The sequence below is a fragment of the Podarcis bocagei genome (genome assembly GCF_964188305.1).
Source record: "Podarcis bocagei genome assembly, chromosome: 12".
In the NCBI taxonomy this organism is placed as follows: Eukaryota; Metazoa; Chordata; class Lepidosauria; order Squamata; family Lacertidae; genus Podarcis; species Podarcis bocagei.
The window spans coordinates 15549545-15620578 of record NC_138137.1 but is presented as its reverse complement, the minus strand read 5'-3'; the positions used below and the strand labels follow the sequence as shown (position 1 = coordinate 15620578).

At 44.8% G+C, this 71034-nt stretch overlaps 2 protein-coding genes and 2 long non-coding RNA genes across 4 annotated transcripts; 2 read left to right on the top strand and 2 right to left on the bottom strand.

Annotated features, from left to right (window-relative positions):
* The first annotated feature begins 19909 nt into the window (after nucleotides 1–19909).
* Nucleotides 19910–22274, top strand: LOC308570233. Its single transcript, XR_014001017.1, has 2 exons — nucleotides 19910–20157; nucleotides 21014–22274. It is a non-coding gene; the product is annotated as an uncharacterized lncRNA (long non-coding RNA).
* Nucleotides 22275–22678: 404 nt separating this feature from the next.
* Nucleotides 22679–29801, bottom strand: RPL14 (ribosomal protein L14). Its single transcript, XM_081165011.1, has 6 exons — nucleotides 29649–29801; nucleotides 28147–28248; nucleotides 26909–27003; nucleotides 25531–25630; nucleotides 24346–24399; nucleotides 22679–22787 (listed from the first exon to the last, which is right to left on the bottom strand). The coding sequence occupies exons 1-6, from the start codon at nucleotides 29649–29651 to the stop codon at nucleotides 22713–22715; spliced, it is 429 nt and encodes a 142-aa protein (XP_081021137.1). The 5' UTR covers nucleotides 29652–29801; the 3' UTR covers nucleotides 22679–22712.
* Nucleotides 29802–33109: 3308 nt separating this feature from the next.
* Nucleotides 33110–70006, bottom strand: LOC308570217 (ectonucleoside triphosphate diphosphohydrolase 3-like). The gene is given in 12 exon segments (XM_081165051.1): nucleotides 33110–33369; nucleotides 37593–37730; nucleotides 38488–38598; nucleotides 39155–39427; nucleotides 40281–40511; nucleotides 51417–51576; nucleotides 54747–54897; nucleotides 61336–61453; nucleotides 63064–63191; nucleotides 67679–67726; nucleotides 67729–67733; nucleotides 69871–70006. Coding segments are annotated over 12 exon segments (1674 nt in total). The 5' UTR covers nucleotides 69948–70006; the 3' UTR covers nucleotides 33110–33135.
* Nucleotides 43017–43758, top strand: LOC308570290. Its single transcript, XR_014001085.1, has 2 exons — nucleotides 43017–43459; nucleotides 43596–43758. It is a non-coding gene; the product is annotated as an uncharacterized lncRNA (long non-coding RNA).
* Nucleotides 70007–71034: the final 1028 nt, after the last annotated feature.

The window sequence follows — 71034 nt, the reverse complement described above, 5'->3', positions numbered from 1 at the left end:
TTTGCAACCGGTTGGCACCATTTTTGAGTGAACTGCCAAAAGGAAGATTTTTGCTGAAATTGTGACCCCGGGGCTTAGGGATTTTTTCAAAAAAAAATATTTTCTGCCAGTTAAGTTTTTGAGGGCTGATTTCTTGTCCTGTGATAAAAAGCCTTCTGTTTCCATCGCCAAAGCTTTCAGCGGAGCATTTGCAACTGGTTGGCACCATTTTTGAGTGAACTGCCAAAAGTCAGATTTTTGCTGAAATTGTGACCCCGGGGCTTAGGGATTTTTTCAAAAAAATATTTTCTGCCGGTTAAGTTTTTGAGGGCTGATTTCTTGTCGTGTGATAAAAATCCTTCTGTTTCGAGTGCCAAACTTTCAGGGGAGCATTTGCAACCGGTTGGCACCATTTTTAAGTGAATTGCCAAAAGTCAGATTTTTGCTGAAATTGTGACCCCGGGGCTTAGGGATTTTTTCAAAAAAAATATTTTCTGCCGCTTAAGTTTTTGAGGGCTGATTTCTTGTCCTGTGATAAAAAGCCTTCTGTTTCCATCACCAAAGCTTTCAGGGGAGCATTTGCAACCGGTTGGCACCATTTTTGAGTAAACTGCCAAAAGTCAGATTTTTGCTGAAATTGTGACCCCGGGGCTTAGGGATGTTTTCAAAAAAAAATATTTTCAGCCGGTTAAGTTTTTGAGGGCTGATTTCTTGTCCTGTGATAAAAAGCCTTCTGTTTCCATCGCCAAACTTTCAGGGGAGCATTTGCAACCGGTTGGCACCATTTTTGAGTGAATTGCCAAAAGTCAGATTTTTGCTGAAATTGTGACCCCGGGGCTTAGGGATTTTTTCAAAAAAAAAAATTCTGCCGGATAAGTTTTTGAGGGTTGATTTCTTGTCCTGTGATACAAACCCTTCTGTTTTGAGTGCCAAACCTTTCAGGGGTGCATTTTCAAGCTTTTGGCACCATTTTTGAGTGAATTGCCAAAAGTCAGATTTTTGCTGAAATTGTGACCCCGGGGCTTAGGGATTTTTTCAAAAAAATATTTTCTGCCAGTTAAGTTTTTGAGGGCTGATTTCTTGTCCTGTGATAAAAAGCCTTCTGTTTCCATCGCCAAAGCTTTCAGAGGAGCATTTGCAACCGGTTGGCACCATTTTTGAGTGAACTGCCAAAAGTCAGATTTTTGCTGAAATTGTGACCCCGGGGCTTAGGGATTTTTTCAAAAAAATATTTTCTGCCGGTTAAGTTTTTGAGGGCTGATTTCTTGTCGTGTGATAAAAATCCTTCTGTTTCGAGTGCCAAACTTTCAGGGGAGCATTTGCAACCGGTTGGCACCATTTTTCAGTGAATTGCCGAAAGTCAGATTTTTGCTGAAATTGTGACCCCGGGGCTTAGGGATTTTTTCAAAAAAAATATTTTCTGCCGCTTAAGTTTTTGAGGGCTGATTTCTTGTCCTGTGATAAAAAGCCTTCTGTTTCCATCACCAAAGCTTTCAGGGGAGCATTTGCAACCGGTTGGCACCATTTTTGAGTAAATTGCCAAAAGTCAGATTTTTGCTGGAATTGTGACCCCGGGGCTTAGGGATTTTTTCAAAAAAATATTTTCTGCCGGATAAGTTTTTGAGGGCTGATTTCTTGTCCTGTGATAAAAAGCCTTCTGTTTCGAGTGCCAATCTTTCAGGGGAGCATTTGCAACCGGTTGGCACCATTTTTGAGTGAATTGCCAAAAGTCAGATTTTTGCTGAAATTGTGACCCCGGGGCTTAGGGATTTTTTCAAAAAAAAAAATTCTGCCGGATAAGTTTTTGAGGGTTGATTTCTTGTCCTGTGATACAAACCCTTCTGTTTTGAGTGCCAAACCTTTCAGGGGTGCATTTTCAAGCTTTTGGCACCATTTTTGAGTGAATTGCCAAACGTCAGATTTTTCCTGAAATTGTGACCCCGGGGCTTAGGGATTTTTTCAAAAAAATATTTTCTGCCGGTTAAGTTTTTGAGGGCTGATTTCTTGTCGTGTGATAAAAATCCTTCTGTTTCGAGTGCCAAACTTTCAGGGGAGCATTTGCAACCGATTGGCACCATTTTTAAGTGAATTGCCGAAAGTCAGATTTTTGCTGAAATTGTGACCCCGGGGCTTAGGGATTTTTTCAAAAAAAATATTTTCTGCCGCTTAAGTTTTTGAGGGCTGATTTCTTGTCCTGTGATAAAAAGCCTTCTGTTTCCATCACCAAAGCTTTCAGGGGAGCATTTGCAACCGGTTGGCACCATTTTTGAGTAAACTGCCAAAAGTCAGATTTTTGCTGAAATTGTGACCCCGGGGCTTAGGGATTTTTTCAAAAAAAATATTTTCTGCCGGTTAAGTTTTTGAGGGCTGATTTCTTGTCCTGTGATAAAAAGCCTTCTGTTTCCATCGCCAAACTTTCAGGGGAGCATTTGCAACCGGTTGGCACCATTTTTGAGTGAATTGCCAAAAGTCAGATTTTTGCTGAAATTGTGACCCCGGGGCTTAGGGATTTTTTCAAAAAAATATTTTCTGCCGGATAAGTTTTTGAGGGCTGATTTCTTGTCCTGTGATGAAAAGACTTCTGTTTCGAGTGCCAATCTTTCAGGGGAGCATTTGCAACCGGTTGGCACCATTTTTGAGTGAATTGCCAAAAGTCAGATTTTTGCTGAAATTGTGACCCCGGGGCTTAGGGATTTTTTTTCAAAAAAAAAATTTCTGCCGGATAAATTTTTGAGGGTTGATTTCTTGTCCTGTGATACAAACCCTTCTGTTTTGAGTGCCAAACCTTTCAGGGGTGCATTATCAAGCTTTTGGCACCATTTTTGAGTGAATTGCCAAAAGTCAGATTTTTGCTGAAATTGTGACCCCGGGCCTTAGGGATTTTTTCAAAAAAATATTTTCTGCCGGTTAAGTTTTTGAGGGATGATTTCTTGTCCTGTGATAAAAAGCCTTCTGTTTCCATCGCCAAAGCTTTCAGCGGAGCATTTTCAAGCTTTTGGCACCATTTTTAAGTGAATTGCCAAAAGTCAGATTTTTGCTGAAATTGTGACCCCGGGGCTTAGGGATTTTTTCAAAAAAATATTTTCTGCCGGTTAAGTTTTTGAGGGCTGATTTCTTGTCCTGTGATAAAAAGCCTTCTGTTTCCATCACCAAAGCTTTCAGGGGAGCATTTGCAACCGGTTGGCACCATTTTTGAGAAAACTGCCAAAAGTCAGATTTTTGCTGAAATTGTGACCCCGGGGCTTAGGGATTTTTTCAAAAAAATATTTTCTGCCGGTAAAGTTTTTGAGGGCTGATTTTTTGTCCTGTGATAAAAAGCCTTCTGTTTCCATCACCAAAGCTTTCAGGGGAGCATTTGCAACCGGTTGGCACCATTTTTCAGTAACCTGCCAAAAGTCAGATTTTTGCTGAAATTGTGACCCCGGGGCTTAGGGATTTTTTCAAAAAAATATTTTCTGCCGGATAAGTTTTTGAGGGCTGATTTCTTGTCCTGTGATAAAAAGCCTTCTGTTTCCATCACCAAAGCTTTCAGGGGAGCATTTGCAACCGGTTGGCACCATTTTTGAGTAAACTGCCAAAAGTCAGATTTTTGCTGAAATTGTGACCCCGGGGCTTAGGGATTTTTTCAAAAAAATATTTTCTGCCGGTTAAGTTTTTAAGGGATGATTTCTTGTCCTGTGATAAAAAGCCTTCTGTTTCCATCGCCAAAGCTTTCAGCGGAGCATTTTCAAGCTTTTGGCACCATTTTTGAGTGAATTGCCAAAAGTCAGATTTTTGCTGAAATTGTGACCCCGGGGCTTTGGGATTTTTTCAAAAAAAAAAATTTCTGCCGCTTAAGTTTTTGAGGGCTGATTTCTTGTCCTGTGATGAAAAGCCTTCTGTTTCCATCACCAAAGCTTTCAGGGGAGCATTTGCAACCGGTTGGCACCATTTTTGAGTAAACTGCCAAAAGGAAGATTTTTGCTGAAATTGTGACCCCGGGGCTTAGGGATTTTTTCAAAAAAAAATATTTTCTGCCAGTTAAGTTTTTGAGGGCTGATTTCTTGTCCTGTGATAAAAAGCCTTCTGTTTCCATCGCCAAAGCTTTCAGGGGAGCATTTGCAACCGGTTGGCACCATTTTTGAGTGAACTGCCAAAAGTCAGATTTTTGCTGAAATTGTGACCCCGGGGCTTAGGGATTTTTTCAAAAAAATATTTTCTGCCGGTTAAGTTTTTGAGGGCTGATTTCTTGTCGTGTGATAAAAATCCTTCTGTTTCGAGTGCCAAACTTTCAGGGGAGCATTTGCAACCGGTTGGCACCATTTTTAAGTGAATTGCCAAAAGTCAGATTTTTGCTGAAATTGTGACCCCGGGGCTTAGGGATTTTTTCAAAAAAAATATTTTCTGCCGCTTAAGTTTTTGAGGGCTGATTTCTTGTCCTGTGATAAAAAGCCTTCTGTTTCCATCACCAAAGCTTTCAGGGGAGCATTTGCAACCGGTTGGCACCATTTTTGAGTAAACTGCCAAAAGTCAGATTTTTGCTGAAATTGTGACCCCGGGGCTTAGGGATTTTTTCAAAAAAAAATATTTTCAGCCGGTTAAGTTTTTGAGGGCTGATTTCTTGTCCTGTGATAAAAAGCCTTCTGTTTCCATCGCCAAACTTTCAGGGGAGCATTTGCAACCGGTTGGCACCATTTTTGAGTGAATTGCCAAAAGTCAGATTTTTGCTGAAATTGTGACCCCGGGGCTTAGGGATTTTTTCAAAAAAAAAAATTCTGCCGGATAAGTTTTTGAGGGTTGATTTCTTGTCCTGTGATACAAACCCTTCTGTTTTGAGTGCCAAACCTTTCAGGGGTGCATTTTCAAGCTTTTGGCACCATTTTTGAGTGAATTGCCAAAAGTCAGATTTTTGCTGAAATTGTGACCCCGGGGCTTAGGGATTTTTTCAAAAAAATATTTTCTGCCAGTTAAGTTTTTGAGGGCTGATTTCTTGTCCTGTGATAAAAAGCCTTCTGTTTCCATCGCCAAAGCTTTCAGCGGAGCATTTGCAACCGGTTGGCACCATTTTTGAGTGAACTGCCAAAAGTCAGATTTTTGCTGAAATTGTGACCCCGGGGCTTAGGGATTTTTTCAAAAAAATATTTTCTGCCGGTTAAGTTTTTGAGGGCTGATTTCTTGTCGTGTGATAAAAATCCTTCTGTTTCGAGTGCCAAACTTTCAGGGGAGCATTTGCAACCGGTTGGCACCATTTTTCAGTGAATTGCCGAAAGTCAGATTTTTGCTGAAATTGTGACCCCGGGGCTTAGGGATTTTTTCAAAAAAAATATTTTCTGCCGCTTAAGTTTTTGAGGGCTGATTTCTTGTCCTGTGATAAAAAGCCTTCTGTTTCCATCACCAAAGCTTTCAGGGGAGCATTTGCAACCGGTTGGCACCATTTTTGAGTAAATTGCCAAAAGTCAGATTTTTGCTGGAATTGTGACCCCGGGGCTTAGGGATTTTTTCAAAAAAATATTTTCTGCCGGATAAGTTTTTGAGGGCTGATTTCTTGTCCTGTGATAAAAAGCCTTCTGTTTCGAGTGCCAATCTTTCAGGGGAGCATTTGCAACCGGTTGGCACCATTTTTGAGTGAATTGCCAAAAGTCAGATTTTTGCTGAAATTGTGACCCCGGGGCTTAGGGATTTTTTCAAAAAAAAAAATTCTGCCGGATAAGTTTTTGAGGGTTGATTTCTTGTCCTGTGATACAAACCCTTCTGTTTTGAGTGCCAAACCTTTCAGGGGTGCATTTTCAAGCTTTTGGCACCATTTTTGAGTGAATTGCCAAAAGTCAGATTTTTCCTGAAATTGTGACCCCGGGGCTTAGGGATTTTTTCAAAAAAATATTTTCTGCCGGTTAAGTTTTTGAGGGCTGATTTCTTGTCGTGTGATAAAAATCCTTCTGTTTCGAGTGCCAAACTTTCAGGGGAGCATTTGCAACCGATTGGCACCATTTTTAAGTGAATTGCCGAAAGTCAGATTTTTGCTGAAATTGTGACCCCGGGGCTTAGGGATTTTTTCAAAAAAAATATTTTCTGCCGCTTAAGTTTTTGAGGGCTGATTTCTTGTCCTGTGATAAAAAGCCTTCTGTTTCCATCACCAAAGCTTTCAGGGGAGCATTTGCAACCGGTTGGCACCATTTTTGAGTAAACTGCCAAAAGTCAGATTTTTGCTGAAATTGTGACCCCGGGTCTTAGGGATTTTTTCAAAAAAAATATTTTCTGCCGGTTAAGTTTTTGAGGGCTGATTTCTTGTCCTGTGATAAAAAGCCTTCTGTTTCCATCGCCAAACTTTCAGGGGAGCATTTGCAACCGGTTGGCACCATTTTTGAGTGAATTGCCAAAAGTCAGATTTTTGCTGAAATTTTGACCCCGGGGCTTAGGGATTTTTTCAAAAAAATATTTTCTGCCGGATAAGTTTTTGAGGGCTGATTTCTTGTCGTGTGCTAAAAATCCTTCTGTTTTGAGTGCCAAACTTTCAGGGGAGCATTTGCAACCGGTTGGCACCATTTTTAAGTGAATTGCCAAAAGTCAGATTTTTGCTGAAATTGTGACCCCGGGGCTTAGGGATTTTTTCAAAAAAAAATATTTTCTGCCGGTTAAGTTTTTGAGGGCTGATTTCTTGTCGTGTGATAAAAATCCTTCTGTTTCGAGTGCCAAACTTTCAGGGGAGCATTTGCAACCGGTTGGCACCATTTTTGAGTGAATTGCCAAAAGTCAGATTTTTGCTGAAATTGTGACCCCGGGGCTTAGGGATTTTTTCAAAAAAAAATATTTTCTGCCGGTTAAGTTTTTGAGGGCTGATTTCTTGTCCTGTGATAAAAAGCCTTCTGTTTCCATCGCCAAACTTTCAGGGGAGCATTTGCAACCGGTTGGCACCATTTTTGAGTGAATTGCCAAAAGTCAGATTTTTGCTGAAATTGTGACCCCGGGGCTTAGGGATTTTTTCAAAAAAAAAAATTCTGCCGGATAAGTTTTTGAGGGTTGATTTCTTGTCCTGTGATACAAACCCTTCTGTTTTGAGTGCCAAACCTTTCAGGGGTGCATTTTCAAGCTTTTGGCACCATTTTTGAGTGAATTGCCAAAAGTCAGATTTTTGCTGAAATTGTGACCCCGGGGCTTAGGGATTTTTTCAAAAAAATATTTTCTGCCAGTTAAGTTTTTGAGGGCTGATTTCTTGTCCTGTGATAAAAAGCCTTCTGTTTCCATCGCCAAAGCTTTCAGCGGAGCATTTGCAACCGGTTGGCACCATTTTTGAGTGAACTGCCAAAAGTCAGATTTTTGCTGAAATTGTGACCCCGGGGCTTAGGGATTTTTTCAAAAAAAATATTTTCTGCCGGTTAAGTTTTTGAGGGCTGATTTCTTGTCCTGTGATAAAAAGCCTTCTGTTTCCATCGCCAAACTTTCAGGGGAGCATTTGCAACCGGTTGGCACCATTTTTGAGTGAATTGCCAAAAGTCAGATTTTTGCTGAAATTGTGACCCCGGGGCTTCGGGATTTTTTCAAAAAAATATTTTCTGCCGGATAAGTTTTTGAGGGCTGATTTCTTGTCCTGTGATAAAAAGCCTTCTGTTTCTATCGCCAAAGCTTTCAGGGGAGCATTTGCAACCGGTTGGCACCATTTTTAAGTGAATTGCCGAAAGTCAGATTTTTGCTGAAATTGTGACCCCGGGGCTTAGGGATTTTTTCCAAAAAATATTTTCTGCCGGTTAAGTTTTTGAGGGCTGATTTCTTGTCCTGTGATAAAAATCCTTCTGTTTTGAGTGCCAAACCTTTCAGGGGAGCATTTTCAAGCTTTTGGCACCATTTTTGAGTGAACTGCCAAAAGTCAGATTTTTGCTGAAATTGTGACCCCGGGGCTTAGGGGTTTTTTCAAAAAAATATTTTCTGCCGGTTACCGTATTTTTCGCTCTATAACACGCACTTGACCATAACACGCACGTAGTTTTTAAAGAAGGAAAACAAGAAAAAAATATTCTAAATGAAACAGTAGATGTATGATTTTTGTGGTTCATGCTGTGGCCACAGACATGTGATCTGATGGTGAGTTTGGGGTGACCCAGTGCAAAAATCCTGAGGATCCATGTGGATCCGTGCTTTGTAACCACGTTTTAAGTGGGGAGGGAAGGAAAAGCACTCAAGGGATAAGGAGCACGCGTGGGGTGGGTGGAGAAGCAGCTTTTCTGCGAGCTGAGCAGGGAGGGAAAGAGCACTGTTGCTTTAAAGGTATACTTAAGGTATTTGCCCTGTGCCTGGGGTTTTTTCCATTTAACAGTTTGCAGCCTTTTTCTTCGCTCCTTGTTTTGAGGCAGAATAGATTTGAGCAAGTGAGGAGGACTTGGATTGCAGGGGATTTGCTATTAGCTGTGTAAAAGCTCTCCTCCTTGCAGCCTTCTACTTTGTTTGTACAGGTGGCTACTGGTATCAGGTTCAGTTTGAGTGATAAGCAGCCACCAGCAGCAATACAATGGAGCACAAAAAGCAGTAGGGGCACTAGGACCCAGACAATGCTCAAATCTATCCTGCCTGAAAACAGCTGAGAAGCGGGGGGGGGGGGGATAGCCTTTTCTTTTACTTCCTGGTTTTCACTGCGCTCGTGGCTCAGAGCTCCAGTTTGGTTTTGGGGTTTTTTTGCTGCTGGTTGCTTAAACTTTATCCTTCCTGATCCAAGCCCTCCTGTCCCTCTGCAGCCTCATTGCTCCATTTAGAGAGCGCTGGGACCTTTGCTAGCTGAGGCTGCAGCAGCTGTTGCCGGCTACTTTAAAAGCGCCTGCTGGCTTTGAACTGCCTGCCTTCTCCCGGCTTGCTATGGCTCCCGTCTGTCCCTCCTCGCGTGTAAGCGGCTGCTGCCCGCTTTGCTGCCATGGCTCTCCTTCCCTCCCGCCTCCTCAGCTCCTCCCCCTCCTCCTGGCTGTAAAGCAAGCAAAGCTAGAGCCGTTCAAAGCCCTGCAAGCGGCTCCGCTTTGCTTGACTGACGGCAGCCATGGATCCAGTCGAGTGCATTCGCTCCGTAACACGCACAGGCATTTTCCCTTACTTTCTAGGAGCAAAAAACTGCGTGTTATGGAGCGAAAATTACGGTAAGTTTTTGAGGGCTGATTTCTTGTCGTGTGATAAAAATCCTTCTGTTTCGAGTGCCAAACTTTCAGGGGAGCATTTGCCACCGGTTGGCACCATTTTTAAGTGAATTGCCGAAAGTCAGATTTTTGCTGAAATTGTGACCCCGGGGCTTAGGGATTTTTTCAAAAAAAATATTTTCTGCCGGTTAAGTTTTTGAGGGCTGATTTCTTGTCCTGTGATAAAAAGCCTTCTGTTTCCATCACCAAAGCTTTCAGGGGAGCATTTGCAACCGGTTGGCACCATTTTTGAGTGAACTGCCAAAAGTCAGATTTTTGCTGAAATTGTGACCCCGGGGCTTAGGGATTTTTTTTTAAAAAAAATATTTTCTGCCGGTTAAGTTTTTGAGGGCTGATTTCTTGTCCTGTGATAAAAAGCCTTCTGTTTCCATCGCCAAAGCTTTCAGCGGAGCATTTTCAAGCTTTTGGCACCATTTTTGAGTGAATTGCCAAAAGTCAGATTTTTGCTGAAATTCTGACCCCGGGGCTTAGGGATTTTTTCAAAAAAATATTTTCTGCCGGTTAAGTTTTTGAGGGCTGATTTCTTGTCCTGTGATAAAAAGCCTTCTGTTTCGAGTGCCAAACTTTCAGGGGAGCATTTGCAACCGGTTGGCACCATTTTTAAGTGAATTGCCGAAAGTCAGATTTTTGCTGAAATTGTGACCCCGGGGCTTAGGGATTTTTTCAAAAAAATATTTTCTGCCGGTTAAGTTTTTGAGGGATGATTTCTTGTCCTGTGATAAAAAGCCTTCTGTTTCCATCGCCAAAGCTTTCAGCGCAGCATTTTCAAGCTTTTGGCACCATTTTTGAGTGAATTGCCAAAAGTCAGATTTTTGCTGAAATTGTGACCCCGGGGCTTAGGGATTTTTTCAAAAAAATATTTTCTGCCGGATAAGTTTTTGAGGGCTGATTTCTTGTCCTGTGATAAAAAGCCTTCTGTTTCTATCGCCAAAGCTTTCAGGGGAGCATTTGCAACCGGTTGGCACCATTTTTAAGTGAATTGCCGAAAGTCAGATTTTTGCTGAAATTGTGACCCCGGGGCTTAGGGATTTTTTCAAAAAAAATATTTTCTGCCGGTTAAGTTTTTGAGTGCTGATTTATTGTCCTGTGATAAAAAGCCTTCTGTTTCCATCACCAAAGCTTTCAGTGGAGCATTTGCAACCGGTTGGCACCATTTTTGAGTGAACTGCCAAAAGTCAGATTTTTGCTGAAATTGTGACCCCGGGGCTTAGGGATTTTTTCAAAAAAATATTTTCTGCCGGTTAAGTTTTTGAGGGCTGATTTCTTGTCCTGTGATAAAAAGCCTTCTGTTTCCATCGCCAAAGCTTTCAGCGGAGCATTTTCAAGCTTTTGGCACCATTTTTGAGTGAATTGCCAAAAGTCAGATTTTTGCTGAAATTCTGACCCTGGGGCTTAGGGATTTTTTCAAAAAAATATTTTCTGCCGGTTAAGTTTTTGAGGGCTGATTTCTTGTCCTGTGATAAAAAGCCTTCTGTTTCGAGTGCCAAACTTTCAGGGGAGCATTTGCAACCGGTTGGCACCATTTTTAAGTGAATTGCCGAAAGTCAGATTTTTGCTGAAATTGTGACCCCGGGGCTTAGGGATTTTTTCAAAAAAATATTTTCTGCCGGATAAGTTTTTGAGGGCTGATTTCTTGTCCTGTGATAAAAAAGCCTTCTGTTTCTATCACCAAAGCTTTCAGGGGAGCATTTGCAACCGGTTCGCACCATTTTTGAGTGAATTGCCAAAAGTCAGATTTTTGCTGAAATTGTGAACCCTGGGCTTAGGGATTTTTTCAAAAAAAATATTTTCTGCCGGATAAGTTTTTGAGGGCTGATTTCTTGTCCTGTGATAAAAATCCTTCTGTTTTGAGTGCCAAACCTTTCAGGGGAGCATTTTCAAGCTTTTGGCACCATTTTTGAGTGAATTGCCAAAAGTCAGATTTTTGCTGAAATTTTGACCCCGGGGCTTAGGGATTTTTTCAAAAAAATATTTTCTGCCGGATAAGTTTTTGAGGGCTGATTTCTTGTCCTGTGATAAAAAGCCTTCTGTTTCTATCGCCAAACTTTCAGGGGAGCATTTGCAACCGGTTGGCACCATTTTTAAGTGAATTGCCGAAAGTCAGATTTTTGCTGAAATTGTGACCCCGGGGCTTAGGGATTTTTTCAAAAAAATATTTTCTGCCGGTTAAGTTTTTGAGGGCTGTTTTCTTGTCCTGTGATAAAAGGCCTTCTGTTTCCATTGCCAAAGCTTTCAGGGGAGCATTTGCAACCGGCTGGCACCATTTTTGAGTGAATTGTTCCCTGGAAACTGTTACTGCGAACATGCCAACCCCCAAGGTAGAAATTAGGCACGCAGATATCCAAACTGGGAACTGGAAATGTTGGGCGGTTTGACATCAGTGATGATACAATGGGCAAGGGATATTGGACATAATATACAATTGGCATCATGGGAAAAACTGTGGAGGGAAGATCTAAAATTTACAGCAGGTCGTATGTTGAAAGAAAATTATATGAAAAGGATGTATCGCTGGTACCTAACTCCTACTAAATTAGCAAAAATGTGTAGAACTTCTACAGATACATGTTGGAAGGGTGAAGAGAAAGAAGGCACATTTCACCACATGTGGTGGATGTGCAAGAGAACAAAAGTATATTGGGGAATGATTTATAACAAGTTGAAAAAAAATGTTTAAAATTACTTTTGTGGAAAAACCTGAAGCTTTCTTACTAGGAATTTTAGGTCCAGAAATACTCAAGGATCAGAAGAGACTGTTTATGTATGCTACAACAGCTGTGCAGATGCTATTTGTCCAAAGATGGAAGGAGGACAAACTACCTACAAAGGAAGAATGGCTGATAAATAAGATGGACTATGTCGAATTGGTGGAAATGACTGGGAAAATCAGAGATCAAGAGGACAATAAATTTAATAAAGAATGGGGAAACTTTATAAGTTACTTGAAAGAACACTGTAAACAATTGAAAACATTGGCAGGATTTTAAAAACACTTGCAGTGAAGCGAGAACTATGGTGAGAATTGAGTTTTAAGAAAATATGGAGAATATGATATGATGCAGTTTGAAAAGAATAACTATGGAAACCATGGAGGTGTGGAGGGAAGTTTGGGGATACTGAGAATCCTATTTGTAAAATGATTATGATTTATAGGTAAAAGGTAAAGGGACCCCTGACCATTAGGTCCAGTCGTGGCCGACTCTGGGGTTGCGGCACTCATCTCACTTTATTGGCCGAGGGAGCCGGCTACGGCTTCCGGGTCATGTGGCCAGCAGGACTAAGCCACTTCTGGTGAACCAGAGCAGCGCGTGAAAACGCCGTTTACCTTCCCGCTGGAGCGGTACCTATTTATCTACTTGCACTTTGTGCTTTCGAACTGCAAGGTTGGCAGGAGATTATGGTTTATGCATGATGATAATTGTTATGAAAAACGAAAAAATTCATTTTCACGTTTAACAACTATCATCATGATTATGATTTATGCATGATGATAATTGTTAAAAGTGAAAATGATTTTTTTAAAAGAGGAAATGTTGGGCTGTTCTTACACTAAACAGCTCCCTCCTGTCCACCACGAATACCATCAGCCCATCGATGCTCAGGCGGAATGGGCAAACAGGTGCAGCCGGGCGAGTCAAGCTGAAAGCACTCTTGTTATTTTCTCCCATTCCTTGCCATAGCTGACAAGTTTCAGATTTGAAAATAAGGGATCAGCAGCCTCACCTGTCCTGGGGACAGTCTACGGGATATCTAACAATCCGGGATAGCAGCAGGAAATGGCGCTGGAATAAGGGAATTTCCCGCAAAAAAGGGGAAGGTGTACAGCTATATTCCTTGCTCCCGTCCTCGATACAATACGGCAGACTGGTCTTGTCCCAGAAAACAGGCTGGCTTTGCCCGCCTCCCCTCCCGGAGGTCTCAGGCCACAGCCGCCTTTCCAGATGTGCCAAAGAAAGGCAGAAAACAGAGCTGCCTGTTTCGTTTCTGCGCCCGTTCCATTATTCTCCTCGCCAGGGACTGCGAGCTTTAGCCAGTTTAATGAAGTGAAGCCTTAATCATTTAATCAATGAGGGTCAGTTGTAATCAGTGGGGCAGCAAGTTGAGGGCACGCTGGAAATTTATTTGTTGGTTTTGCTTTACAGTAGAAAGGAATCGGGGAGAAATTGATGTGGGTTCAGGCCCTCCTGAATTTCTGCCCTCCATCAGGCCAAAATGGCCAAAATTGTAGAAACCTTTTGGAAAAGGTGTATTTCCGAGGTTTGATGACATATGGCACCTGATCAGCTCTCTAAATACTCGTGCTCATTGGTTACATTCAAGTGAAGGAAAACTACTGCATATCAACCTAAGCAAGTTGTGCTCCCTTTTTCTGGTTATTTGGCTATAACTTTTGATAGAATACAGATAATCAGCATTTTTTCTGGGGGGTACGCAGGGGTATGCATACCCCTAAACATTTTGTGAATCTTTGTACTTTTGTCCGTTTACTGTATTTATTTTTCCCTGAACTATTTAATGGTGATTTCCTTGAGTCAAAATGAGAGTAGCCCTAAATATATATATTTTTTTAAGCACTGCAGATAATTGAACAAACTTTGTTGCATTAAATTACCTTTCCATAATTTCATGGTATTACAGTTTACAGGTTAAGAACTTAATTCATTCCCGAGATCTGTTCTTAACCTGAAACTGTTCTTAACCTGAGGTACCATTTTAGCTAATGGGGCCTCCCGCTGCCACTGCACAATTCTGAGAGATTTGGAAGCGGGAGAAATGTCGCCTCACCTGTCTGAATTCTCCAGCATTCATGTTTAAACATCATTGCACGCTTTTCTCAGGCACCTTGGCTTGGGGAAAATATGGTGTTCGGCTTTCAGAGGGAGCGATTTTATTTTTTCAGTGGAGCTTGCTGGAAGTGGGCAAGCAGGGCAGCGATTCGGGTCTCGCCCTTCCTTACCTGGTTTATTTGTAAAAATTTATATGGGACTTTTCATATACAGTTTCACAAAAGGCAATCATAACACGGCATAAATACGGACAATGACGAAAGACAAATGAATAGGCATGAAGCAAGCAGAGAAACAAAATATACCCAAAAATGGAAAACGAGCAAGGTCCCAATTAAAGAAGAATGGCAACTTAAGTTGACACAATACGCACAACTTGCAGACTTAACACATAGAATAAGGCAACAAGAAGAACATATTTTTGGAAAACGTTTATTGAATATAGGGGAAATAATTGTGTACAGCTAAATGCTGGCAGCATTAAGATAAATTCAACAGCGTAAGCAAGTTTGGATGGGTGTAATAATGGAATACTGAATGGTATAGTTTTTGCAAAATATGCAGGGATCTATGATATGTAAAATGAACCATGGAAAGAGAAGAAGGGAAGTCACTGGATATTTTAAAATTTGTAAAATGTTTATTTTGAAATGTAAAACAGAAAATTTAATAATAATAATTATTATTAATTAATTAATTATATACAGTGGTGCCTCACAAGACGAAATTAATCCGTTCCGCGAGTCTCTTCGTCTTGCGGTTTTTTCGTCTTGCGAAGCACGGCTATTAGCAGCTTAGCGGCTATTAACGGCTTAGCGGCTATTAACGGCTTAGCGGCTTTAAGAAAAAGGAAACAAACTCGCAAGAACTCGCAAGACGTTTCGTCTTGCGAAGCAAGCCCATAGGGAAATTCGTCTTGCGGAACGACTCAAAAAACGGAAAACTCTTTCGTCTTGCGCGTTTTTCGTCTTGCGAGGCATTCGTCTTGCGAGGTACCACTGTATAAGGTAAAGGTACCCCTGCCTGTACGGGCCAGTCGTGTCCGACTCTAGGGTTGTGTGCTCATCTCACTTAAGAGGCCGGGGGCCAGCGCTGTCTGGAGACACTTCCGGGTCACGTGGCCAGCGTGACGAAGCTGCTCTGGCGAGCCAGCACCAGTGCAGCACATGGAAACGCCGTTTACCTTCCCGCTAGAAAGCGGTACCTATTTATCTACTTGCACTTAGAGGTGCTTTCGAACTGCTAGGTGGGCAGGAGCTGGGACCGAAAGACGGGAGCTCACCCCGCCGCAGGGATTCGAACCGCCGACCATACGATCGGCAAGTCCTAGGCACTGCGGTTTTACCCACAGCGCTACCCGCGTCCCTAAATTATATATAGAGAGAAGCAAAATCTATAGCACAGACAAGGAAGTTAATGGACCAATGTAAATAAGGCCCAGCTGGATGAACAAACCTTTTTGATAGTGAACAAAAGCGGCAAAGGTAAGACAGGGGCTGAAATTACAAAGATTTAATACAGGGATCAGCAACCTCTGCCCCGCCAGATGTGGCTGCTCTGCAACTCCCATATTGGCTGGATTGGATAGGAGTTTAAGTCCAACAACATCTGGCTTGCCAGAGGTTCTGCTGAGCTGTGCTGCCGATCTATCGAATCTCTGGCACACACATTGAAGTTTTCATTTGGTACAGATTCTTCCTCTCCCCAATGAGAAAATGGCACACTTTGCCCGAGGATTTCAGATCCCTGGGCTAAGCCCATCTCCAAGTTTGAGTCACTGTTTCTATCCGAATTGGAAGAGCTTTTTGCAAGGTTATTTGTCTTAGCAGAACTCTACAGTGTTGCTCAGAGAGACATTTGAAATCTCACGTTTATTGGCCGCTCAGAAAAGCCTCGCTTATTTAAATCATCTCAGCTGGAGTTCTGCAAAGGCTGCTTTGTGGTTAGAAAAGCAATTGGAAGCTTTTCAGCATGCACAATTGGGTTAAGCCATTGGAATGAGTAAATACTTCTGGAAGGCATGATGGTTTATTATTTCCTGTCGCCGTATGCTTATCTGAGTCATAATCATAACCAGGGAATGTGTATTTGGGAAATGCAAAAATACTCTAGTTTGTGGGGAGGACATATAACCTTAGCACAGATGTTTTTGTAATCTCTAGAATATGGGTGTTTGTTAATTTTTTCATAAAAGGTTTCTCGCCTATTGCCAAAGCTCTCTTTGGAGGTGACATCCTGACTCTATATGGAAACAAACTTCTTTTTTATTATTATTATTATTTGAATTTATATACTGCCCTGTACCCGGAGGTCTAAGGGCGGTTCACAGAACAAAATCAAAATATAAAACCACAAAATACATAATCAACATCAATATATTCTGCAAGCTCGTCTTTTGTTTCCCATTCTAGTAAAAAAAATTATACATTTTAGACAGAAGTTTATCTTTATTTTGTAAGAGTACTTTTTCAAATTGTTAGCTTTGGTCCAGAAATCTATTCTTTCTATCTAATTAAAACATGCTGTGTATCTGGTGATATTGCAAGCAATCTTTAACTTGGCTCCTTCAGTTTTCTGTTGATTTCAGTATGCGTCCCTCTTCCCGTAAAATCTCTTACCATTATTTAATGCTGAGCTACATTGTAAGGCTGCCACGTGCCATTCTCTTTCAGCCACAGAACACACAATATGGAAAATGGGCTGTATTTGCATTAGCGCTGTGGCATTTTAAAAATATGTTTTCAAACCTCCCCCGCAAAAGGGTCCGTCTCCAGTTTGGTGACCGCGTACATACACCAAGAGGGAAGCCCAGATTTTAACAACTGTCCCACACTGTGACCGTTGCTTGCTGATCTCTGTAGCCAAAACAGCTTTCGTATTCTTCTTAATTACTCAGAATGCACAGCCCCTAATAAAAATGATGACAATAGGACATTTGTAAGCTGAATTTCTTATAGCAAGCACTATATCTCTGCTGCAGGGTGTCTGAGAGTTAACAATTTTGGTATATTGCACAACAAATGTCTGTGGTTAAATTTCCTTATTTTAATATTAATTTGCAAACAGATTGAAAAACAACCGGTGCTTCTAATATCAACATCCATTTTACTTTCTGCACCAGACTCTCAATCCCCGTTCTGTCCATCAATAAAGCTAGAGATAATTTGATTGGAATAAATACTGGCAAGTTGAGATAAATGCCAATTTTCCACAGGTACAGATTTGCAATGTTCGCCTGTCAGTTTTAAGGGAAATGCATGATCATGCTTTCCCCAAGAGAACTTTTCAAAAGGGAGGAACAGCACCACCTTGCGACAGACCATATAGTTGCCTACAGTTGTTGTGTAATGTTTTTGTGCAAACAACCATTAGCAGGTGCTACGGGAAGGTTGTTTTTTCTTCTAACAACCCCTATCAAGCTTCTCAAGGTTTCTAAAGGATGTGCGTCTGTCTCGTCCCAGAGCGTCAAAAATCTAACAGGCGCAACACAAAAGGAAAAAGGAAAGAGGAGGGAAGAGGAAAGCAAGCTGTTCTTTCTCCTGCTCATCAATAGAGCCAGGCTGTTCTCTCCCTTGCCATGATGAGAATGCAATCTCCTAAATGAGACGTGAAATGGATGAAGAGGGGGATAGATGAGACAATGTTGCAGTGTACACATTTTACAAATCACACAGCTTAGTCGTGGCAATTTGCAGCCAGGCAGTGGAAAGAATTGTGCCACCATACCTTTGTGAGTCAGCACCAGGAAGCCCTGGACTTCGGAAAACCTTTGTTGAAACCTACTTAGTTGAAAAATGCTCCTTCCAGAGTTGGAAGTTTAGTTTAGTGTGTTGTGCTTTATTTTGGCAAATGAATTGCTTCTCTTCCCCCTACCCACCCCCCATTAGGGTTCGCTGCACCACCAAGCACAAAACAATCCCACTGCAGAACCACAAAGACAACTCAATGATGTAACATTGGAAAATATAGGTCACTTCTCCTACCTGGGGAGTTATCTTTCCACAAGGGCCGACATTGATACAAAAATCCAGCATCGCCTGAGCTCTGCGAGTGCAGCTTTCTCCTGACTGAAGTGCAGAGTGTTTGAGGACCAGGACATTTGCAGGGAAACCAAAATGCTCATTTACAAAGCTCTTGTACTACCATCCTTACTGTATGCTTGTGAAACGTGGACCACTTATAAACGCCATCTCCAGCTCCTTGAAAGATTCCATCAACGGTGTCTCTGAAAAATTTTACACATCACTTGGGAAGACCGGCGAACTAATGCCAGTGTACTGGAAGAAGCAAAGACCATCAGGGTCGAAGCAATGATTCTTCAACATCAACTTCATTGGACCGGTCATATTGTACAGATGCCTGATGATCGTCTTCCAAAGCAACTACTCTATTCCGAACTTAAAAATGGAAAGCATAATGTTGGTGGTCAACAAAAGAGGTTCAAAGACTCTCAAGGCAAATCTTTAAAAAAATGTGGTATAAACACCGACAACTGGGAAACACTGGCCTGCGAGTGCTCCAATTGGAGAACAGCCTTTACCAAAGGTGTCATGGACTTTGAAGCTCAAACTCAGGACAAAAGGGAGAAACGTGCTAAGAGGAAGGCACGCTTGGCAAACCCTCACCGTGATCAACTCCCGCCCAGAAACCTATGTCCCCACTGTGGAAGGACGCATGGATCCAGAATTGGCCTCCACAGTCACTTACGAACTCACTGTTAAGACCGTGATCCCCTGCTAAAGTTTATTGTAGCTATGAGAGACAGAATAACAACAGGATAAACCTACCATTAAAATTATGGACTGGTCATTTCTTTGTCAGATGGCAAATGGCCAAATTTAGCAGATACATTGAAGCAGTGAACACATTTCGAATTTTGAGACAGTGCCACAGGTGCCAGTCCCAGGGGGCATGGCAGATGGCTGCCACATCAAACAGAAGAGGATCACAAGATGGGGTGGTCATGCTTCCCCCCCCCCAATCAATGAGAAAAGGCTCCTTCGTTGACCACGGCCACATTTTCTCAGAGTGTTCTTTGTATCTCTCCTTTGCTCAACACAGAAGGCACATCGGCGCTCAATGAAATGTTGGGAGCATTTAAGGCAGGGAGGGTGTTTGGCAGGTGGCAAACAGGTCTTTCTGTTCTGTTCATGCTAAAATCCCGCAAACCCACACGGTAGTCCAGCAGGGCAAAGCTGCATGGAGGGAGAAAGTGCGAGGCATAAATCTTTGATCGTGCAACTCTACCTCTTGATCAGCGAGATGGCTAGCAAAATTCCATGTTTGGTGACAGAATGGTGCCCTATTAGATTCCAGAGCGAAGCCTCAAGGCCATCCTATCTCCCTGCTCTTGGAAGAATTACGCTAAATGCACGGTTCTGATGTTTAGCGTAACACATACCCATACACATACAGAACCAATTTCAGGATCTCAAAAACTGCAAGATTCACCTTTTATCATCACTGCAGTATCTCTTAGTATCTCTTAGTATTATGTATTTCAGCAACACAGAAAAAGGGATGCATTAGAGCTTACATCATCACTTAAGTTTAGATGGCAGGACATTAAAAACCTGCAAATTTTCCATTGCTTGGAAGTACTCAAAAGACTAGGCAACACTTCAGCATGACAATGCTTTTGAGGCAGCATAACAGCATGAAAAATGTTTTCAGAAAATTGTTTGTCTGAGTTGTGTTTGATACCATTGTGGGTTACAATTAGGTACAGTGGTGCCTCGCAAGACGAAATTAATTCATTCCGCGAGTCTTTTCGTCTTGCGATGTTTTTCGTCTTGTGAAGCACGGTCCGTCGCAACTGCGCCTCTTCAAGCGGCTTTAAGAAAAAAGCGAACAAACTCGCAAGACGTTTTCGTCTTGCGAAGCAAGCCCATAGGGAAATTCGTCTAGCGAAGCAACGCAAAAACCGAAAAACCCTTTCGTCTAGCGAGTTTTTCATTTTGCGAGGCATTCGTCTTGCGGGGCACCACTGTATATGAAAAGGCAAGGTACAGTATACAAAAGGATGTCAGGAATGAACAAGAATTCTTGGCAAAGGCTTTGGTGATTAATATGGAAAATATTGTTTTATTCCCACATCACTTCTGCATGAAAGCCAGCTTTTGAAAAATCGTTGAACAAAAACCCTTCATGGATTTGCTTCGTATGTGAACACCACCTAACAGCCCATAGCAAAGTATCTTGACAAGGCAAACTCATTACGAAATCAACCAAGCTCTGGACATGTCCGAAGATTAAGGCTTTCTGGGAGATGATATATAATGAACTGAAAAAGGTATTTAAATATACCTTCCTTAAGAAACCAGAGGCCTTTCTCTTGGGCATAGTCGGACAATTGGTGTCAAAGAAAGATAGAACGTTCTTTATGTATGCGACAACAGCAGCAAGAATACTCATCGCAAAATATTGGAAGACACAAGATTTGCCCACCTTGGAAGAATGGCAGATGCAAGTGATAGACTACATGGAGTTGGCAGAAATGACTGGCAGAATCCGAGACCTGGGAGAAGAATCAGTGGAAGAGGACTGGAAGAAGTTCAAAGACTATCTGCAGAAACACTGCAAAGTTTATGAATGTTAAAATAATGTTGGTTTTGGAAATAATATGGCATTAGTGATATAGCTTAAGAAAAAGTGCAAAACGTAACAGAAAAGGAGGAAGAATCAAGGTTATATTATGTCGAAAGTAAATAATATTATAAAGGTGGTTAAGTACAAGGGGAAAGCTTGAAGACATAATAGAAATGAACCTAACAATTAGAAACGAGTTTCTGAAAGAGGGTAAGGACTTGCTGTACCTGATTGGGTAAAGAGGAACACAAAAAAGGGAGGCGTGAGGAAGTCAAGAAAGGAAGTTAATTAGGTATGATTTCAAAAGTTGGAGTTTTTATGTTTTGTTTTTGGTTGGGTGAAATTTTTCTTTCATTGGATTCTATTTTGATGTGTTTTAAATGTACTTTTGAATATGTTTCTTTTTTCTTCTTTTCTTCTTTTATGTGATTTCTTTATATTTCCTTTTTGTAAAAGCCTAATATATTTTTTTAAAAAAAAAAAACAAAATCAACCAAGCTCATTCTTGAGAACAGTTCCCTTTTTTCTACACTAAGTTTTGTGATGCTAGAAAGCTTTCGCTTTCAGCAGACCAAATGAGCCACAAAGCAAGTTCATGACGACCCACTTCGTTTCATACATGAAGCAGTTAGACGATTTCCTGAAATGCTGCCTCAGTACCTCATTGTTGCCAAAGTCAGAAAATACACTATAATTTCTTTAAAACACTTTAAAACGGTATGTTGTGTCTCATCTTTGGATGGAAAGAAGATAAAGTCGCAACCAGAGAAGGATGGCAGATTAGGTTGATGGATTGTGCCGAAATGGCAAAAATGACCGGAAGAATCAGAAATCAGGAAGACCAAAATTTTAATAAGGAATGGGGGAAATTTATAATTTGTCTTAAAAATCATTGTAAACAGTTAAAATCGTTAGTAGGATTGGAATAACACTTGTAGTTTAACGGTGAAGTTTGGATATAATAGAGATGTAAAAGTTCTGGATTATTTATTAAAGATGCAGGAGGAAATGACTAACAATAGGACCCACAAGGGGGAGGAGAGAAATCCAGATTCTTTGGAATCTTGTTTTTATGATGTTGGATATGCGATTGTAAAACTTTAATTTGACAAACCAAATAAATAAATTTGTAAGAAAATAAAAACAAAACAGTACGCTGTGCTCTAGTAGCCAAGCTACATCTGCATCACAGTGCCCCATTAACAGTGGATAGGATGGAGAAATAACTTGGGTCATCAAGCGTCTTACAGAGGACTTGGTGCCTTCTCTGGAAAAACCTTTTGGAAGAGAGAAACCCAGCTGGAATAAAGCTGCACTTCACTGTGCCCCCATCTCTTCCCTCTCCATCGGCCAACACAGACCCAAATCCCCAACCTGGGTATCATGTCACATCCTGGCTGAGAGGCTCAAAGAGGATGCATCCATTTACTGAGAGTACACACTGAGCACAAGCAAATATATGGAAATAAGAGAAATTGGGCAGATTAGGCCAGCAGGTGGCATCTCACTGTTTTATCTGATTGAAGGTATTCTCACAAACACGCATCAAAATAAAGACATCAACATGAACGTACACACAATGTGAGCCAAAATATGGCACTAAAAAGTGGTAAAGTCCCTTTGAAATGATTCAGGAGTCAAGGTTCAACAAAACTCAACTTTCTAATCAATAAGGGCTGCCAAGAGGTGCAATTCAAGGAGAGGCATGCCTAGGCTGGTATAAGGAAGCTTCCAATGCATGTAGTTTGAGCTCTGTGAAGGAAATATAGGGTATAAACGCTTTAAATAAATATTGTATATAGACTGGCAGCCCTACCTAGAGTTATGAGGGATTGAACCTGGGAGCTTGGTGCATACAAACTGTGTTCTATACAGCTCTGTTCAGTTAGTGTTCAGTTACATTAACACCAACAGGCACATAGTCAAGTGTCACCAAGGTATGTTCCAGAACTCTAGAAAGAGGAGTGTGCTTATTTATGTCAAGTACAAACTTGAACAGTTACCCAAAAGACATGGTAATTCTTAACTGGCTATTGCCTAGTTGACACCAGCACCAGGTATCAATTTGCCTGAACTTAAGAAGAATAGAAGCCATTCTATGCACATCTTAGTATTGAGTTTTTATCACAAATCGGGTCAAAGCAGCTGAAGAAACAGTCATATGGCCATACGAGGTGCACATAAAAATGAAATTTTATTTGCTGACTATTTATTCTTTTTTGGGAGGAGGAGGAGCAGCAGCCTTCTGCAGCTTCTTCACTTCGTGCTTGATGATTCTGTTTCTCTGTAAGGAAGCAAAATTATACAGCCGTAAGCAGGACTCACGTTTTCAACCTATCTAATGGACTTTATTAGTTACTCGTAAGTGGGCAACTGAAAGATTTAAGTATTACAATGCAGGTTGGGGTTATTTTGCTTGAGCAGCAGTCAACGGTTTTCTGTTACATTTTACAAAAGTTATGCTTGTAGAGACTGCGCAGAAAGGACTGCAGAAGTGCACACTGAGTGACAAAACTTCTAACTGGTCGGGCGCAGCCCTATGATGAGGCAACTGCTTCAGTCATCAGATCTGGAGGGGTGAAAGACAGTCCTTGACCCCCACTTTGAGGTTGGAGCACCACTGCAGTGAACCTTTAAACACGCTTTGCCAACGTCACATAAAATGGTGGGGCTGCCTCACCCACAATGCCTCACTCTGATGAATGACGCCTTCCTTGGAGTGCACAACAGGGAGGGGAAAAGATGGAGAGGGAAGTGGGAAGTGAAGGAAAAGGCAGCCATCTAGATCAGTGTTTCCCAACCTTTTTTGGGCAAAGGCACACTTGTTTGCTGAAAAAAATCTCGCGGCACACCACCATTACAGCCCCGTGACGTCAGCACGCAGCGTCACGCCGGGAGGGACGCACAAAAGTGAAAGTTTTCAATTTTTTCCCCTCCCCCTTGCCGGGGAACCTCCAAGCTTTGGGGGTGGGGGGGGAGGCAGCAAAGCGAGGGACTGAGGGACGGCGGCAGCTGAGGCGGCGGCGGCTGTTGTGGTGGTGGCGGCGATAGCGGGCGGAGGAGGGGGCGGCGGCGGGGCCGAGGTGGCCGGCGGCGGCGGGGGAGGCGGCGGCGGGTGGAGCAGGAGGGCGGCCGAGGCCGGTGAGGGAGTAGGGTTGCCCGGGGCTTGAGGAGCCGTCGCCGGGAGTTGCTGCTGCTGTTGTTGCTGCTGCTGCCTGGACATGCCGGCCTCCTCCTCGTCCGCTGTCTCGCGCTCCTCCCTTTTGCACGCGCTGCCCCGCCGCCGCCCCATTGGCTGGGTCCTGTCAGCTGATCCTGTGTGTGTGTGTGAGGGGAGAATGGAGAGAGAAACCTCGGCACCACCACCGCGGAGCCGCCCCCGGCTCGACGCGGATCCTCGCCGCCGCCGCCTCTCACCGCCCGACTCGCCCGCCTCCCTCCCACGGCACACCAGCCAACCTCTCACGGCACACTAGTGTGCCGCGGAACACCGGTTGGGAAACACTGATCTAGATAAAACACCGCTTCCCTGTTTTCCAGTGTAAAAACTCCCAAGGCAGCAGAGATAACCCTAGAGCGAGCGAGGATGGCAAGTTGTGTGCCATCCACACATGGCTAGCAGCTGTATTTGGACCCACTGCAGTTTCCATTGTGGGGTCTCTAAATGCAGCCCTGCATATAAATTGCAGCCCATCTAATCAAACCCAGAACATGAAACTACAAAGTGCTCACACTGATATGCAGGACAGTTCTATTCAAATAGTTAAAGGATGCATGGTTATTCAAACTACAAAAGAAAAGGAATATAAAACTAGATTACCAGCAGTTTTGCTTTTACATACCATTTTCTTGGCCTTCATGACCTTGTAACGATCAAAATCTGACATCTTGGCTTTCTGTGGAAAGATTTTCCAGGGCAGACAAAAAATAATTGTTGGAAACATAACCATCTTGCTAAATAATGCTGAGTTTTGTTCAAACTTCCAAACTTGTTTTCAACCCAACGAAATACATATCTCATGCCTGCCAATTTAGCTTCTGAGCATTCTTATTTATCTTGTCAATTGCATTTATATCCTGTCCTTCCCCCAGCAAGGTCAGGGTAGTGTACTTAGTTCTGCTCGTTTCTCCTTTTTATCCTCACAACTCCCGTGAGAGGCAGAGTTCGAAAAACACAACTTTTGAGTTGAAAAACACAACTTTTGAGCCGCCTGGCCCCAAAATGGCAGCTATGCATTCCGTATTGGTGGCCGTATGCCTGGTTTAAGGAGCTGTTTGGCGCCCAGCTTAGATATCTGAGTTTCTAACACTGTTAGGTGTGAGAGAGAATTCTTCCACCAAGGACTACAAGGTAGGCCAGTTACCTGTTCTGAACGGTACTTCAGAGAGCATGCGGAACAGCTTTGTTTATTGTTAATTATAGCTATTTTTACTGGCCCTTCAGAAAACCAATAACCCAGCAAAAAACAATTAAGGTTTTAAGAGTGGGGGAGAAAGAGTCACCCCGATTCTGAAAGTCTATGAAAGTAGGTACAGTGGTACCTTGGTTTTCAAACTTAATCTGTTCCGAGAGTCCGTTTGACTCATGAAACAGTTCAAAAACGAAGGCGTGGCTTTCGATAAATGTTCGCAAACTGGAACACTCACTTCCAGGTTTGTGGTGTTTGGAAGCCAATTTGCAAGGGAACCTAGCCATTCGACTACCAAGGTACCACTGTACCAGGCAAACCTACCTAGTAAGAGCATACTACAGAGAAGAGGAGGGGTTTTTCAGTGCTGGCACCCAAAGAGTCATCCATTGCAAAACCTAAAGGTCCTGTCCTAAATTAACCTAACATACCAGGAGCCAGGCACATAGATAGATGGCCTTTTAACTGAATAGATTGAGATGCAACCATGTTGACCTGCTGGTACGTTTGCTGGTAGTAATCATTCAGTTGCCCAAGCAACAGCTTATTTAGCTAGATTAGCATCAGTATCTCAGCCCAATGTTGCAGACTTCATGCTACAGTATTTCAAAAACATACCTTCTTCCTGGCTTCAATTTTTTGTGCCCATCTGGTAGTTTTCCACTTCTCATTAATGTTTTCCTTCTCCCAAGCAGCTCTCACATACTTTTGACGAGCACTAATTTAAGAAAAAACACCAAAATTTGTTACTGAAACAAAACACAAGCTCTCATTTTCAGATGAATCTCAGTAGCCAGCATCAAGGCACTGAAAAACATTCTACAATGCATTTCCCCAATAAGACTCTTCACTTAATAGTAAGGAGTAAAAGCTTTGTAGCAACCGTACATCTGCCCCTTCAAAATGTAGTCTCATAAGAGCCGTTTAGGAAAAGTAACAGTTCAGATCATAACATGGCTTGAAAAATTCTCTGCGTGGGACTTTTTGCTTTGTAAGGACACAGTGGTCACAAACAGCAGGTTCTTTATATAGGCAGCTCTTAATAACAATGATTATGTCATAGTTTCAGCAGACATGACCCTATCATGCCAGTCAATTTTTGGGGAGGGTGGGGGGGAAGGTTTGTGAAGTAAGGGCTGGTACCCATTTTTAACAAGCTAGCAAACTAGGACCTTCAGCCCAATTATAGCAGGATACCCTTCAAGCTGATACCAAGTGAAGTCTTCCTCTAAAATGGAGTGAAGTCCTTTCCATCTTTCCATCTCATTTTTCCAGATGGAAAGAAGACAAGGTCCCTATCAGAGAGGAATGGCAAAGCAAACTGATGGACTATGCTGAAATGGCAAGGCTGACTGGAAAACTCAGGAACCAAGAGGATAAAAACTTTACAAAAGAATGGGAAAGAATATAAGTTATCTAAGAGACCACTGTAAGCAGTTGGAAACATTGGCAGGATTTTGATTTCACTTGTAGCTAAGAAATACCATGGACAATATGGAGTGATTTAAAAGTTAGAATATGGAAGAATATGCAGTTGTAAATAGTTCTAACGTTTTGACTCCCGAATGCTGGAAACAGTGACTTCTGGTTTGCGAACTATTTTTGGAAGCTGAACATCTGATGGCACTTCCGCAGCTTCCAATTGGCTGCATGAGCTTCCTGCAGCCAATGAGAAGCTGCGCTTTGGTTTTCAAACATTTTGGAAGTCGAACAGACTTCCAGAATGGATTTCGTTCGACTTCCAAGGTACAACTGTATATGGATTTATATTTGGATTTTTATAACCTTGTATATGTAAAATCAAATAAAAATGATTTCAATAAAATGGAGGAAAGTCCTATGAAACCACACATATTCAGCAAAGATTTCAGCCAATGCTGAACATGATAAACTGTTAAGAGAAGTATGATGCACTTTGGTATAGCAGTAACAATGCAAGCTATTTCCACAATTTTCCACATTTAGAGAGGAAGTGATGCTAGATTAAAAAACAGACCTGTGAGGAAACTTGAGAACAAAGTCAGTCAACTGCATGCACTTGAAGGGCATAGCTTGCCTTCGGACACCGCTGCAAGGACCATCTACTAGTGCCTAAAGAAAAGAGAAGGCTTTCAACAGGACTCTTGGATTCAGGGAGAAAAATACAATGTTGTTTTGCCAGTCTAAAAGGAAACCTGAATTGATTTAGATTCTAAATTGAAGTGCAGAAAATTGAACAGAGAAAGGCAAACAGCACCAGTTGAAACAATTATAAAGCAGCAGTGTCTTGAAAGCCAGAAGTTCCCTTGCTACCTTAGTAGCACCGCTTCTTTCTGCACACAAGTGGCAGAAAGAAAAGCATCTATGGCAACCTTTTAATGGCTAAAGTAGCCATCTAGAATGCAATCTGACACACAATTTCCCTGGGAATAAACCCAACTGAATATAGTGGGACTGACTTCTGAGTAATCATGCATGGGATTGCACTGCACACGTTGGACAAGGCAACTGATAAATGACAGACTACACAAGAATTTGTGAAAAAAGTTAAATGTCTGCAAGTCTACCTTTAGCACAACCCCACCTAAATCTTAGGTAATTGCTCAGTGTCACAGAGCACACATAGATCAGTCATAGGAACTAGAAGCTTGAGATCTTCAAAAAGACTTACATGGTTTTTTTTTAAAGGCAAACTAAGGACCACCTGCACCCATACCCTTGTACATTAAAAACAACAGAGGGCCCTCCTCATTTGTCTGCCATTTAAATTAGTGAAATTGTCAGGCAGAAGGAAGAGGCACTTTTGACTGTTGACTTCAACATTTTGGAATTTATTGTCTGTCCGCCTCTGAAAAATCACCACCCTCCAGACTTTTAGAAAGGTTCTAAAGACTTGTTTCATGCGGCCTATACATAATTGGTTTTTTCCTGTAGTGCTATATTAAATGGATGATTTAGTAACTAATTATATATTTTAGGCTGGATATTTTATTATTACTGGGTCACTTCAGCACTCAAGTACTTGAAAGGACTTTGCATATATGTTATTGCTATTATTTTTGGAAATATTTATCATGTAAACCATCATGGCAGAGCTTGGCTCAGAAAGGTGGCCTGCAAGTATTTCAAATAAAAAGGAATGTTTATTAAAATAATAATAATAATAATAATAATAATAATAATAATAATAATAATGGCACTGACTCTGTTCCTTCTCAGTCATCAAGAGGCACACAAGGAAGCATTCAAACTTACCCTGTTCTGATCAATAACATCCACAATCGCTACCAGCTTGCCCGCATGTGGTCCAAAAGAAATATAGGCAACTCGGCCAATCTCAACGTAGCGTTTGAACACCTTAAAGAGACAGAAAATTACTTAAAACAACTTACAATGCTGTAATGCTGGGCACTTAGGAACAATTTGAACTGTGAACAGTGCAGGATTTACATATAAGCTAAACAAGCTATAGCTTAGGGCCCCACTCTCTTGGAGTCCCCCCAAAAAGTTTAAAGGAAAGAAACTGGATGTACATTTACAAAATATAAGATAGAAAACAAATAAAATAAAGCCCACATACAGCAACAGTATTTCGTGTTGTGTGGGCTCCTATGATGCAAGTAACGGGCCCCGCCTGCCAGCCTGCTCCCTAAAACATCACTTGTTTGCTCATTTCTATATACAGGGTTCAGTTACCTATTAGGTCCATAAATTACCATGTAGCATATATTCAACACAAAAAAACAGCAACAATTTATTTATTCTGCAAGTAAGTCAGATTCTGGAAAAGGGAGGATCTGGAGGCAAAGGGATCTCCCACATTCAAGTCAGTCAATGGCCTGCAAACATTCTGCAAGGCCAAGTGGCCACCATGTAACCGCCAGAAAGGAACCAGACAGTTATCTGGGGCCAAAGGTACAAGAGAAAGGTCACCTAGGGCTCTGGGAAAGAGAGCGCAAGCATGAACGTGCAAAGGTCTGGTGGCTCAGACTCCTCATAAAATCACAGTTAAATTATTCTCCAGAGTGAAGGATATCAGGAAGGACCACAGCCAATGCCATACAATAGTGGAATAGATTTCAAGATGGAACTAGGAATGTAATCTGTATTTACATCAAGTTTTCTTTAAAAAGTTACATAAAAAGCCACAGAAATTCAAGGTTGGTCAAGATTTCCCAAGGAGCAGATTTCAGGCGGCAGCTGCTGTTGCTCCGCGGTGCCTGGCTCTTCACATGCGAGCCGAAGGCTGGGTGGCACGAGGCGGTTGGCGGCGGGGCTCCCTCTCCCCGAGACCGCACTTTTCTCCGCCGCCACCCCGCGTCCCCATTCCTGCCCCCCCCCCTTTGGTCTACAGTGGTACCTCGGGTTAAGTACTTAATTCGTTCCGGAGGTCCGTTCTTAACCCGAAACTGTTCTTAACCTGAAGCACCACTTTAGCTAATGGGGCCTCCCGCTGCTGCCGCGCAATTTTGGTTCTCATCCTGAGGTAATATTTCTGGGTTGGCGGAGTTTGTAACCTGAGGCGTCTGTAACCTGAGGTACCACTGTATTACCTCCTCTCCCCCCCAAGCCTTACGGTCTCACCCCTCCCTCAAGCGAAGGCCCTTCCCGGCCCTCGCCTCGTCTCACGCCGCTCCCTCCCGGGCGCCTTCCCCGCCCCGCGCGAAGGGCAGGCCGCGCGGCTCCCCTCGACGGCCATTCCGGCCCCCACCCCAGTCGCCCTCGAGGTAAAGCCACGCGGAGGAGTCCGCGCTCACCATGATGGCCGCCTCACGAGCCGAAGGCCGCGGGGAGAAAGAAAGAGCTGCTTCCGGTCGCTTCGCGTATCCGTTTCCGCCGCTCTGTACTGCGCAGGCGCCGCGGGCGGGCCCTCATGCGTCGATTCTCCTCCTCGCTCGTTCGCCGGCTAGAAGTGGCGAAAGCGCAGCCGGTAAAGCGCATGCGCGGCAGCGGACGCGGAGGGAGGCGGGCGAATCCGAGCGCTCGGACAGAGCGCATGCGTCGCGAGCGTATCTGAAGTCCGAGCGCAGTTTGGGAATGGGGGAATACCGCTTGCTCACTAAGCGCGCGCGCATACGCGCGGAGCATTCTGTGTGCCGCGGGGGGATAAACTGGATTTAGAAAGGAAGCGAATATTCCGAGTAGTTGGACAGTCTTGAGATGCGTGGAGAGTGCAATGCTTTGCTGTGTGGTGGTGCTTTGCATGGCAAAGTAAAACCCAGGTGTCCGGAAAAACCCGAACGCAGGACAGCCCATATCGGAAGTGGGTTTGGGGCGATTTTCCTAAAAAAAAATAGATTTAAAATTCTTCTTTCTTTCTTTCTTTCTTTTTTGAAATTTTGCTCAACCACTTTGGGAAATTTTCGAAAATCGCGAAAAACCTGGGTAGGAAAAAGACAAGAAAAGAAAGCTCAACTGCTTTTGGGTCCGGATTTTCGCTTTTGGAAATATGGCAATCCTAAAATGACAGCATTTCGTCATCTGATTCACGTTTTGAATCGTAAAATAAAAGGTGCTGTACGTACTTGCAAGCTGTATATAACCTGAGCACACAAGTTTCCCCACCCTTTCAACATACATGGAATTGTAGCAAATAAAATGTGGAAAAAGAAGGGAAGTCATTGATATCTTAAGGATGTATAAATGAGTACTTTAAATTGTAAAACAGAAAATTTAATAAAAATTATATATATATATATAAATGTGGGAGGGGGTATTGTTTTTGTTTTTTATTATGTCATGTGTTTTTGTGTTTTTATATTGCAAACCGTCCCATGGTCCTCGGACGGTATAGAAATTTAATTGATGATGATGATGATAATCATCATCATCATCTCCATTTGAAAGTTAGTCCCAGCAAGTTCAGTGCAGCTTGCTTCCTGGTAAGTGGAGTATAGGATTGTAGCCTGAGCCTCAGTGGATCACACTGCTAAGAGTTCAGGAGTCCCTATTTTTGTGCACAGTTAGTGGGCACTGCTTGCAAATATATTGGCGCTCCAGCCCTATCATTAGGCAATGTGAGGCAACAGGCTCTCGTGCTGTTTATCCCTCAGTGTTTCCCTGCATGCAACATCCAAGACAAAGCACTCCCTAAGGTAGTCTGCTTTCTTCAGGTGTAGTGGAGAACGCTCTCCAATTGCTGAAGTAAGAGCACAGAATGGGACTTAGGGGTTTATTTTAGGTGTCACATATAAAGCTTATTATAATGGATGGATGGCGGCTAACAGATTGAGGTTGAATCCTGACAAGACAGAAGTAATGTTTTGGAAGAGGAGCGGGAGGCGCTGTGGTCTAAACCACCAAGCCTCTTGCTGATCAGAAGTTCGTGGTTCAAATCCACACTACAGGCTGAGCTCCCGTTGCTCTGTCCCAGCTCCTGCCAACCTAGCAGTTCAAAAGCACGCCCTTGCAAGTAGATAAATAGGTACAGCTGTGGCGGGAAGGTAAATGGCATTTCCGTGTGCTCTGGCTTATGTCACAGTGTTCCGTTGTGCCAGAAGCAGTATAGCCATACTGGCCACATGACCCGGAAAGCTGTCTGTGGACAAACGCCAGCTCCCTTGGCCTGAAGCGAGATGAGTGCTGCAACCCCATAGTTGCCTTTGACTGCACATAACTGTCCAGGGGTCCTTTACCTTTTAACCTTTTTTTTACTGTTTTTGGGGGACCGGGTGAGCAGGTTCTGAATGGGGTAACAGGTGCGCAGCCTGGCAGTCATTTTGGACTCACCGCTGTCCATGGAGGCACAGGTCTACCAGCTCCATCTGGTACGCAGGCTGAGACCCTACCTGCCCATGGACTGTCTCGCCAGAGAGTTGCATGCTCTGGTTATCTCCTGCTTGGACTACTGCAATGTACTCTAGGTGGGGCTACCTTTGAAGGTGACCTAGAAACTACAACTAATCCAGAATGCGGCAGCTAGACTGGTGACTGGGAGTGGCCGCCGGGACCATAGAACACTGGTCCTGGCTCCCAGTACGTTTCCGAGCACAATTCAAAGCCCTGAATGGCCTTGGCCCAGTATACCTGAAGGAGCATCTCCACCCCCATCATTCAGCCCAGACACTGAGGTCCAGCTCCAAGGGCCTTCTGGTGGTTCCCTCCCTGCAAGAAGTGAGGTTATAGGGACCCAGCCTTCTTGGTAGTGGCACCCGCCATGTGGAACACCCTCCCATCAAGGAAATAAACAACTGTGTGACTTTTAGAAGACATCTGAAGGCAGCCCTGTTTAGGGAAGTTTTTAGTGTTTGATGTTTTATTGCTTTTTATTATTAATAATATTCTAATATTTTATTATTATTAATATTCAGAGTGGACAGGGTATAACATTATTATTATTATTATTATTATTATTATTATTATTATTATTATTATTATTATTATTACAAATGTGAGAACATAATTTGTCTATCACCCACAGTTCTTGAGTGACCGGTATATTAAATTAGCACTCCTTGTATTGCTCCAATTCCATTTTCTCTATAGTCTTGCTGAACCCAAAGGGCCTAGATCTGCCTTTTGCAGTATAGAGCTAGTTGCTTTTAGGTACCATACATAGTGAATGTACCACTCCAGAGCACCGAAAAGAATAAACTGTCAGAATCTTTGGTGGCCGTTTTATGCCTGAAAAGGGAATCAGTTGGGCATGGCAGTTGTGATTAATATTGAATTGTTTTGTGGACAGATGAAAGGGGATATTGGAAGGCATCTAATGAACAGGAAAACCAGCCAAAGTCTTAATAAATAAACACACTTAAAATGGTTCTATGCAATCACATGATATTATGATAAGGGCTGATCTGAAAAGCCCAGTGATTTGATTGGTTTAGGATGATGTCATCGGATTGCAACTATTAAGATTGCTGTGATCCTTTCATTGGTGAAATGCAATGACATGTGTAATCTGGAAGTGTATAAAAAATATGGCTTTGGATGTGGTTCTTGGCAGCCTCCTTATTTTTGTGGCTGTCCCTATGCGTATTTTTATTTCAATAAAGGCCTTTCTTTTCACTTGGAGCCTGCACCCTTTTGTTTGGGGTTTCTGAGAGGAAATGCCTCCAGTCTAGGCACTTCTTTTTGAATTTCTCCAACAGATGCATCAGGGCTTTTTTCTGCCCGTACTTCTTTTCGTCTTGTTGCTGCACCAAAATGGCTCAATTCGAAAGCACCCGCCGTTTCCCTTATGTTGTAAAACACTGCTTTTTCAAATAAGAGACCGTTCTGTTCTCTCCGTTATGAGCGTATTTATTCTACAGGAAACACGTGGTCGACATGACAGGCGTTCTTTCGCATGCGCGACACCACACACGAATACACGAGGAAGATGAGGCACAGTAACGCCACGGCTGTGAAGAAGAGAAGCAGCCCAGCGAACAGGGAGGGGCTCATGGGGGACAAGATCATATTGCTCTCTGCTGGAATCATGTTGGTGAGGCTGAGCATGTAGCCTAGCGACCAGGCTATGCTGCTGTTATCGACCTGAAACACAGGAAAAGAACAGCAAATTAGACTCTCCAGATAAGAAATCTCAGGGCCATTCTAGAAGATAGAAGATCTGCTTTTCCTATGTACTGTGGGTTGTTGTTTTTTAATATGACCAAAAAAGTTGCTATAAGAAATTAATAGCATATTTTCATACATTTGTGAATAGCAAAACAAGCATGTTGGGTGCATGTAGTAAAAGGCCAGTTCACAGATATCTGTATGTGGAAGCAAATCTTCAGCAGATACAGTGGTACTTCGGGTTAAGTACTTAATTCGTTCCGGAGGTCCGTACTTAACCTGAAACTGTTCTTAACCTGAAGCACCACTTTAGCTAATGGGGCCTCCTGCCCCTGGAGCACGATTTCTGTTCTCACCCTGAAGCAAAGTTCTTAACCTGAAGCAATATTTCTGGGTTAACGGAGTCTGTAACCTGAAGCGTATGTAACCTGAAGCGTATGTAACCCGAGGTACCACTGTATACAGAGCCAGGGTTTTTCGGCTGTGGCTCCAATCTGTTGGAACGCTCTGTCACAAGAGACTAGGGCCCTGCGGGACTTGACATCTTTCCGCAGGGCCTGCAAGACAGAGCTGTTCCACCAGGCCTTTGGCCAGGGCACAGCCTGACTCCCTCCTTTGGCAATCTTCACAGAACTCTAGTCTAATGGTTGCCATCAATTTGATTTGAATTAATTTTATAATGAAATGATTTAGAATATTGTATTATTTTATTGTTGTTAGCTGCCCTGAGCCCGGCTTCGGCTGGGGAGGGCGGGATATAAATAAAAATTTATATCTATTATTATTATTATTATTATTATTATTATTATTATTATTATCCCACCTCTTCCCATTCATTGCATCTTTTCATGTTAACTCCATCTGCATTTGCACACAGACACTGTTCTCAATGCTCTTGCTAAGAAATAAAGGAGTGGACAGATGGTACAAGTGGGACTATCGCCTCTTCATCCAACAATCAACATGTGAAGAGGTTCTGATTCAAACTGAAGATTTTATATGTGACATGAGAGGGTGCATGCACCTGAATCTTATTGCTGTATAATGTTACATGCTCAGCCTGAGACGGAACTAGCTCAAAGCTGAAGCTCAGACTGTCTAAAAGGTCAATATGCCAACTAAAAAAAATACTCTGGTTAATAATGTTTAAAACAAACAAAATAATGTCAAGCAAGGATTTCCAAAACATGCTCCCTCTGCCAAAAATAATACTAAAATTTACACAGCAACGATGCTCCTAGGATTGCCAGTACAGCGGTGCCTCGTAAGACGAAAAGAATCCGTTCTGTGATTCTCTTCGTCTAGCGGTTTTTTCGTCTTGCGAAGCAAGCCCATTGAAGGATTAGCGGATTAGCGCTATTAGCGGCTTTTAGCGGCTTATCTGCTGATCAGATCAGCTGATAAGCGGCTTAGCGGCTTAGAAAAGGGGGGGGACCAGCAGGAACTCGCAAGACATTGTCGTCTTGCGAAGCAAGCCCATAGGAAATTCGTTTTGCGAAGCACCTCCAAAACAGAAAACTCTTTCGTCTAGCGAGTTTTCCGTCTTGCGAGGCATTCGTCTTGCGGGGCACCACTGCATATAGCATCATGAGCTCCCCTCCCTTGCCACTTTTTTTAATAATACCAAGATATGTTGTAATAATTTCTGGTCATAATATTTCGCTTCTGTAATCTGTTGAAAAATGCAGAGTAAAATTATTTTTTGCTGATTTTTTCCTATGTACTGTGTTGCTTCTTTCGTCGAATCTTCACACATAGCGGTATTTCTGCAGGAGGGATGTGTTATGTACTGAAGTTCTCACCCTGGGCCAGCAGGGGGATACTGTAGGTAGTTATGCAAATAAGGGATCGAAAGTGACATTCAGTGATTGGATAGTTTTAGAAAATTGTTACAGTTACATTGTACTGGAGCTCTATATAAGCAGGCTGACTGAACCCTTCAGTTCAGTTCTGTCCTGGCCTGTGAATAAACAAGAGCTGTTTGAAGAATCGCTGTGTGGTCTGATATGTTCACCCACAACTTAACAGGATGAGCAGTATCTTCTGTGCAGGGAGGCAGGGATTACTTGGCTAGCAGGAGCATAGGTATTTGATGCTTTCCAAAAGAAAGCAGAATAGATGTTTTAGTCCAGATTGGCCCACTTCAAATGTATTGCGAAATCATGGTTTTCCTTTGCAACAGGTTCATGGGCTTTGTGCAGCCTCCTCCACTGTTCCCTCTGCCCAATTTAAAAAACAAAGACAATGTTTAAAATTAAAATTTAATTTGCTGACTACTCACATATGATTCCTACCAGTGCTTTCTTCCTCGTTTTTCTTTTTTAATAGAAAAAGGGTGCCAGCACCCGCCAGGAAGTCCTTAACGGCAAGCACCACACTTTTAACATTTGGAAAAAGGTGCCAGCACTGTGTACCCTGAAGTACTGATCCCTGGGGTGATGCCAAAAGTTTTGGTGTCCCCCATTTGTCCATTAGTATACACTCATATACACATAAATATACACACAGGTATATATTTACTAGGGACGCGGGTGGCGCTGTGGGTTGAACCACAGAGCCTAGGACTTGCTGATCAGAAGGTCGGCAGTTCAAATCCCTGCGACGGGGTGAGCTCCTGTTGCTCGGTCCCTGCTCCTGCCAACCTAGCAATTCGAAAGCACCTCAAAGTGCAAGTAGATAAATAGGTACAACTGCGGCTGGAAGGTAAACGGCATTTCCGTGTGCTGCTCTGGTTCGCCAGAAGCGGCTTAGTCATGCTGGCCACATGACCTGGAAGCTGTACGCCGGCTCCCTCGGCCAGTAAAGCGAGATGAGCGCCGCAACCCCAGAGTCGGCCACAACTGGACCTAATGGTCAGGGGTCCCTTTACCTTTACCTTTATATATTTACTGACCACTCCCAAGGGTCCCCTGCTCTGATGCCACACTGCACCTTTCAATGTGCAACCCATGGAGGGTTGGCCAAGGGTCCAGGTATCCCTCTACTTGAAAAAAAACCTTAGCCACCACTTCAAAAAACCTCCATCTGCCATCTGACAAAGTCCTGGAGGAGCATCATAGCTCAGTGGTAGAGCAGAGGGTCCCCAGCATCTTTGAATCGGGCTGGGAGAGAACCCTGACTCATATCCTGGAGAGTCAGTCTAATAAATCCTAAACTAAGCAGACAGATGCTCGGACTCTGTAAGCCAGCTTCCAATGTCCCTAGTTGCTGGAAAATTTTTACACATCACTTGGGAAGACAGGCGAACTAATGTCAGCGTCCTGGAAGAAGCAGAGATCACCAGTGTCAAAGCAATGATTCTTCAACATCAACTTCGTTGGACTGGTCATGTTGTGCGGATGCCTGATGATCGTCTTCCAAAGCAACTACTCTATTCTGAACTTAAGAATGGAAAGCGAAATACCAGTGGACAACGAAAGAGGTTCAAAGACTCCCTCAAGGCAAATCTTTAAAAGCGTAGTATAGACACCGACAACTGGGACTTTACCAAAGTTGTTGTGGACTTTGAAGATGCTTAAACTCAGGACGCAAGGGAGAAACGTGCTAAGAGGAAGGCACGCTTGGCAAATCCTCAACTCCTGCCCGGAAACCTATGTCCTCACTGTGGAAGGATGTGTGGATCCAGAATTGGCCTCCACAGTCACTTACGGACTCACTGTTAAGACCGTGCTCATGGAAGACAATCTTACTCGGCTACAAGTGATCGCCAAAGAAGTAGTGGCAGGAGCAATTCTGTTCACAGTAAAGTCAACTGTTTTCCAAATTTATTTTTAATTTTTGCAACAGTTAAGAAACATGTTATGTACTGAAGTTCTCACCCTGGGCCAGCAGGGGGATACTGTAGATAGTTATGCAAATAAGGGATCAAAAGTGATGTTCAGTGATTGGATAGTTTTAGAAAATTGCTATGGTTACATTGTACTGGAGCTCTATATAAGCAGGCTGACTGAACCCTTCAGTTCAGTTCTGTCCTGGCCTGTGAATAAACAAGAGCTGTTTGAAGAATCGCTGTGTCGTCTGATATGTTCACCCACAACTTAACAAAACATCTATTGACAATGGCTCTGAGTCCCTAACTTTGTTTTCATCTTTCAAGACTTCCACCCTTAAGACTCCCGCCCTAAGATTTCCAAAGTCTTAATCTTTCAAGACTTCCACTATCTTTTGAGGGGGGGTTGAGGGATGGGTGTTAAACTTACTTCCTTCTGAAAGCGAATCTGTGGCCAAGTCTCTGCACTGAACTTATACCCATGTATAAGCAGGTAATAGATGTAGTTAGCTGAAAAGCAGTAAGATTTTGCGTAGATTTCATCAAATTTAGGTATCATGTACGGAAGCTGAAAAACAAAAACAGTTACTCAAAACCAAATCAACGTTAATATTTATTTCATTGGGGAAATTTCTACTCTGGCCTTCCGTTGTCATCAAGGTCATTAGGGCAGGTAAAGAAATGGTACTCTGAATATCCAAGGTAAGACTCTTGGTGTACGGTAATTAGCTCTGAATATGAGTTTGTCAAGGGAAAGAAACACGGCAATGAAGCAATATAAATGTGGAGATCTGCCTGGAAGCAATCGTGCCAACTTGTTTTGAAGTGATATATATTCTATTTCTAGAGGATACCTGTTAAGACTTCTGCTAGAGAACAGTATTTTGGTTTTAGTTATTTGTATAGAACTGAGTATGAGAATAATAGAATCATAAAATTGGAAGGGACACTAATCCATCCCCCTTCAACGCAGGAATATTGGATTTTTGTTTTACCATTCTAACAATAAAAATAAAAAAGCATGATCCAGCAACATTTAAACACTTGCCTCTAGATAATTTGGCTAGATAATTCTCAGCATTAGGAACATGCTTCTGTTGTCAAGTTTCAGAGTCTGAATCTAAATTTTATGAAAAGCAAGACATATTTACCTGGAAGTAAGTCTCATGGTAAATAGTGGAAATTATTCACAGGAAAGTGTGCGTTGGAATGCAGCCTAAATCAATTTTGTCCTCATTTGATGAATGAGAGTGTTTAGTTTTGCACAAGTATAGCAAACTTTTGTCAACAGTTGCCTTCTACGAGTTCAGAAGATAGATACAGACCTGATTCCAATTCTCTGAACATAATGTCCACATGCTTGAATTAAAATCAGCCAGTGAAAATTCTCCAGTTAAATTCAGAGCATTGACTGTGTAGTAAAATCCAGAAAAGGCCTATGGATTAAGGCAGGTAAAAGTTATACCTCAACTGTGGTTTTATTTTTTATTATTATTTATTTACTATTTTACAAAAACATAAGCAGGACAGAAACGAAATGAGATAAAAACTGTAAACACACAAACATGTGTATGTCTAGAAACATGATTCTAAACAATAGTTCACCAAATTTCCTTTAGAGCAGAACATGGGAAACAACAAATCGGGCTATAATCCTGCATGTTATTCCAGAAATTTCTTAATAAGACCCCTTTTCCAATGAACATTTATTTTCTTGAAAACTCCTTATTTTGCTCTTATCTGGGAAATCATTATTATCTAAGTTCCCTCTCCTGTTCATCCAATAATAGCAATCAACTTTTCAACTTATCTCTTTTTCAACTTATCTCTTAATCATACATAATATGATTATTTGGGGGAATTCAGATAAGCGATATCCTGTAATTTCTTGAATAGTTTCCAGCTGTAAAGAAATGCTGACTACAAAACTACACATACATGCACACATACACAGACAAACAGCACAATAAACACCAGGCAAATGAAACGTACCACAAAGTTCCCTTTAACCTTTGGTTGATAGACGCCATTAAACGAACAGTCTTCCTTCCCCCTGCAACTTGCGAAATCAAATAACTTGGATACGGCTTCCCTGCAGAGAGCTGGATCTCCACTTCCAGTGACATTTACAAGCTGGTCTGGGTTGTAGTTCTCTGGCCTTATAAAGGCCGTGCAGAGGCTGCCGTACAAGTATTTCGTGGTTACAACAGTTTTGTAATTCCGAGGATAGCATGGATTATTGATCCTGGATTTATCACCTGAATTCTGGCAGTTGATAAACAACAAACAAACAAGGAGGTTTTAAACAGGAGGGATAATTTCGACAGGAGTCATTGTTGCAGGCGACGTCACTAAAATAGGCCGTATGTTTTGCATTTTTCCCTGACCAACATGCATCCATAAAGGGAGGCAGCTTTGCAGTAGAAAAACCTCCCCCTGTGCTTCTCTGAATTCCACCTTTCTGAAGTTGCTTTCGCTTAATAAAAACCACTGGGTTTTTGTTACATCAGCTTTGGACTTCCTGTGTTTTCTTGTCTCTCCATCTTCCCCTGTGGCCAGTAACTCGGACTGACATAACTTAGATTGTCAATCGCCTTTTTTCCATTTTTTTTCTTTTTTGTGTTGTCTTAAAAAAGTTCAACCATTCCTAAAACGACTTTTGGGGGCGTACCGCTTTTTACTTTTTGAAATATACCTCTCTGGGAGAAAGAAGACTGCTGATTGAATCTCCACTGCTCCAGGTTTTTTGTTATGAGAAAATGGCAAACAAGCCATGCAAACTGTTATGTACTGAAGTTCTCACCCTGAGCCAGCAGGGGGATACTGTAGGTAGTTATGCAAATAAGGGATTGAAAGTGACGTTCAGTGATTGGATAGTTTTAGAAAATTGTTACAGTTACGTTGTACTGGAGCTCTCTATAAGCAGGCTGACTGAACCCTTCAGTTCAGTTGTGTTCTGGCCTGTGAATAAACAAGAGCTGTTTGAAGAATCGCTGTGTCGTCTGATATGTTCACCCACAACTTAACACAAACTGTTTGCTCCACCACTGAACTCTGTACCCTTCTCTGCATTCAAGAAGTAGACCGTCCTAGCAGAAGAGCATTCCCTCAGCCATACCTGTAGTATCAATGCCAACAGTTTTTTCTCTGCTTCATCTCTCCCGTAACACTGGAAGCTGTGCGTGTACACGCTGTATTCATAGCCGTACAGCTGCACTGGCAGCGTGCTGTTGGTCGTGTCACCGGTCTCATCGGGGATGAACGATATTTGGGTGGAGGCCCCTCCTAAATCGAGGGCACCTGTGGTCTCTGCTCCGTGGGGATGGACCCAGGCCCTCCAAAGGTTTCTCTGGAAAGGAAGAAGGTAGATTTGACATCCCGGGCCGCCATGGGGCTCTGCTCTCATCTAAACTTTCCCTTCTGAGCTTACAGGGTGTCACAAAACTGCACTGAGATCAATGCAAAAAGCGCTCTCCAGATCGCCTGTGGGAGCTGTATAAATCAGAGTGTTCTTCCAAAGAATAAAGCCACAGAAGTAGCAAGACGCTGTCACAAGAAGAGTTTGGAATAGTGTAGTTCACCCTACGTACATTTGATCAGGGCGGTTGGGGCACCACCAGTTTCACTCTGGAAAATATGCCAACCAGGCCTGTATCGCGAGCCAAATGCGTAGGCAAAGATGTTCAGCCCATGCACAGTCAGCAGCACAATGCTGAAACCAACAGGACGGGCCAGTTCCAGGTTTGAGGGGGCATTGGGCAAAGTGTTCCCCACAGTCTGTGGGCCCTGGCAGGCTTACCTGGCCATAAAACAATGAACGGGGTGGTGGTACAATGCCTACTGCAATCAACAGGAGATAATATCACCAAGGAAACTGGTGATGAACGCAAACAATAAACGTCCATAGAAATGGCAAAAGCAGTTTCTTTCCCAAATAGGTTTTATCTTAAACAATTGCAAACGCAGTAAATGATGAGTTCACTTATGATATATCAGTGGCTCAGTGCTCATTTCTTCTCTTTCCAAAATAGGTTTTATCTTGAGCAATTGGAAACACAGTAAATAAAGAGTCCACTTGTGATATACCAGTGGTTCAGTGCTTGGATGTCGTTCCAGTAATCAGAAGTTTCATCGCTAAAGAATCCTCTGACATTGGGACGCGAGTGGCACTGTGGTCTAAACCACCGAGTCTCTTGGACTTGCCGATCAGAAGGTCAGTGGTTTGAATCCACGCAATGGGTGAGCTCCCGTTGCCAGGGGCGTAGGAAGGGGACCGGCGGGGGTGGTGTGCCCCAGGTGTCATCCCGGGGGTGTGTGTGTGACAAAATCCTCCCAGGGCGGATCACCGCCACACCAATAGGACCCCCTGGTGGATTGCCGCAGCAACAATCAGCCCCCTTCTGGGGGGACCACCCCCACATCGATCATCACCCCGGCAGACCGCCGCTGCGCCGATGGGACAAACGCCAGCTTCCTCGGCCTGAAAGTGAGATTAGCGCTGCAACCCCATAGTCACCTTTGACTGGACTTAACCGTCCAGGGGTCCTTTACCTTTTCCTTTTTACCTCTGACATCGTCCTCTTTCTCTGCTCCTCCTGATGGAAACATGCAGATGGAGGCAAATACAGTGGTACCTCGGGTTACATACACTTCAGGTTACAGACCCCGCTAACCCAGAAATAATACCTTGGGTTAAGAACTTTGCTTCAGGATGAGAACAGAAATCATGCTCCAGCGGCGCAACGGCAGCAGGAGGCCCCATTAGCTAAAGTGGTGCTTCAGGTTAAGAACAGCTTCAGGTTAAGAACGGACCTCTGGAATTAATTAAGTTCTTAACCCGAGGTACCACTGTATACCCCTGCTTTAAGTCGTGGGCATACTGTCTCCTCTTGTGTATTATTTACTACAAAGCTCGATGACTAAGCTCTTTATCGACAAAACGTTGGATTATGAGCACTGAACCACTACTATGTCACAAGTGGACTCTTCATTAACTGCGTTTGCAATTGTTCAAGATAAAATAGTTGCCCAGGCTTCCATGGCAGCAGTGGCACCGCTCTGAGCAGCCCCGGGTGGCTAGGTCTAGCTGTCCTTTTGATTTCTCACAATGCCCAGAGCAACACTACATCAGGTGCATTGCAGGGAAGTTGGCTAGATATGGCTGTCTGGCACTGCTCAGTGCCAGGCCAGAAAAATAATGCCACCCCTCAAATCAGCGGACATCATCAGTAGCCTCTGTCAGGGCACTAGTACCGTGGCAACTTGGCCAGCTGCTATCACCACTCCTGTCAACAGAGCTCCTTATTCTGTGCACAGGGAAAGAGTTCCCTGTGGCATTTTGTCAAACAGCTGTGAAAGCAAAGGGCCTGCCGTACATAGGGACAGGGCTACTGTGTCATCGTTTCCTCTGTTCCCGGTTTGGTGTTTTAGCACCAAAGGATAAAAGGAAGATTGTTCCACTGGAAGAACTGGGGGAACCTGGGAAGGGCATGGCTTAGGAGGACATTGAGTGTGGAGTGTAAACCACAAAGTTGCATTGAAGGGAGAGGGAAGGGTTGCTTTCTATATTTTATACCTAAGAAGGATCTTCATATATACCTAAGAAGGATCTTCATATTCTCTGTAAGTTAATTTCTGAGCTAAGGGCCCCTCAAGGAATGCAAGATAAGACAGAGACTGTAAGCTAGAAATAGCCTCGCCTTAGGAATGCAAGATAAAAAAAAGACACAGACGGGAGGAGACGGGGGGATGCAGGACGCTTAGAAAGAACAATAAGGAGGGCTGTTTTAGAAGGCTATAGACATGCTAAAAATAAGTTGAAAACTTTTTCGGGAGGGCGTGGGGAGGAGGGAGAGAGCCCACTCAAGGTATAAGAAAATCTGCAGAGGGGTATTTTCGGGGCAGTCAGTTTTTCCAGAATTTATTCTGCTGGCTGTCTCCTGTGCACAGAGAATAAAACTGCTTTCCTCCAAAGAAGGATCTTTCCTGGAGTTTTCTTTTACTCTCTCTCTGGATCTGAGGACGCGGGCCAACGATTCCCTGGCATGGACTAGGCTCAGCCTACATCTTGGTTCCCTGACCGGGAACCTGCCCCACCTCAGAGGGCTGGAGAGAGCCAGGCTCAACCTGGTGGACAGCTCGGATCGGTGATTGCAGCTTCCACGCGCACCCTGCCAATTTGTGGGGGGAACCAGCCACACCGCTCCAGAGCAAGGACCCAGGTCGAGGGAGGAAAGAGGACTGGCCAGGGAAGGGACTCTGCAGCAAAAAAAAAACGGTAAGCCCAAGGGAAAGGGCGTGGACGGGGGCCCAAGGGAAAAAAGGGAGGCCTGATCAGCCTCACCTGGTTATGCAGTAGTGTGCAGCCAGGAAGGGAAAAAAGGGCGTGGCAGTGATGTGCCACCAGGTGGGCATGGGGCCCAAGGGAAAAAAGGGAGGCCTGATCAGCCTCACCTGGTTATGCAGTAGTGTGCAGCCAGGAAGGGAAAAAAGGGCGTGGCAGTGGTGTGCCACCAGGTGGGCATGGGGCCCAAGGGAAAAAAAAGGAGGCCTGATCAGCCTCACCTGGTTATGCAGTAGTGTGCAGCCAGGAAGGGGGGGGGGAAGGCGTGGCAGTGGTGTGCCACCAACAAGGTTTTTTTGTTTTTTGTTTTTTTGTTTTTTGGTAAAAAGAAAAAGCAGCAAAGGGTGCTGCTAGGGCCCCGGTCGAAGTCTAAGCGCTGCCGGTTATGGTTGGTTGTTGGTTTTGTGCCCAGAAAAAGCAGCAAAGGGTGCTGCTAGGGCCCCGGTCGAAGTCTAAGCGCTGCCGGTTATGGTTGGTTGTTGGTTTTGTGCCCAGAAAAAGCAGCAAAGGGTGCTGCTAGGGCCCCGGTCGAAGTCTAAGCGCTGCCGGTTGTGGTTGTGGTTGGTTTTGTGCCCAGAAGAAGCAGTAAAAGGTGCTCTTGGGCCCCGGTCGAAGTTGTGAAGCACTGCCGGTTGTGATTTTGGTTTTTGGGGGAAAAAAGGGGTTGGGGGAGGCGCATGGGTTTTTCTGAATGTGCGTGTGGGGACACTCCAGTGAATGTTTTGAGTATGTGAGACGTTGAAAGCAACGTCTGGCCTGTGACTGAGTGAAAAAATAACGTTAGGAGGAGGGAGTGTCCCAGTATCCCAAGTGTCCAAGTGTTCCAGGGTCATGGAGAAAAAGCAGTAAAACAACTCCCATGACCCCCCTGCAATGCTTTCCTGAACAAATTGAAAAGATGCCACGAAGGGAGAAGATTGGGGATTTTAAAAACCTGATGAAAAAATAGACTCCAACACTTATGTGGAGTTCCTAACCGTCTCCCATGGCTCAAGTAAAGTAGAACTGTGATTACCTGTGCCATGCCAAACTGTGCCCAGTATGGCAGCAAGTACAAGTTAAAAAGCCAGCAGTTTTGCCAGTCCCAGAAGAGAAGTCCCAGAAGAAAAGGAGGAAGGAATAATTAGCCCCCCTCCACCCTATGCAGCAACTGCACCAGGGCTAAATGAGGTTTCCCCTACCCAACCCCCAAGAAAAGAGACTGAGGGAGAAAAGAAAGAGAAGAGGAAAGTGAAGAAGAAGGTGGTATAGAGAATGAAGAATTCAGAAGGTGAAGTGGACAAGCAGTCCAAAAGAGTGTTTCAGTATGTAGAACCATGTGGCTTCTTGAGTTCTAGAAGCAGCACAATGCAAGGATGTGAACTGGCAGAAAGATACAGAAGGGAAGGCTTTGAGAGCCGCATAGGAAGATAAATGCCCTCAGGGCAGCGGACAATACTAATAGTTGCAATTGAGGCAGCTAAAACTCCACTTTGATGGCCCCACTCCACTGAGTGTATGACCCCCTGGAGTCATCCGATGCCCAGGACCACAGACCTCCAAGCACCTTAAATCAGAATCCTTCTTTCGAAGAGGACCTGGCCAAAATAATTAGGGGTTTGTCTTCAAACAGCCAGAAAGCCAAAAATGCAATCTCAGAGTGAGCGAGGGTGTCCACGGGAGGGGCAGAGAACGCCTAGGGAAAAAGCCAGTGCGCCATCTACAGGCAAGAGGGTCACTGGAAAATGGAATGCCCAAAGGCCCCACGCCCGACACACCCCACTCCCCACAGGGTGGGAACAGTAACCAAAGTTCCGATGCCTATGTACCCAGCCATGAGCCTCAGCGCTACAGTCACAAGCCCAGCTCTGAACTCCAGAAAAATCAAGGCAGAGGGCAAGAACAGGGATCTGTGCAGGGATACCCCATGGCCTGAACCCCACCTCTCCAGTCCTGAGAGACGAAAAAAACTTACTAGGATAAACCAGGCCCAACAAACGCAGGTTCCCAGAAGCTGCCTGGCCCTGGTCCAACAATGGTTGCTCGGCACACAGAATGAGGTTTCTGAAAATGATTTGCTCAAAGACTGTTGCAGAAGCAAGTGAACTAACTGTTTCTCATTCATGCAAGTAACAGGACATCAGCTTTTTTTTTCCCCTCCTTGTGCTAGGCGCTTGGAGGCAGCTTCAGAGCGTTATCTCTTGGCAGCTATTCCAAGAAGGACACTGCTGCATTCAGCCAGCTACCCTGAACCTCACACTTTCTGGATTTACACTTCAGCCACATAAACCCAGAAGGCCAAGAGTTACCCACCCCCCTGCCCAAAAGTATTAACCTGAAGAAGTGACTTTCTTAAAAGCAAGTGAATGCTTTCTGTGAACTTTGTCAAGTTTTTTTTTTCCTTTTAAGGTGCAATTTTACTCTGAAAAAGGAGCCGCAGCATAGCATAGGAATTGATACTTTGAGGAATTTGAAACTTTGCCAGAAGCAAGGAGTGCATTGTTCTTTCTACAGACACTGGCAAATGAACTGAAATTTGCAATATGGCTTAGAGTTCTGAAGCCCGAGCACATGAGGCTGCCAATGCCCCTATCATAAAAAACTGCCTTTGTAGCCCAAGCGGCGCCCGATATCCACCAAAAAAAATGAAGGTTTCTTTTTTTAAGGGCCACACCCTTGAATGGATGCTGGAATTAGCCCAGACCATTTATAATTAGAGGGAAAAAGAGACCCAGAAGAAAAAGGAGAAGTACCAGGCAGAGAAGTTGATGGCCCTGAAGACGGTAGGTCCACCATTAGGAGAAGAAGAGGAGGGCGAGGCCGCTTAGGAAAGAGCAACAGCATGCCTTCAAGGATTTGAAAAAGGCATTGCAACACTGTTTGTGTGACCCCGCATGCAGTCCCAGCTCTGCTTGACATGAAGGGTACCTATTTCCTCTCCCAAGCAAAATGAGAAAGTGCCAGATGCTATTGTTGCACCCGCGTTTGAAGTTCCAGGTTACCACCGCCCTCAACCCAGCTACCCTGTTGCCGGTAGGAGAAGGTGAGGAGCAGATGCACGATTGCATTGAAGTAATGGACGAAGTATATTCCAGCAGGCCTGATCTCAAAGACGAGGCAAACGAGGCTGGGCAGCGGAAGGCAGGCTATGCAGTGATAGCCCTAGAAGACCAGGTGATCGAAGCAAAGTCACTCCCACCTGGAACATCGGCCCAGCTGACAGAACTAACTGCGCTTACCAGAGCCCTGAGCCTGGCAAAGGGACAGAAGATAAACATTTATACAGATTCTAAATATGCATTCCTGACTTTACATGCCCATGGAGCCTTATGGAAAGAAAGAGGTTTGCTTACCTCCAGAGGAAGCCAGGTGGCCCACCCACAAGCCTTATTGAACCTTCTGGATGCTGTATGGGAACCCGAGGCAGTGGCAGTTATCCATTGTTATGGACACAAAACTGGACCAGGGAAAGTGGCCAGAGGAAACCGATTGGCAGACAGAGTAGCCAAGGAAGCAGCCCGAGAACTGGCCCCCACTTCGGTTATTGGAGCACTGGTCCCAGAAGAGATTTTAAGCACTACTGACAAGCCGGCCTACACAAAGCAGGAAAGGGACACTGCAGATGCCCAGGAGTTGACATTGTCCAAAGAAGGATGGTACCTTACCCCTGATGACAGGATATGGATTCCGGAGTCCCTTTCTCGGCAGGTTATTCAGAGATACCATGATTCAACCCACATAGGACCAGATGCTACAACCAAGCAGCTGGAAAAATGCTTCTATATAGCCCACCTTTACCAACTGGCAGCCCAGATCTCCAGGAAATGCCTGCTATGTCAAAAGAATAATCCCAGAGCCGGACCACTGGCTCCCCCAGGGATTCAGCACAGTGGAACTGCACCTATGGAAGATTTTGTCGTGGACTTTACTGAATTACCCCGTTGTGGACTGCACCGCTACCTGCTGGTAGCAGTGTGCACCTACACCGGATGGGTCAAAACATGGCCCACAAAGACTGAAAAGGCATTTGAAGTAACCAGGTGCCTGCTTAGGGAAATCATCCCTCGCTATGGATTGCCAAGGTCCGTAGGATCTGATAATGGACCAGCATTTGTTCATGCAGTCCTACGGGGGCTGGCGAAAGCGCTCCAAAGAATCAGCTGTCCAAGCTGACACAGGAGACCGGGTCTAATTGGGTGACCATGTTGCCCTTGGCGTTACTCAGGGTCCGCAGTCTCCCGTCAAAACGGACCCATCTGTCACCCTTTGAAATTATATTTAGGAGACCGGTCCCATATGTCAAAATGTTGTCCCCACATGCTGGTCAGGATATGCAATTGAATAATTAAGTCCAGATATTCTTCCGAGTTTTCTTTTGTCTCGACAGGTGGACCCAGGCTCGCAGCTCGCAACCCCTGTGTGTTGGCTGCATCAGTTCGAGCCAGGTGACGAAGTGTGGGTGAAAGACTGGCAGCGAGCCCCCCTACAGCCCTGCTGGAGGGGACCATACACTGTGCTACTCTCTACCCCTACTGCTGTGAAGGTTGCCGGCATCACCCCGTGGGTCCACCATACTCGAGTGAAGAAAGCCATTTCAGACTGGACAGTAACACCAGATCCAGAGAATTCCCTTCGGCTGACCATCTCCAGACGCCCGGTAGACAACCGCCCTGCTGATATCACTCCGGAGGCTGATATCTCCACGCACGGCTGAAGAATTGGATGGGAGGGGCGCCCGCGGGCAGCGTCCCCAACGTAGAAACTTGCTCTCCAGCAAATTCAGAGGCACCAATCGGACTTTTGGTATTGGGCCCGGAACCCCTTGATATAGTCACCCCAAGTGTCAGGCCATTGCAGGGGTGGACATATTCCTGTGGGTGCATGCTGATATATGAAGAGGGAGAAGCCCCTTTTGGGTATAATATCTTGATGAGACAACACGAGAGCCCAGTCCACCCACAAGGGATTGTAGGGAAATTGCTCCATATAGTAGGTGCCTCAGCAGAGAAGTGGAGAGGCACCCCTGAGGCCCGGGAAATAATTGAATACGAGTATCAGTGGGCCCTTCAGTTGTAAAAGAAAACTAGAAATGAACCCTGAATTTTGGTGGGAGGAACCATGGAGATATTAGGTTTGGTGGGTAGGAGTGATATATACCGCCCTTGTCATATGGATGCTCTCGTATTTCTGTTGGCATGAACGGTATCGTATTTGTGGGAAGAGACGTAATCCATCTATACCTTTGATGATTCTCCTTTTCTTTTTAGTTGAAGAGCCCACATGTGTATTGACACAGGCAAGAAAGAGTTCCCCGACCTCCCTTGCCGACATTTCCCGTTTGATGACTAAGTGGGGTGCCCATAACTCCTACAATAGGTGGTTACAAATGGCTGAAATGGAGCATGTTGCTTCAACATTTCAGACCATGGCGAGGCTATCCGTGATCTGGCAGCAAGAATTGAAAAGGTAGCACATGTCCCTGTACAAACCTGGGAGGGCTGGGATATGTCTTGGTTGGACGGCATCTTCCCAGGTGGATGGATGGGGAGAATATTTACTATGGTGATAGGTCCAATTATGCTTCTATTGCTTTTCTGCTTCTGTATGCCCTGCTTGATGCAATGTATGCAAAATATGATGGAGAAGATGATGTCTCGCATGATGGGACCTCGCGTGCTTGCTTTCATGAGAGATTATAGACCCCTACCCCAGAACGAACCTAAGTATTAGGTTGTTCATAAGAAGAGGAGGGAGTGAAGGGAGAGGGAAGGGTTGCTTTCTATATTTTATACCTAAGAAGGATCTTCATATATACCTAAGAAGGATCTTCATATTCTCTGTAAGTTAATTTCTGAGCTAAGGGCCCCTCAAGGAATGCAAGATAAGACAGAGACTGTAAGCTAGAAATAGCCTCGCCTTAGGAATGCAAGATAAAAAAAAGACACAGACGGGAGGAGACGGGGGGATGCAGGACGCTTAGAAAGAACAATAAGGAGGGCTGTTTTAGAAGGCTATAGACATGCTAAAAATAAGTTGAAAACTTTTTCGGGAGGGCGTGGGGAGGAGGGAGAGAGCCCACTCAAGGTATAAGAAAATCTGCAGAGGGGTATTTTCGGGGCAGTCAGTTTTTCCAGAATTTATTCTGCTGGCTGTCTCCTGTGCACAGAGAATAAAACTGCTTTCCTCCAAAGAAGGATCTTTCCTGGAGTTTTCTTTTACTCTCTCTCTGGATCTGAGGACGCGGGCCAACGATTCCCTGGCATGGACTAGGCTCAGCCTACAGCATCTGTAAGTGTGATCAGGGTGTCTTAGAGTGGTGACGACTGTTGTAATGTGCTTGGCTTATTCTGGAGTGAGGATTGCCTGCAATTTAAAACTTCTGTGAAATTTAGAGGGGTTTCCTTTGCCCTGGGCAAGCTACCTTTGAAGGTGACTCAGAAACTGAAACTAATCCAGAACGCGGCAGCTAGAGACTGGTGACTGGGAGCGGCCACTGGTCCTGAAAGACATACACTGGCCCCCAGTTTGTTTCCGAGCACAATTCAAGGTGTTGGCGCTGACCTTTAAAGCCCTAAACCAGGGGTCAGCAACCTGCAGCCCATGAGCCACAAGTGGCCCGCAGGGGTCATTTAAACGGCCCACGAGCAGCCCCCGAACCAAGCCACCCACTCGGCGAGTCCCCGCACACTGCACTGGCACAGCGCAGAGCGGGGACTCGCTTCCGCAGCACCAGAAATCATGTCTGAGCAGACACAGATGCCGAAATTTGCGCCTGCGCAGACACGATCCAGCCCACGGAGCGATTTCCATGGGAGTGAACCAGCCCAGGTGAGGTAAACCTTGCTGACCCCTGCCCTAAACGGTCTCGGCCCTGTATACCTGAAGGAACGTCTCCACCCCCACTGAGGTCCAGCTCTGAGGGCCTTCTGGTGGTTCCCTTACTGCGATAAACGAAGTTACAGGAAACCAGGTAGAGGGCCTTCTCGGCAGTGGCACCCTCTGTGTGGAACATCCTCCCATCAGACACCAAACAGATAAACAACTTTACAACTTTCTGAAGACATCTGAAGGCAGCTCTGTATAGGGAAGTTTTTAGTGTTTTATGTTTTCTTATGCTGCTATTATTATTATTATTATTATTATTATTATTATTATTATTAATATTAATATTATTATTATTACCCCACTCATCTGGCTGGGTTTCCCCAGTCACGCTGGGCGGCTTCCAGCAAAATAGAAAAAATAATAAAATGTCAAATGTTTAAGACTTCCTGACAGTCTGCGGGCAGGTAGGGTCTCAGCCGGCGTGCCAGATGGAATTTATAGACAGCTGCCCTGGACACAGAATTGACCTGTGCCTCCATGGCCAGCTGTAAGTCCAAAATGACTCCCAGGCTGTGCACCTAGTCCTTCAGTGGCACAGTTACCCCATTCAGGACCAGGGAGTCCCTAGACCTGCCCATCCCCTGTTTCCCCAAAACAGTATTTCTGTCTATATTTGTTGAAAGCTACCCAGAGTGGCTGGGGCAACCGAGTCAGGTGGGCAAGGTACAAATAAAATAATAATAATTATTATTATTATTATTATTATTATTATTATTATTATTATTATTATTATCAAACTTTAAATGGGTGTTGTTGTTTTAAGAACACGACTCAATGTCATCCCCTTATATGATGTTTTAGGCGTTTAACAGGAGAGACCAGTTTGCTAGGTAAAACAGAAGACTAATTCAAGGCAGGAACTTTTGCTATAAAGATAATCTTAGTACTACAACCACAGATTTAGGTGGTTGTATATTTATATATGCATACATCGTACCACAATCTTCCCTTGCCTGGGGTTATGCTAATCTCAGCGTACATCCATTTAAACATTAGCAATTCATCAAAGAATAGTATGCAATAAAACATGCAGATTTTTCCACGCACCTCCAAGAAATTGCCCATTAAATAGTTGGCTGTTATCCATCCGTACACCCCTTCCTCTTGCCCGGTTATGATTTGAGTGCCCCTAAATTCAAAGGGCAGGGTTGCAAAGTACTTCTGAATGCTCCGAAGGACTTCATGGGCCGCTGATTCATTTTGCAACCTAAGCAAGTCACAAGAATACAAAACGCTGAGTGGCCGAAAGGAGACGTTTGCCCTTCGTCGTCTGCCAAAACTAGTGACTAGACTTGGCAAGTCAAGGGTTGATTCATACATGCATGTACATCACTTAATTATTCAACACTGGATGGTCCAGGGAAATGTGTGGGCTGCTTTCATGGGAAAATACCAGGTCCAAAATGATAGCAGGGGATATGAATGTTCTACTTGTAGTGATCACTTTGTGCCGGCTGGTCCACACATCAATAGTCAATGCTCTGGTTTGCACATTACAGTAAAGGTAAAGGGACCCCTGACTGTTAGGTCCAGTCGTGACCGACTCTGGGGTTGCGGCGCTCATCTCGCTCTGTAGGCCAAGGGAGCCAGCGTACAGCTTCCGGGTCATGTGGCCAGCAGGACTAAGCCGCTTCTGGTGAACCAGAGCAGTGCACAGAAACGCCGTTTATCTTCCCGCCGGAGCAGTACGTATTTATCTACTTGCACTTTGACGTGCTTTCCAACTGCTAGGTGGGCAGGAGCAGGGACTGAGCAACGGGAGCTCACCCCGTTGTGGGGATTCGAAACGCCAACCTTCTGATCGGCAAGTCCTAGGCTCTGTGGTTTAACCCACAGCGGTAGTTAATGACTTACCATGAATGTGCATATCTGGGCTGTGAGTCCCCTTGCCACTCACGCAGAGAGAAAACAAACCATGAATTCTGGTTTAGCTGAACAACACATCATCAGTTGTTTTGACCCCCCCCCCCAAAAAAAAGAAGTCCCACAATCAGTATGCCGAAAAACTAACCATGGCTATAGATTGGGGTTTGTTGGGAGCATCTAAGTTCTGGTTTATGAATCCTGGTTTATATGTGATGCTAGCCAAAGATCATGGTTTGTTTTCTTTTCTATTATTATTATTATTATTATTATTATTATTATTATTATTATTAACCCCACCACCGAGACCACAGAGAGGAATGTGTGTCATGAGGGGCAGAGCTTCCATCTCTGAGATTGTCCCCCCCCCCTCAATCTCCAGGTTGCAGATTCTACCATTCTGCTTGTCTCAGTCATGGTCTCCTGAACTCGGGCCCCCAGCTGTTTTGGGACTACAGTTCCCATCATCTCTTGCTAGCTAGGGATGATGGGAGTTGTAGTCCGAAAACAGCTTTGGGAAACCCTGGTCTAAGTAACGAACATCAGCATAGCCTGAATTGTGCCAAAATGCTTCAGGGAATGGGTGCCAAGCAAAACCACACCAGGAAAAAAAATATGCTGTGCATCTTATTTATACGGATTAATCTCTGGTGTGTTTTTAGTATAATCTATGTGCCCTTGCACATTCATCCAGTGCTTTACCAACTGCACTGGCTCCCGGTGGAGTACAGGGTCAGGTTTAAGGTGCTGGTTTTAACCTTTAAAGCCCTATACAGCCTAGGACCCTCGTACTTATGGGACCACCTCTCCTGGTATGCCCCGCGAAGGACCTTACGGTCCACAAATAATAATATCTTGGAGGTCCCGGGCCTCAAGGAAGTTAAACTGGCCTGAATCAGGGCCAAGGACTTTTCGGCTTTGGCCCCAGCTTGGTGGAAAACTCTACCGCAGGAGACCAGGGCCCTGGGGGACTTGACATCTTTCTGCAGGGCCTGCAAGACGGAGTTGTTCCGCCTGGGCTTTGGTCTGGGCCCAGTTTGACCCCTTTCTATGGGACCCTGTAAGTTACCTCTTTGGCCCTTTAATCGGCTCATGTGGGACCAACATGGATAGGTGGTCCTGATGAATACTTGAGGTTCCTCACCCCTATGTTGTAATTTGTGGGCAATCGTTTAATTTTATCCTGATTCTAATTTTTAAGCTGTATTTTAATCAATTGTTTGATAGTGTTTTTGTGATGGCCTGGGATTCCGATTCGGAGGATGAAACAGAGGAATCCCAGCCTGCACAGGAGTCCCCGCCTCCAGGGCCGGCTGAACTGGGGCAAGGCCTAGAGGCTGAAGAGCCTGCACCTGTGGCAGTGCAGCAGGAGCTGGCCCCAGGTGAAGTCCTCCTGGCCCCAGAGGAGCCTGATGACTCAGTGGCCACAGGTGAGCCTCCTCCAGGGCCCAGTAACCCTTCGGCCTCTCCTGATCTGCAGAGGCTTAGGGCAGAGAGGCGAAGGGAACTAGTTGCCCCCAGGAGGAGTGCTCGCCTTAAGGCCAGAGGAGGCGGGGCTCCTGGGGGCCGGGACCGCCCCTGGCCTTAGAAGAAGATAAAGCCCGGTCAACCCGGCCCCAGGTTGCGGGAGCAACGTCGTTGTTGGCTTCGGACCTTCCTGTGTTCCTGATCCCTGCTCGGCCTCCTGTTCCTGACTATCCGGTACTCCTGTTCCCTGCTCGGCTTCCTGTTCCTGACTATCCAGTACTCCTGTTCCCTGCCCGGCCTCCTGTTCCCGACCATCCGGTGTTCCTGTTACCTGCTCAGCCTCCTGTTCCAGTGTTCCTGTTCCCCGCCCGGCTCTCTGCATCGGACCTCGCTCCTCTTCGTGTGGACTCTGCTACACTCACGGTACCTTACCCCCGGGACCAGCACAGTTTTAATGTATTTGATGTTAGCCACCCTGAACCCGGTCTTGGCCATGGAGGGCAGGTTATAAATAAAATTTTACTTACTTACTTACTTACTTACTTACATTGGCCCTTATCTCTACTATTTGTCAACACTTAAAAGAAAAATCTGTGCACGCACAAAGGATTTTATACAACCACTGGCACATGCACAACAACAAGTGCAGGCTGTTGTCAGGTATGCAACATGGGCCAAGCCACCACTCTCTCCCTCCTCCTTGGTTGTGGCACAAAGTCCCCAAGATTACACATTTATTACAAAATATTCAGGAACACTCCGATCTGGGATCGACCGTCTTCTACAAGGCAGTCAATAGTCACAACAAGTTGAATCTGAGGGAAGATTCTACTCACCAGCAATACCCCCTGGGAAAATCCAAATCCCTCTTTGGTTTATGGGCGCTGTCTTAACATGCTCATATCTATTAATCCCCATAGACTGATAGGTTTTAAGGCGAGGATGAGAAAACTTTGTCATGAATAATTTTCCCCGGCTTTATCCATTTAACAATGGACAAAACGATACACACAACACATCAGCGTCTGCTGTGGTTTCCAACCATACCTCAGAAGTCTCATGCCGGCTGTGGCTCCCAGGTAGACAGGTGTGGTCGTATGTAAGTGCAATGGAATTTTCTCCTTTACTTTATTCATGCAATCATTAATGGGCTTAGCAATTTCTTGTGGGTTGCTCGCATAGCTGGATATCCCAGGACCTAGGAGAAGGGGGTTAATGGATTCAGTTTTGTTACTCACCAAGACTTTTACTATACCGCTCTATCTTTAAGCTAGTGTCATTCTGAGCACTTTTGCTTCTTTATTTGGAAAGCAAATAAATAAAGTTAGTAAATAAATAATGTGTAGGAAAACTTGAACATTACAGTAACCATAGAACCATAGAATTCTAGATGCAGAGAAGGCCTTTGACAACGTTTAATGGACTTTCATGAAAAAAACTATTGAGATTATGAACTTCGGAGAGTCATTTCTTAGAGAAATTGATGCAATTTATTCTGACTAACAGGCAATGCTGATAGTAAATAATGTAATAACAGGAAAATGTAAAATAATGAAAGGAACGAGACAGGGATGTCCCCTGTCACCATTATTGCTTATTAGTTTTAGAGACCCTGCCTAGAAGCATAAAATCAGATGAAGAAATAAAAGGGATAGCAGTAAGTTATAAAGCATATAAGCTAAAGGCATTTGCAGATGACCTTGTGTAGAAGACCCTTTGACTAGAATACCAAGGGTCTTGGAACAGATTCTTAAGTTTGGAAAGGCAGCAGCTTTTAAATTAAACAAAAGTAAAACGAAAGTATTGGTGAAAAATGTGACGGAGCAATATAAAGAAGACCTACAACAAGTAACAGAACTGACAATTGAGAAGAAAGTTAAGTATTTAGGAGTATGGATAACAGCTAAGAATATAAATATTTTTAAGGATGGAACCATAGAATTGTTGAGTTGGAAGGGGCCCATAGGGTCACCTCAAGTCATTTTATTACTGTCGATGACCAATATCAAGCCAAGGGTCATCTAGTCCAAAATAATGCACGATCAAATATATAAGATGATGGAAGTATGCAAGAAGTGTCATGTTTCATGTTTCAGTCAGGCTTCATTCCTCCATGCTGTGTCCCAGTCCACGGGATTTCAACTGGTGGATTGTAAAGCTTATCCCTGTTCCTCCCAGTGGCATAGAATGGGTTGCCAGTGGCCCGGGCCACACAGAGGCAGGAGGGAGGGGAATGAAGGGAGTGTTGTGATGTGGGGTTTGTGATTTCAGCTCTCTTGATCTAACATGCTGGAGACAGTTCTCTAGTAACACTTCTTTATTAAAGCAACAAGACTGAAGACTGGGGAGAGGGAAGCTACATTTATAGGGACAGGGAACTAGCAAGAAAGGATACATTTTGGAGGGAACAATATCAGGCAATCACAGTCCTGCCTTTTGGAGGGAACCAATAAGACAGAGGATCCAAATACAGCAGCTTAAATGAACCAATAGTAGCTGTACCCTCTGGAACCAAAAGGCAGTTACTTTACCCTAATGCAAATACAGACAATAATAATACAGATATAAAATCCTTTGACTCAATACACAACAGGGAGTACGCATGCGCATTTAGCTGCCTAATGGCACCCGCGTCACCCAGGAGATCACAGCCTGAGAGATAAGAAAAGGCGACCTGTTCCGTTGTCTGGAGAGTTCACTTCCTGGTTTGAATGGAGAAGCCATTTTCAATGGATTCCAGCATCTAATCATTTCTGTTTCAAATTTTAATTGCTTTAATTCATTCCTATATAAACCACTTAGTGAGGTGTATTATTATTATTATTATTATTATTATTATTATTATTACCCTACAAGTGGCACATTACATTCCTAAAATAAAAACCTAAAATAAAAGCTACTTTCCCTCCACCTGCATGTGTGGTTTACAGCAGTATAGCAGCTCTGGCTGATGAAACTGAAACCTAGTACAGTGGTACCTCGGGTTAAGTACTTAATTCGTTCCGGAGGTCCGATCTTAACCTGAAACTGTTCTTAACCTAAAGCACCGCTTTAGCTAATGGGGCCTCCTGCTGCTGCTGCGCCGCCGGAGCTCAATTTCTGTTCTCATCCTGAAGCAAAGTTCTTAACCTGAAGCACTATTTCTGGGTTAGCGGAGTCTGTAACCTGAAGTGTATGTAACCTGAAGCGTATGTAATCGGAGGTATTACTGTATCCATTTTGGCCTGGGATAAATCCAGATGGGTGGCCCTTAAAAGTTAAAAACACATAAGCACATAAGCAACCAGGGTGAGAATTTTGCTTCAGATTTAAATTGATGGATTATGCCGAAATGGCAAAAATGACCAGAAGAATCAGAATTCTGGAAGACCAAAATTTTAATAAAGAATGGGGAAAATATATAATTTATCTTAAAAACCACTGTAAACAGTTAAAATTGTTAGTAGGATTGGAATAGCACTTGTAGTTTAATGGTGAATATGGAGCTGTAAAAGATTTGGATTATTATAAAAGATGCAGGAAGAAATGACTAACAATAGGACCCACAAAGGGGAGGAGAGAAGTCCAGGAGATTTTGTGGGATCTATGTTGTATGTTTGATATGTAATTGTAAAACTGTAATTTGAAAAACTATATAAATAAATTTTAAAAAGAAGAATTTTGCTTCAGATTACAGCAGAGCCGAAATGATCCTGCCTTTAATTAGGTTTTTTTTTAAAAAAAAAACCAAACCAATCCCACAAAGCCCGTAATTTGCAGACGGGATTCTATTTGCAGGCTTTGGTTCCTATATATATATTTCCATTCCTGTAGTACAAGAAGCTTGGAAATAACTTCAAATGCTGTTTCTGAAATGACACGACCTAATTGCATGCATGAAAGGATTTGCTCAGGAGTTTGTACCCATCAATTGGAAATCTCACTTTGCTGAACAGCAACCTTTAAGGGACGTGGGTGGTGCTGTGGGTTAAACCACAGAGGATTCGGTCCCTGATCCTGCCAACCTAGCAGTTCAAAAGCACATCAGAGTGCAAGTAGATAAATAGGTACCACTCCAGCGGGAAGGTAAACGGCGTTTCCGTGTTCTGCTCTGGTTCACCAGAAGCGGCTTAGTCATGCTGGCCACATGACCCGGAAGCTGTACGCCGGCTCCCTTGGCCAATAAAATTAGATGAGCGCTGCAACCCCAGAGTCGGCTACGACTGGACCTAACGGTCAGGGGTCCCTTTACCTTTATCTTTTAACCTTTGATTAAAAGAGTCTGTGCCTCGCAAGAGAAGAAGGAGAGGGAAACCGTGATCCATGCAGAGAAAATCCCACGGTTTAAGCAAAATTTAAAGCCTAGGTAGGCACTATCTTGTAGGAAATCACAATGGAAGGGTTAGTCATGAGATACAGCAAGTTAGTGGTTCATGTTGAACAAGGCAACCTTGAGAGTCAACCTTCCTCAGGTTAACTGACCTCACAGGGGCATTGTGAGAATTAGGGAACAAAGAAAGGGAACAAAGAACCCTGGCACTCCTTGGAGTTATAGTGGATTAAAAAATGAACGTAAGGAGAGGCTGCTGTATCAAGCCAATGTTCCATCTAGACCAGGATTCTGTTTGCAGAAGCCAAACAGATACTCGGGGAAAACCTGGAAAAAGGGATTCAATAACGAGAGAACTGTCCCCTCCTGCGGTTTCCAGCCACATGCCTTTATATGCAATGACCATCATCGTTGTTCTAAAATCGTTGTTCTAATCCAGAATGCCGCAGCTAGACTGGTGACTGGGGGCGGCCTCTGGGACCACAAAACACCGGTCCTGAGAGATCTGCATTGGCTCCCAGTACGTTTCCGAGCACAATTCAAAGTGTTGGTGCTGACCTTTAAAGCCCTAAACAGCCTCAGTCCTGTATACCTGAAGGAGCGTCTCCACCCCCATCGTTCAGCCTGGACACTGAGATCCAGTGCCAAAGGCCTTCTGGCGGTTCCCTCCTTGCGAGAAGTGAGGTTACAGGGAACCAGACAGAGGGCCTTCTCGGTAGTGGCGGCCACCCGGTGGAACGCCCTCCCTTCAGATGTGAAGGAAATAAGTAGCTATCTTCTCTTTAAAAGACATCTGAAGGTAGCCCTGTTTAGGGAAGTTTTTAATATTTAATGCTGTATTGTTTTTAACACTTGACTGGGGAAACTCAGCCAGATGGGCGGGGTATAAATAAATTGTTGTTGTTGTTATTATTATTATTATTATTATTATTATTATTATTATTATTATTATTATTATTATTATTATTATTTGGAGCCTAATTTTCTTAGGTGTGCATATACACAAGCATTCGCACCCACAGGAACAAGCTGCCACTGCAGTTTCCGTTAGACCGGGGCAGCAGAGAATGCAGATGATTTCGATCTGCCGCTGCCACTGCCATCCCCGCTTGCTAATCTGTCACATTTTGAAATGCCACAGGCACGCAAATGGCAAGTCGTGCACGATTTCCACCCTACTGCATGACGCACTAGCTTCCCACGCCCATTTGGAACGGCAAAACCTGTCCCTGAGTCATTCGCCCAGCCAATACCTCCCCACCGAGTGGCCCGCCCCAATACAAGAAGGCTGCTTCAATTGCTTTGCCTGCCATTGTACCTCGGGTTACATACGCTTCAGGTTACAGACTCCGCTAACCCAGAAATACTACCTTGGGTTAAGAACTTTGCTTCAGGATGAGAACAGAAATCGTGCGGCGGCAGTGGGAGACCCAATTAGCTAAAGTGGTATCTCAGGTTAAGAACAGTTTCAGGTTAAGAACGGACCTCCGGAACGAAATAAGTACTTACCCCGAGGTACCACTGTATTTTGATTTATAGTCGTGGCAGGTGAATTCAGCTACTAGTTGCTTAATTTTGGGGTTTGTTGTTGCATTTCATTCACTTATTGTGTAAAGTGCTGTGGTTAATAATGAAAAATAAAATAAAAATAACACTTTGAAAGCACTATCATACCCCTTTAAACAGTCATGGCTTCACCCAAAGAATCCTGGGAACTGTTGCGTGTTGTTGTTGTTAATCGAGTTTATATACCGCCCTATACCCGGAGGTCTCAGGGCGGTTCACAGACAAAATCACAACATATATAATCAGAATAAAAACAACAACCCAATAACATCCCCCCAGAAAAGGATTTTAAAAGGGTATAGGATTTTAAAAGGGTATAGGTTGTCAAACAGGTCAACCAAAGGCCTAGTTAGAAAGGAACGTTTTTGCCTGGTGTATAACGAAGGCACCAGGCAAACCTCCCTGGGGAGAGCATTCCACAGACACGGGGCCACTGCAGAGAAGGCCCCGTTCTTGTGTTGCCACCCTCCAGACCTCTTGAGGAGGGGGCACACGAAGGAGGGCCTCAGAAGATGATCGCAGGGTCCGGGTAGGTTCCTATGGAAAGAGGCGGTCCTTGAGGTATTGCGGTCCTGAGCCGTTTCTGGCTTTATACAGTGGTACCTCAGGTTAAGTACTTAATTCGTTCCGGAGGTCCATTCTTAACCTGAAACTGTTTTTAACCTGAAGCACCACTTTAGCTAATGGGGCCTCCTGCTGCTGCGGCACCGCAGGAGCACTCTTTCTGTTCTTATTCTGAAGCAAAGTTCTTAACCCAAGGTAATATTTCTGGGTTAGCGGAGTCTGTAACCTGAAGCGTATGTAACCTGAAGTGTCTGTAACCCGAGGTACCACTGTAGGTCAAAACCAGCACTTTGAATTGGGCCTGGAAATTCACTGGTAGCCAGTGCAGTCAGACCAGGATCGGTGTAACATGCTCAATCCGTATTGCTCCACTGAGTAACCTGGCTGCTGAATTCTGCACTAGCTGACGTTTCCGAACCGTCTTCAGAGGCAGCCCTGCATATAACGCATTGCAGTAATCTAACCTTGAAGTTACCAGAGCATAGACAACAGCAGTTAGGTTATCCCTGCTAAGGGTGCTATGAGTACTTAAAGGTAAAGGTAAAGGGACCCCTGACCATTAGGTCCAGTCGTGACCGACTCTAGGGTTGCGGTGCTCATCTCGCTTTATTGGCCGAGGGAGCTGGCATACAGCTTCCGGGTCATGTGGCCAGCATGACTAAGCCACTTCTGGTGAATCAGAGCAGCGCACGGAAACACCGTTTACCTTCCTGCCGGAGTGGTACCTATTTATCTACTTGTACTTTGATGTGCTTTCGAACTGCTAGGTTGGCAGGAGCAGGGACTGAGCAACGGGAGCTCACCCCGTCGCGGGGATTCGAACTGCCGATCTTCTGATTGGCAAGTTCTAGGCTCTGTGGTTTAACCCACAGCGCCACCCGCGTCCCAGTACTTAGGGGGCTACTATTCCCCTCACCGAGCTACAAATCTCTCTTCCCAGGGGGCTCTGGGAATTGTAGCTCTGTGAGGGGAACAGGAGTCTCCAAGCATCAGTCGGCAACTACAGTTTCTAGGACTCTTTGGGGAAAGCCATGGTTGTTTAAAGTGGAATGATGATGCTCTTAATGGACAGTGTATTAGGGGTTTCAAACACAGAAGCTGCCGTTCCTCTTCCTGCCGCCCTCCTTCACCCAACTCATACATTCCGTGCTTGGGATTTGTTTCAGGGCCACCCCAAAATCCACATTCCCTCCTCACCTTTCACATTGCACTTGAAGGTCTGGCTCACGACTCCCGTGTTGTTTTCTTTCTCTGCCGGCCATTCATATACATAGACAGTCGTCCGAGATGATCCTGCATCAAGCACTATTCCATACTTGGCGGTGGAAGGGGGGGGAGAGAAAGCTATAGATTAGAAGACGAGCATGGTTTCTTGTTGGAAACAATCAAAGAAAATACAAGCGTTAGAAAAGTAGCCCAAGTCCCTAAGAGACACTTTTTGTATTAAGCTAAAGTGATTCCTTCCTTCCTTCCTTCCTTCCTTCCTTCCTTCCTTCCTTCCTTCCTTCCTTTTTCTTCCTTTTTCTCTTTCTTTCTTCCTTCCTTCCTTCCTTCCTTCCTTCCTTCCTTCCTTCCTTCCTTCCTTCCTTCCTTCCTTCTTCTTTTCTTTGAACAGCTGTTTCCCTATGGGCCGGCTCTACCATTGGACAGAGTGATGAAGCCACCTCAGGCGGCAGATGCCGTGAGGCGGCAGCAGTCTCTCCTGTCTCCAGCCCCTCTCCCTGGCCATTCCCATTCTCCTGAGCTCGCTTCTCCTACCTGTTTCTTCCCACTCGCAGTTGAGAGATGGAAGGATAATATTGTGGGCATGTCCTAACTGGTAGGGCAAGCAGGCAGCTACACCCATCGGGTCCCTATCCTGCCTCGAGGAAAACAGACGCAGCCAAGATATGTTTCTTCAAGAGGAGCTTTCAAGTGAGAAGCCTTCCGCCTTTGGGCATGTAACTGTCCAGAGATCTTCTTAATAAGGATCTCACCCTCTTATGTAATTACTGCCCTATAATCCCGCTGTGCTGGCGAAGGGAGCTCTTGTTGGTTGGCATGTTATGCTCAGGGTTTTAATACAGGGAATTGCAAGCTTTTTGTTGAGCAGTACTATCCTTTAATTGGGGCAGCTCCCGGCTGGTTGCCCAGGGAAGTACAAAGCAGGCATAGGCAAACTCAGTCCTCCAGATGTTTTGGGACTGCAACTCCCATCATCCCTAGCTAACAGGACCAGTGGTCAGGGATGATGGGAACTGTAGTTCCAAAACAGCTGGAGGGCCAATTTTGCCTATGCCTGGTATAAAGACTTGGAAAAGTTTCTTACAGTCCTTTTTTGTTTCAGTCTTTACAGAAAAAGAACCCAGCCTCTTTCCCAACCAGTCCTGAGTGACTCTCCACCCCACCCTCATCCCGTCCCTCCCACTTCCTCATTCAAAGCCATGATTGGCTGACTCTTGGGTCCATTCTGAAGCCACATCCGACTCCCACTTAGATAGCCCACCTGAAGCAAGGGGGCGGCAAGGAGACAACAGCAGATCTGGGGGCTGAGTATGTCTCTTTTGTGGAACAAAATTTGGGTGAGGGAAAGCAGAGGAGCACTTATTTGAAAATACATGTCCAAAGGAACTTGAGGTTTGATGTTCCAAGATGTCTTTGTCCTGGATCTTAGTTCATTTCACTTATTATCATACAGATTCTACCTGAAGAGGTTTTTCTATGTTCACAGTGATTAGCTTCTAGAACGAGAGGAAGGAAGACCTGCAAGGAACCCTTTTTCTAATTGCAGGCGCTTGCAATCGAGCTGTGCTTACTTTCTGGTGCTGGAAAACTCTTTCCGCATGCTCAGAAGCCCTCTTGACTACCATTACATCACCGGTTCAGCAGCTGAGCCCCAGCACCCAAACTAAGCAATGGATACTGCAGCATATTCATTCAACGTACCTTCAGCCCTGGCAAAAGGACCTCTTTCCGATTCACTTGGATCAGAGTAATAGTAACAATAATTGCTATGCTTAAAAGCAGAAAGACAAAAGTGACTATGGTTGACATTTTGTACAGTACTCGGGAACCTAAAAAATAAGAAGGGGGGGGGGACTGACATCATGAATTTGTCAGGGTTAACGTTATTATTTTTCACTGCACTGTAACATAAGAATTCCAGGTTCTACATTTGCTCAGAATGAGGAACTCTGTTCATCTGAGTGAACCCAGAATATATATATATATAGGATAAACGTATGAAAACCCATTAGAAGCCTTTGATGTTTGGAACGAGCTAGAAAAGTACAGTGGCACCTTGATTCTCAAACTTAAGTCCATTCCAAAACCAAAGTGTTCCCAAAACCAAGGCACACTTTCCCATAAAAAGTAATGCAAAACAGATTAATCCGTTCCAGACTTTTAAAACAACCCCTAAAACATCAATTTAACATGAATTTTACTCTCTAACCAGACCATTGATTCATAAAATGAAAGCAATAATCGATGTACTCTACTATAAAATAAATAAGACAGTATTGTAGATGATAAAAATTATCACCCACAGTCACAAAAACAAATTAACCGAAAAAAGCCTCAAAAACAAAAACGCAAAATAAATAGCAAAAACAAAAGTGCCAAACTTAAACCATTCTGGAAGTCCGTTTGACTTCCGAAATGTTCGAAAACCAAGGCGCAGCTTCTGATTGGTGCAGGCACTCCGGAAACAATAGCTGACAACTGCATTGGACGTTCAGCTTCCGAAAAACTTTCAAAAACCGGAACACTTACTTCCGGGTTTTGGGCGTTTGGGAACTGAGGCGTTTGAGAACCAAGGTACCACTGTAGATGTATTTTCATTGACTGGTCTTGGTAGAATGACCCTCCTACCCCCCACCTCCAAACAGAGCTCTTGTGCTTTTCACAACTGCGCAACAGACAGAAATTCAACAGGTACAGTAGAAGCCAATTCATAGGCATTATGGAACATACAAAGAGCCCTGTTTCCAGCCTCTGGTATTCAGAGGCATACTAGAAATAATTCTTAGCCTATTCTTAACTACTCTCTATTGTGAAACCAGAAATATTGCGCAGGTGTAGCCAAGACCGGCTTGCCTAACTCCTACACTTATTCAGGACTTACACTTATTAGGAAACCCAACAGGATTTTGTGCTTAAAGACCAGGGAGGAGGAACGGGGAGGATACTGATAACCGAGATGTAGGACGTTACCATTTCCAATTCCCTTCTTTGCTTAGGGATGATTCATCATCTCATCACAACCCAGTGGAAACAGAATTAGCAGCACTTCCTTACCTTAAAGGCTTGTTGCATAAATTGATCTCTTAAAGCATGGGAGGTGCACGGCTAACAGTGTTCCTTTAGCTAGCAAAGGAAGGATTAATCATGCCTTTTTTCGGTTGCCTAGTTATCTTCAAAAGGTGTACATTTTAAAGGGTGTTTTTTCTTAAAACTATTGCACGTAAACAGGCAAATGTGCACTTCTTAAGCATTTTCTTCCCTAGAACTGACAATTATTGTTTAAGCTGGTTTTGGATCTCCCTGCTTCGGTTAGTCTAGGTGAAGTTAAAGGGACCCCTGACCATTAGGTCCAGTCGTGACCGACTCTGGGGTTGCGGCACTCATCTCGCTTTATTGGCCAAGGGAGCCGGCGTACAGCTTCCGGGTCATGTGGCCAGCATGACTAAGCCGCTTCTGGCGAACCAGAGCAGCGCACAGAAACACAGTTTACCTTACTGCCAGAGCGGTACCTATTTATCTATTTGCACTTTGACGTGCTTTCGAACTGCTAGGTTGGCAGGAGCAGGGACCGAGCAACGGGAGCTCACCCCATCGTGGGGATTCGAACTGCCGACCTTCTGATCGGCAAGTCCTAGGTTCCATGGTTTAACCCACAGCGCCACCCACATCCCTACTAGTTGGTTACTCTAGGAAATGCTAAATATAGCAACAAGAAAAGTAGGAATGGACTCTCAATGTCAAAATGTTCTCAGTGCTACCAGAGAAGAAGAGAGGGCAAGCATCGAGGAATCTAAGGCAGCCTTGGGAGAGTTTGTCATGCAAATGAACTGTCCTTGAAACATTTGTCATTGAATTCAGCATCTGCCAGTAGTTGCATACCAGTATTTTACAGAAAACCAGACCCAGCCAGCAAATCTTCTGGCAGATACACACCTCATGACCTTGTGTCAGCTGAATGTTTTATTGCATAGTAATTGGCTGTCAGGAGGTTCGTAAGGCAGGAGTGAAACACAGGGCAGTGTTGAAGCCTCAATTTAAACAAAACAAGGCCATTGTCTGCCAATGCCTAAAGGGAAAGGGAGCAACCTTTAACTCCAGGTGGGCTAAACTGTGGTTTTGGTTGTCCTCTAGACGTTTTGGATTCCCATTAGCCCCAGGCAAGATGGCCGCTGCTGAGGAATGATGGGTATTGGGGTCCAAAACATCTGAAAAGGCTACCGGTTCCCCATCACCGCTTTACCCAGTTGTGTACACATGTGCTCACAAGTAAGCCCCATTGAATTCATTGGGGCTTTCTCTCAGGCAGATGTACAAAGACTTGGTGGCTTCAAGAAGTCGTTGACGTTACGCCTGGAGTGAATCCAGTCCAATATTTAGGCATGGTTGTAGGGATGTGAGCAGAATTCCGCTCGATTTAGATGAATAACTTCATCTAGGTAAAAGGTAAAGGACCTCTGGACGGTTAAGTCCAGTCAAAGGCAACTATGGGGTTGCTCACCTCGCTTTCAGGCCAAGGGAGCCGGTGTTTGTCCACAGACAGCCTTTTGGGTCACGTGGCCGGCATGACTAAACCACTTCTGGCACAACAGATGGAAACCAGAGTGCACGGAAACACCGTTTACTGTCCTGCCGCAGCGGTACCTATTTATCTACTTGCACAGACGTGCTTTCGAACTGCTAGGTTGGCAGGAGCTGGGACCGAGCAACGGGAGCTCACCCCGTCGCGGGGATTCGAACCGCCAGCCTTCTGATTGGCAAGCCCAAGAGGCGCAGTGGTTTAGACCACAGCGCCACCCACAAATAACTCCATCTATCCTGAGAGTGCAGGGTGGAAGATAATATTTTGGAAGAAACATCAACAGGATCCTTAGATGTAAAACAATAAAAAAGAAGGAGCTGTCTTAAACTGAGATGGCCTTACGTCAACACACCACCACAGTCCTAGTCACGAAACGTGAGCCCAGAGAAGGACATCTTGCAAACAAGAAAGTCTTCCCCAATACATGTAGACATGCACATACCCCTTGCCATGCCACCTAGGGGACCAGGAAGGACACATTTGTAAACTGGAAGAGAGTTGGTTCTTTTTGGCTGTCGGTTGTCTCAAATAACTAAACAACAAGTAAAAAGAAAAAAAAATGTGGGCTGGTAACTTTTTGGGTGCAGGTGGTGCTGTGGGTTAAACCACAGAGCCTAGGACTTGCCGATCAGAAGGTTGGCGGTTCAAATCCCCGCAACGGGGTGAGCTCCCGTTGCTCGGTCCCTGCTCCTGCCAACCTAGCAGTTCGAAAGCATGTCAAAGTGCAAGTAGATAAATAGGTACCACTCCGGCGGGAAGGTGAACGGCGTTTCCGTGCGCTGCTCTGGTTCGCCAGAAGCAGCTTAGTCATGCTGGCCACATGACCCGGAAGTTGTCTGCGGACTAACACTGGCTCCCTCGGCCTATAGAGCGAGATGAGCTCACAACCCAAGAGTCGGTCACGACTGGACCTAATGGTCAGGGGTCCCTTTACCTTTACCTTAACTTTTTAGAATTAATTTCAAGGCGGCTCTAGCACAAACTAAAGCAAGTCCCTAGGGGGTGAAACCTGCAAACAGGAGGACATTTCTGTCATTGTCCTCACACAGGTGGAAGAATTAAGAGGGTATCCCTAGCAGATTGGAGGGATGTAGGGGAGGCGGCAGAATCCAGCTTGCTAATGTTTTCAGCCATCAGTCTTATTTCACAGAAGCTAGAGGAAAAGCCAACAGCTACATTAAAAAAAAAAAAAAACCAGAAAGAAATCCCAAACAGCTTTTGTGTTTCGCTTTTAGAACAGTATCGTTCTGGAGCAAGGGATAAAATAAATACATTCAATTCCCATGCCCTAATTCAAGTTAACAGACCACACAGGACTATTTGTTTCCAATAACTTACTGAAGATGAAAACATGAAGTCTGCTCAGCAGCTCTCTCCCTCCATCACACCAGAATGTGTGTGCAGCCGGCCAGGAGAGGACTTTGGAACAGCAGTCGAGGGCTCCACGCAGATAGATGGGCTCCCAATGCGGCAGGAGTTGGTTTTCATGACATTTTGCAAAAATCGAAGTCATAACGCTGTGCTGTCTAAAGCCCACCTCAACCCACATGACCATTAATTAAGTCCAAAGTCTAAAATCACCTTAACTGCAGCACTGCCCTGAACATACATGATAGCTATAGGTACATTAGGAAATGAATGTACATTTCCTAACATACCTATGGCTATAAAGTATTATATACAAGGCAACCAACCCATCTTGGCATGTTGCCACAGCAACAGGCCACAAGTACTGACCTGTATGTTCACAGGATTGTCGGGACAGCGCAGTAAACATCTCTTTTTGTTCAAGCTACACAGCAAGAGAAACAGAATATTCAGCGTGAGGTTGGGTTTATGAAAAACAAGTAAGGAGCTGGGGGGGCGGGGAATTATTGCAGGCCCATGACTGCAAAAGGAGTTATTTCTTCCCAGAGACTGAGAAGGTGAGAAAGTGCTTTGCAGGCACAGAGGAGAAGGGGGACAGCTATTGATCTGAGGGGTTGGCGAAATCACAGCATGGCAACATCAAAATAGGTGGGATTCTCTGCCAGAAAATGACAGGGGCCTGGTCTGCGCATGCCCTACAGTGTATGGATTTCAGGTACACAAAAAAAGCAGCAGCTCCCTCACACAGAAAAGGACTTCTTAATTTCTCAAACAGAGGTAGGGAAGCAGGTAGGAAAACAGTAGCCCTATGGGAATGGGCTTAGGAAAGGGATAGCTATGGTGAGGCATTTTGAACTATAGTTCTTCATCGTCCCCGACCGCTGGCCTGGGTCTGGGGCTGATTCCAAACTTCTGGAGGGCACTGAATTGGCTGTGTGAAAGAGAGAGAGAAGGAAGGAAAGAAGGAAGGAAGGAAGGAAGGAAGGAAGGAAGGAAGGAAGGAAGGAAGGAAGGAAGGAAGGAAGGAAATACCACCAAGCAGAAGTTGCACACCTGTATGAGGCAGAATAATATTATGATAATAATTTATTATTTATACCGCACTCATCTGGCTGGGCTTCCCCAGCCACTCTGGGTGGCTTCCAACAAAATATAGAGATACATCGTTTGTGTGTTCCTGCATGTGTAAGTTGGTGTGTGTTTATTATAGAGAAGGACAAAGCTTTCCAACTGCACATATTATGGGAATCTTTTCAGATGAGAGGACGTGAGCCTGAAAGAGCACGGGACAGGCAGCGTGCCTGCCGGAAATATCTCTGTGGATGTGAAAGAGAGAAAGTGCATGATGTGGGGACTGCCTCTGTGTATGTGTGTGTGCGTGAGAGAGAGAGAGAGAGAGAACATAGGAGGTGTGTTTGCATGAGCGAGGGAGGGAAGAAGCAGTGGCGTAGCGTGGGGGGTGCAGGGGGGGCCGGCCGCACCGGGCGCAACATCTGGGGGTTAGGGTTAGGGGGCACAAATCCACGGGTTAGGGGGCACAAATTACTTGCCTTGCCCCGGGTGCTGACAACCCACGCTACGCCACTGGGAAGAAGAGAAAGTGCACACTCTCAAAAGCCAAAGCCATAGACATGAAATTGCTTAAATGTAGCCTCGGGCAGCAGCCACAGTGCATAGGCATATCCGTGAGGCACTAGACCAGGCATAGGCAAACTCGACCCTCCAGATGTTTTGGGACTACAACTCCCATCATCCCTAGCTAACAGGACCAGTGGTTTGCCTATGCCAGAGTTTGCCTATGCCTGCATTAGACTTTTTGGGAAGCAAGGCCTGCATGATCCCGTATACAGTGGTACCTCAGGTTACCTACGCTTCAGGTTACATACACTTCAGGTTACAGACTCTGCTAACCCAGAAATAGTGGTTCAGGTTAAGAACTTTGCTTCAGGATGAGAACAGAAATCGTGCTCCGGCGGTGTAGCGGCAGCGGGAGCAGTGGCGTGGCGTGGGGGGTGCAGGGGGGGCCGGCCGCACCAGGCGCAACATCTGGGGGTTAGGGTTAGGGGGCGCAAATCCACGGGTTAGGGGGCACAAATCCATGGGTTAGGGGGCACAAATCCACGGGTTAGGGGGCGCAAATTACTTGCCTTGCCCCGGGTGCTGACAACCCATGCTACGCCACTGAGCGGGAGGCCCCATTAGCTAAAGTGGTGCTTCAGGTGAAGAACAGTTTCAGGTTAAGAACGGACCTCCGGAATGAATTAAGTACTTAACCCGAGGTACATGGCTCAGTACCCCCCCCCCACACACACACACAAAAAGGAAAGGAAAGGAAATCTCTATTTTAAAAAACATATCTAGTTGTTGCTCATTGCCATCTCTAAGCACCGTGCTTTCTAAAACGCAGCGACGTTGCTAAAGAATTCAAAAAAAGATGCAGCATCTGTCCAAGCGGAAAAAAACAAAGACAGAAACCACAGCAACTTTGCATTCAGGGAAAAGCACCAAACCAATCTCAGTTCCGAACACATGTTTAAAATATTGCCAACGCTCCACCTTACAAAGGAGCATTCGCTGCGTGCTCCGGTCGATTGCTAGCCTCTGTCTCCATATCCTTGGCCAAGCGGCACTCAACCATCCATACACGAAGGCTTTCCCTAGGTCAAGCCTCGGCCAGCCTGGTGCCCCCACCCCGGAAGCTTTGAACCCCCAACATCCACCATCGGCCCCATTGGTTCCAAACATCTGGGGGGCACCGAGTTGGGGCAGCCCCCTGTGGAGCTCCAACAGTGGCGTAGCGTGGGTTGTCAGTACCCGGGGCAAGGCAAGTAATTTGTGCCCCCTAACCCGTGGATTTGCGCCCCCTAACCCTAACCCCCAGATGTTGCGTCCGGTGCGGCCGGCCCCCCCTGCACCCCCCACGCTACGCCACTGAGCTCCAAACTCCACGACCCTCTGTGTTCACACACCCAGGAACACAGGCGTCCCCTCCTGACACACCAACCCATCCCACCCAGCAGAATCTCCCCAGCCAGATCTTCTCTCCGCAGGTCAAAAAGTAACCTCAGGGTGCAGCTGCTTGCAAATCGCCTGCAAGCCATCGGAAGGGAGATGCAACCTTGCAGGCAGCCGGGTTGCTGCGCTCTCCTCTCTCCAGCTGCGTAACGATTACGCACGGAAAAGAACCCTTGCCATTCTAACCCGAAGGGAAACCCAAACGCGCGAGCGCACGATCCCTTGCGCCCCGATGCCTTTTACCTTCCACTGCGGCAGCAACCAAGATGGGGAAAAGCAGAGTGGATCCTTCGCCTTATATCCCACGCGGGGGGTAGGACAGCAGCCGCCTGGGTGGGGGACCGGGACGCCTCATCGCCCTGTCAGCCGGGCAGCGATGCCCCACAGCGGCGGCGTTGATGGGGCCAGAATGGATGGAGATGGAGGAGGAGACAGAGGAGGGTGACGCCGCTGCAGCCCGGCAGGTTCTTCCTCCCTCCCGCGGCGTCCGAGGAGGAAAGCTCCGGGAAGCTCCCGCGGGCTCCGCCTCTCCGCCGGGAATGGCAAGAGGGCAGGCAGAGCTGGGAGGAAGGGCACCAGCCGGCCACCAGGCCACCCGCTCGCTGCCAGGCGACCGCTTCTTTGCAACCCCCTTCCGCAGGCTTCCAAATAGTGGTTTTTTTTTGGAGATTTTTTAAAAAAAAAATATTAAAGATTTCTTCGTTTACAAA

Coding starts and splice junctions, on each gene's coding strand:
- RPL14 (XM_081165011.1), bottom strand. Junction 27,004..28,146: donor ATGTTATTGATCAGAACAGG/GTAAGTTTGAAT, acceptor TCTTTTCTTTAG/GCACTAGTAGATGGTCCTTG. Junction 22,788..24,345: donor TCATGAAGGCCAAGAAAATG/GTATGTAAAAGC, acceptor GCTTCCTTACAG/AGAAACAGAATCATCAAGCA.